The 72,089-nt window shown below is 35.6% G+C and overlaps 4 protein-coding genes and 1 long non-coding RNA gene across 5 annotated transcripts; all 5 read left to right on the forward strand.

Annotated features, from left to right (window-relative positions):
* The first annotated feature begins 4,710 nt into the window (after positions 1-4,710).
* LOC126727261 (cysteine-rich receptor-like protein kinase 10) lies at positions 4,711-54,447 on the forward strand. Its single transcript, XM_050432846.1, has 8 exons — positions 4,711-5,579; positions 8,301-8,423; positions 8,532-8,737; positions 8,987-9,194; positions 9,313-9,550; positions 9,976-10,126; positions 10,211-10,427; positions 54,160-54,447. The coding sequence occupies exons 1-8, from the start codon at positions 4,778-4,780 to the stop codon at positions 54,249-54,251; spliced, it is 2,037 nt and encodes a 678-aa protein (XP_050288803.1). The 5' UTR covers positions 4,711-4,777; the 3' UTR covers positions 54,252-54,447.
* On the forward strand, positions 47,882-53,850 carry LOC126727269 (uncharacterized). The gene is made up of 3 exons (XR_007656198.1): positions 47,882-48,435; positions 52,021-52,143; positions 52,252-53,850. It is a non-coding gene; the product is annotated as an uncharacterized LOC126727269 (long non-coding RNA).
* A 3,968-nt stretch (positions 54,448-58,415) lies between the features above and the next one.
* LOC126728776 (cysteine-rich repeat secretory protein 38-like) lies at positions 58,416-59,321 on the forward strand. Its single transcript, XM_050434560.1, has one exon. It carries the CDS (start codon positions 58,416-58,418, stop codon positions 59,319-59,321), a length of 906 nt encoding a protein of 301 aa, XP_050290517.1.
* A 4,350-nt stretch (positions 59,322-63,671) lies between these two features.
* LOC126727265 (cysteine-rich receptor-like protein kinase 10) lies at positions 63,672-65,492 on the forward strand. Its single transcript, XM_050432850.1, has 4 exons — positions 63,672-63,876; positions 64,018-64,255; positions 64,680-64,830; positions 64,914-65,492. The coding sequence occupies exons 1-4, from the start codon at positions 63,711-63,713 to the stop codon at positions 65,226-65,228; spliced, it is 870 nt and encodes a 289-aa protein (XP_050288807.1). The 5' UTR covers positions 63,672-63,710; the 3' UTR covers positions 65,229-65,492.
* Positions 65,493-67,280: 1,788 nt separating this feature from the next.
* On the forward strand, positions 67,281-69,323 carry LOC126728778 (uncharacterized). The gene is made up of 2 exons (XM_050434561.1): positions 67,281-67,604; positions 67,824-69,323. Exons 1-2 carry the CDS (start codon positions 67,281-67,283, stop codon positions 69,321-69,323), a joined length of 1,824 nt encoding a protein of 607 aa, XP_050290518.1.
* Positions 69,324-72,089: the final 2,766 nt, after the last annotated feature.

A 72,089-nucleotide genomic window follows, 5' to 3' on the forward strand; every position in this document is an offset into this window, starting at 1 on the left:
TTGTGATCAATTGAAACACAAAATATGGCTAGAGAAGTTTCATTCACCAAAATCTGAGGACAATAGTATCAAATTAGCAATCGCTCAAACTCCATATTTGTACTCACTGATTCTCCAAATTTGACATAACAAGAGGGTAACATCCAAAGCCTATAAATAATGACGTGGCATATCTATATACAATTCTAGTATATTTGAGACATTTACAAGACTCACTGAGTGAAAAACTTACAAACTCTTTTCAAGAACATGCATTAAATATGTAAATAGAGAGTTTACTAAATCACTCTAACAAAAGCACTCACACCTATTGTGGTTAAAAGAAAATGTAATTCTAAAAGGGAGGCCAAAAAACAAAATGTAATTAATAGCCTCCAACTCTGGCATTCCTTTTTCTTCAATTCTTATTTAATTAATGTTATTTCTACAAAACTTCAAGTTGCGTGAATGAAGATCATATTAATTTTATCACTGTGAGCATGACACAAATTATGAGTAGCCAAAGGGAAAAAAATCAATTATTCTACAAAAGTCCATCAGTAATATTCTATCAAACACAACACAAAAATTCTACCCTCAATATACCTGTTAAAAACAATTAATTAACAATAGAATACCCAATTCAATGCTCACGCTCAGGAATTGACGACTTTCCTAGATCTGAGTGGTAAAGAATACTCACAATTCTTTCAAGAAAGGGTGTTTATAGAAGTCAGAGTCAATTCTCCCTGTCAACTGGTTGTGATCCAAGTACCTAAGATTGAATCAAGGAATCCTTTAGAGTATATACCAAGACAATTTCCTGTCCATAGACATCAATAATGAAAACATAATCCAACGATGCATGTATCCAAAAAATTTTAAATGAAGAAAGAAAATGCATTCCATTAATTGCCAACTAAAAGATGCATGCTAGGACAGAAATGCAAGTTCTGCGTAGCTAAAACAAGCCATGGAAAGTCTTCAAAATGCATCTCAATTTTCCACATTTACAAAGGCAAAAGATTAATATCTTAAGTCATACTCTAAGAACTTCAAGAATTGGGCATTAAAGACATATAATGGATTAATGAATCATCTAAACAATGCATGTAATGGTACTGAAGTGAAGGTTTCATATCCTAATGAAGCCAGCAACCAAGACACAAAGTTAGGAAGATTAGTGTGGATAATTCTGAACAGACTGAAGTGTGGCAGACGTTCCCATTAAATTTAATTATTATCATTCTTGTCAATAATACATTGCCTTGGTTGCCAATAGCAAGCAAGCAAAAATAACAACAAACTGAATATTACAAAACGTAAAACAACATTTATATATATCATAAGAACATTATGTCAAAAGGTTAATTCCAGCTACAATGATGCATCACCAGCAAGGCAACAACAACAAACGCAAAATCAAATTTAAAGATAAAAAGATTCATCTATTTTTTTCATTTATAAGAATAATATATAACCTTATACATAGGTCCAGGGTCAAGTTAATGAAGTCAGAAAAAGCACTAATTAATCCAATCTAATCTCTTGAAAAACCTAACCATTTCCCAATAGGTCTTTCATACTCCCATCTCTATGAAAGTCAACCCCTTAACGATAACCGATCAAATATAGCAATAAAAGTTTTGAAAGCGAACTCACAAGTAGATCAATTTAGGAATATTAGCAAGTCCAGTTGGTACAGCTCCAGAAATTTTATTGTAGGAGAGCTCCAGAACTTAATGTGTAATTCTTAAAAGTTTTTTATGCTATAATTAAATGAATTCAAATTTGAGGCGCAAACGGGAAGAAAAACTAAATCTAACAAAAATCTACCAAACAGGGAAAAAAAAATCTAACAAAAAACAATGATGACAAAACAAAACCCAAGAAATTGAAAAAATAAATGGGAAATTAGGTACCTCTAACCTTGATGCAGTCTTTTTTTATTATTAAAGGCCCAATGTTTGGCACAAAAATATGGTATACTGCGACTGGACAAAAAGACAAAAGAGAAAGGAAATCAGATATTAGAAATCAATTAGGAAGACGGAATCTAAACAACTGTGATGGGTATAGAAGTAAAAAGGTGTAAACATTGTAAAAAAAAAAAATACTTCACATTTGTTGTTGCAGTGAAGGAACAACACAAAAGCAAAGGAGAGACTTGGATTTCTTCCAAGGATTTGCCTTCCCACCTACAAACCCAGAAAAAGAAAAACCCTTTAATTTTTTTATTACACAGATTTGGCATTTAAATCAATCAATGACAAATGAAATCTACAACTGAATCCAAGAGAGAGTTAAAAAAAAAAACCTAAGTCTGTACTTGATAAACACAGAGTGAAACGATTAGAAACTCTTTGCTAGGAATGCTCATTTAAGAAGCGTAAAAAAATTGAAGAGACCAAAAATACTCTCTGCTTTATACGGTGATAAAAAAATTACTGAAAACAATTTTAACTCCAAAATACAAAACCAAATGAACAACACAAATACCCCAATAAAGATAGAAACAGAAACACTCTAAAGCTACTAAGCAATTACACCTTCACATAGTTTCATTCAATCTGCCTAGTCCAAACAGGCAAAATATATAAATAAAAAACAAATATAAATCCAGTAACCCTATTAGACCACATATAAACACCAGAAAAAACAGAACCAAAACGAATAAAAGAAAATAGCCTTTTTAGCTCAAACCTAGACAAATAATTCATTGGACCACCTCTATGCCATATCTAAAGACATGATTTTCAAATAGAAATCATCTTTTCAATTCATGATTTCAGTTCAAAAAATATGTTTAATAATCGTTATCCATAAATAAATATGGTGGCTTTTGTTCTGGGATAGGGATGGGTGCAACAAATATATAAGTCCTGCTGTGTTAACTTTTTTTTTTTTTTTTTTTTGGTTGAAGTTCTTTCAAGTGAGATTAGTTAGAATTGCTTTAGTTAAGAGGGTTTAAAAAATCAAGATCAAATAATAAAGAAAGTACAAATCTTAAAAGAGAAAGTATGAGAAACATACTTGCATTAAACTTGTTCAATCAATACAATGGAACTTTTAAGTAGTTAAATTTCCACACTTAAAAAAAGATAAATTAGTAGTTACTTGGACCATTATCTGCGCCACCAAGCTACAATGTTTTTGCCTTATCTACACCATTATTAAAACACCTGTAACACTGATTAAGAAAATAATAAAAAAGAAAAAAGAAAAAAGAATCCTACTATACAAGTTACGTGGACCGTTTCTCTGTATTATCCACTGGACCTAGCTATAATGCAAAAAAAATTTGTCACCTATTTTATTCTTCATGAGTTTGGCCACGTACGTGATGTAACTTTTAGGGGTAAATAAATACCTATATATATATATATATATATATATAAAAGAAACTAGTCACTAACTTATGTGGTGTACAAAAAACTTTTTGATTAAATATTTACATGTTCAGGTTTAAATATTTCTTTAATTTAACTATTTGGAAGCTGAATTGGGTCCCATATAAGATGAAATCTACTGTTTAAACATTTTTTATGAATAAATTTCCAAAATTTCACATATCCTTAAAAATGAGAAACATACAAATATTATAGAATAATATATTATAGAGAAATCATATATAACATGCTCTTACATTTGGTTTAATAAGTATTACGAAAGAATTTGTAAACAAAATAAATATACAATTGCCCCTTACATCTTCAAGCTTATCTAATGCTTTTCAAGAATGTATTGCTTATCTTTTTTAGTCTCTTATCTTTCCTTCACTTTTTCAAGGTATTCAATTATTCATCAAATTTGTATCAAGTATACCATTCATCAAAGAGATTATAATGTAAAATGAAACAATCTTAATATCAATAAATTTTGTAAAATTTTGATATACATATATGTACCTCCTTTACAATTAATAAAAATCATACATGTTGTTATACTAATAATCAAGCTGCGTTTAGAAGCTGTGATATAGAGGCTGCGTTAGTGGAACCTACCATTCATGTGAGAGGAGAGAGTACGCATTTATGGTATTTCGGGAGTACACAATAATGTACTCCCGGAGTACCATAAATGCGTACTCCCTCCTCTCACATAAACGGTAGGTCCCACTAATTAAATTCATGATAGGATCCATCATTAATGTAAAAAAGATGAGTACACATTTATGGTACTCCGAAAGTATCTAATAATTTTCCCGAAATCATACAATGAAATATAAAATTATTTTTTTATTCATGTACGGCCTTTAACTTCAAATCCGGTTCCGTGTATTTAGTGAATAAGTCAATGTACTGGCTTTGACCGTAAGGATAATCCACTGTGCAGATTCTACGTGTTCATGTCTCGGCCCATCAATCCATGCTGAGTCAAATTTTAGATTTTTCTAATCCTTGACGGTACATGTCTCGGCCCATCAATCCATGCTGAGTCAAATTTTAGATTTTTCTACTCCTTGACGGTACAGAATTCAACATAAGTTTGGTGGGAAACTGATCAATATACCCAAGCATGCCAAATTGCCAAATTGACTTTTTCTAGAAGTAAAGAAAAAGCTAGAACACTAATAACTCCGATAGCGTTGATGACTTTTCAGCTCTTGTAATATACTCTTACTCGATAAGATTTTTTTTTTATGAATCTTTTTTAACATGAATGTGAGGAAAACTAACGTTTTATATGTGACTTCTTTCGTTCTTTGTAATATGCTGGTAGATATTTTCATTCATATTAAACATAAGCATATGCATATGTTCATGGACGAATTTCTGTTGAAGGCATAAGAGTCAAAATGTTTTACCTCCTCCACAACACCACAGCCTTTCTGTTAATATTATGTGTAGTCTTTGCGCTTACCAGCTCCATTATTTCCCAGCCAGTCTACTTTGCCCACAGTTGTTTAGATCAATCAAATGAAACCGCCAACGCCGATTACAAATCCAACCTCACAGTCTTGTTGAAATCTCTATCATCTAAGGCTTCCCAAAACTACAGCTTCTACAATGAAAGCTCTAATATTGGCATCTACGGCCTCTACCTCTGCCGAGGTGATGTTTCTAATGAAACCTGCCAAATCTGTCTGAGCAATGCGACCCAAGATATCACAACTCGGTGCCCATCTAATAAATCTGCAATTATATGGTACGATAAATGCATGTTAAGGTATTCCAATGTTAGTTTCTTTGGAGTGGCATCGTGGTCACCAGCGATTATTGGCCAGAATACTGCTAACCAACCTGATTTTTACTCGCTTACTCTGTTGGATGCTCTAATAAATCGTGTCAATGTAACGGAGAAGTTGTATGACGCTGATAATCTGACAGTGATATTGAGAGGACAGTCCGTGATAAGTTATGGGTTGGTGCAGTGTACTAGAGATATTGATGGTGGTTTATGTGTCCAGTGCTTAAATGGCTTGATGGATTTTGCCAAAGATTGTTGCCAAGCCAAAATAGGGTGGCGAATTGTAGCCCCAAGTTGCAATCTGAGGTACGAGAACCAAAGTTTCACGGATCAACCACCAGCAACGCCGTTACAACCACCACCACCGCCCCAATCCGAGCCTCCAGCACCACAGCCGCCGCCTGGGAACGGTAAGTCATATAGATTTGGTATTTTCATGGAAATCTACTGCTCAATATTTTGGGCTTATTAAATTGTTCAATTATTATATATTACTCAGATTTTTTAAAGTTCTAATTTAATAAATTAATCTAATTCTTTTATTATTTTAATGAAAATTTCAATGGACTTGGTTTAGATCTAGTGTATTCAATGCACCAGACCTGGTCAAATGGTGACATATGTCCAAAAGTGGACATGAGTCACCATCTCAACGGGTCCAGTGTCCAGCAAGTCTAACCCAATTTCAAAATCTTATCGATATTATGTAGTATTAGTATTAGATGTGATTTTTTTTCTCAATCAAGCCATTCTTAAATAATTTGTAAATTTACTAAATCTTATCTCATTTGATATTATATATTATATATTAGATGCTTTGATTTTTTTTTTCTTTTTACCTTTTTTATCCAGAAAAAACTTCGAATGAGATAAGACTTAATTGGCAAATTTAAAAATTATTTGAGAAAGGCCTGATTGGAGGGGAAACAGATTTTAATCAAAGGACTTAGGATCTGTTTGGTTGGAATGATAGAAATTAAAGAGCGGATAGAAAAATGGGAAGATAGAAAAAATTTTATTTTTCTCTCATTTGTGTTTGATTGGGAGAGAGGAAAAGTGAAGGGATTGAAAATTTTTTGTTTAATTGAGAAAAAAAGTGAGAGAATAGAAAATATAATTTATATAAATTGACACAGCCCTTACTAATTCCAAATCATGGGAAAATTAGTAGGTACTATAGTTTAGCAAGATGGTCGACCTAACATTACTATGTCAGAGGAGTCAGTACCATGTTGTTGTATTCCCAAAATATAAAAAGTTATAATTCAATTAATTAATTAATTTTGTTACCGTTTGACATGGAGATAACAATTATCCAACTCATTTTAATGGAGCAATTCTGTCTCCTGTGTTCTCAAAGACCAGGTGTAAACTGTAAAGTATTAGTATTAGATGATCGAATACTTTATATATATATATATATATACACTATAAATAAAAAAACAGAGTACAAAGGATATATAATAGCAGTTTTAGAGTGATAGAGCATCCACATCAGTTGGTGGATACTCTTCTATAATACAAAAACTTCTTCATTTTGCACATTTTGACCAAAAAACCTCCCACATCAGCTCATGTAAACCTGTGTAAAATCATCTAAAAATTTCCATGAGCTACAGTAACCATGCATATATACACGGTTACTGTAGCTCGTCTATACATTATTATAATAATTTCTAATTTCGCTTGTTTTTTTCTCTCTCTTCTCCATCTGCACAACCAACACCCTCATCATCATCTGCTTCTTCCTCTGATACACACACTCCCACAGTCAAAATCAAAAATCAACCACAAAATCACCCAGAAACACCACAAAACCAAACACACCCACACATGGACACACCAACGGAGACAGAGAGAGTGGATCGGAACTTGTGGCAGATCGGCGTGCTTGGATCGGCGTTCTTCTCGCCGTGCTTGGATCAGAGACAGAGAGAGTGGATCGGCGCTTGTGGCGGATCGGCGTGCTTGGATCGGAGTGTTTGGATCGGCGTTCTTCTCGCCGTGCTTGAATCGGAGTTCTTCTCGCCATGCTTGGATCGGAGACAGAGAGAGTGGATCGGCGCTTGTGGCGGATCGGCGTGCTTGGATCGAAATGTTTGGATCGGCGTTCTTCTCGCCGTGCTTGGATCAGAGTTCTTCTCACCGTGCTTGGATCGGAGACAGAGAGAGTGGATCGGTGCTTGTGGCGGATCGGCATGCTTGGATCAGAGTGCTTGGATCGGCGTTCTTCTCGTTGTGCTTGGATCGAAGTTCTTCTCGGCGCCGTGCTCCCTGCTTGGATCGAAAGTTCAGAATGTTTGGAATAGAGAGGAGTGAAAATCTTGGAATAGAGAGGAGTTTCAGAGAAACTCTAGAATAGAGTCTCGTGAGTGGAGAGAGAGAGAGAGGCTCGTGAGTGAAGAGTGGAGAGAGAGGGTATGGAGAGATAGACCAAGAGGGAGAGACCGGGTATGGAGAGATAGAAGAGAGAGAGAAAGAAATCAGAAAATATGATAGAGAGAGAGAGAGAGAGAAAGCGCGTATAAAAACGGGGAATGGGTTAGGTAAGAAATAATAAAATAATTAAGAAAATTGATTATTTAAATAAGAGAGGTGATAGAATAGATGAACTGATGTGGGTGTTTTGTAAAAATGATGGTGTAAAATGGAAAAAGTAGGCTTTTGGTGTAAAATAGACGGAATCTTTTAGACGAGCTGATGTGAATGCTCTAATTGGGATAAAGAAGCTAAGGTAAAACATCCACTTAAACTCACAAACGTTGAATGTTTTAGTCTACAACTTGTAGAAGTTTTTCCTTATGTTTACTTCCAGTACTAAGATAGTTGTATTAGATTCATCTGGCGAATTGAGTGCCATTCCCCATTTGATACAAAGGACCTTCATTAAATCCTTAATCCGTTGTCTCTGCTAATAAATGACAACAATAATAATAAGGGTTGCTAATAGATTTCACTTGGTTTATCTGTGACAGTTTGAGCAGCTTATGCCCTCGCATTAATTGATATATATATATATATATATATATATGATAAATTAAGGATTTTGATCTCAAGTAATTTTATCATACTCTTATTTGACAGAATATTTTAAGCATACGTAGGTAATTATTTTTTATGATGAGCAACAGGAGGAAAGAAGACAACCAAGACAGTAATCATTGCTATATCAACAATTGCATCAATTGCAGTAGTTGCTGCTCTCTTCGGTTTCTGGTTTTATAAATACTCTGGCGGGAGGAAACACGAAGAAGGTAGATTTAGTTTAGCCAATCTATTATAACCAATGATTCTTTTTTTCTATTAAAATTTGTGTTTTTAGATGGTCATTGATTATTTTAAAAATCTAATTTGTTACTTAGAGAGGGACACAAGCCAAGTAATTCCGTTTCGAAGTAATTTTCCAAGGTTACGTTCAATACAATTAACGGACAGCGGAATGCATGCAAGGGATGTTGACGACAGTGGAGAAATGCTTTACTTCGATTTGAGTACCATACTGACTGCTACAAACAATTTCTCTGAAGTGAATAAGCTTGGAGAAGGTGGTTTTGGCCCAGTTTATAAGGTAAAAATTTATAAATATTTTCTTTCATATGCAATTTTTGAAATTATTTGAACAATTGCAATTGAAATTAATACATAGCAACAGTAAATGTTAGGATCAATATCAACTAAATGATTACATCATTTGATTTTAGGAGAATTGAACCATTATTGAACCTTTAGTGTTGTAACATGTAGCAGAGTATGTCTATTGTCTACCAATACTGTGTCAAAAGTTTTCATTGATAAAGAATGTTTAAAATGCTTCCAGGGATTGATAAATGGAAAGGAAACTGCAATTAAAAGGCTTTCAATGAAATCTAAACAAGGTCTTGAAGAGTTTAAGAATGAAGTGATTTTAATTGCAAAACTTCAACACAATAGTCTTGTGAGGCTCTTGGGATGCTGCTCAGAAGGAGATGAACAGATTCTAGTCTATGAATACATGGCCAACACTAGTCTTGATGCCTTTTTGTTTGGTTTGCTCTCTCTCTCTCTCTCTCTCACACACACACACTTTGCACCATTAATTATAGGCCAATTCATGGCAAAATTTTCCCATGCGTGAGAATAAATCACCTTAATATTAAAATGTAGATCCAAAAAAATGTAAGGAACTAGATTGGGCTAAACGCATAAACATTGTCAATGGGATCGCTAAAGGCCTTCAATATCTACATGAAGACTCTCGGCTGAAAATCATCCATAGGGATATGAAAGCGAGTAATGTGCTTTTAGATGATGAGATGAACCCAAAGATATCAGATTTTGGCACTGCTAGGATGTTTGGGAGAAATCAAATAGAAGCCAACACTATCAGAATCGTGGGCACATAGTAAGCAATCCCTTGACTTCATCCTCATTTTAATTCTATAAATCATTGTTGCAGCTTTCAAAAGAAATTTTTCTGCCCATGATCAAACTTAAGTTTGGCATTCTTGCATGCATGTTTTAGGAGATTTATGGTTCATTCCATCTCCATTTGCAACTCATTTTTCAAATAACATTTTTAGTAAACATTAAAATTTAGCATTGAATCAAACGGAAAACTCTAAAATTTCAATCATGATTTAAAGAAAGCACTGTAAGAACAAGGATTTGCAGAGGAAGAAAGCCACTTACCATGAGTCATGGTTTTGTCAAAGTACCTTATGCTCTTAGTGATACTACATAGTCTACATTAATTAGGACAACTTAGCCTTCATTCTCTTTTACAGTACTTGAAACCATATTGTATAATAATACACGTTTTTTTAATAGTGGATACATGGCACCAGAGTATGCAATGGAAGGGTTATTTTCAATAAAGTCTGATGTTTATAGCTTTGGAATTCTAATGCTTGAAATTATTAGTGGAAAAAGGAATAGTGGCTTTTATCATCCAGAGCGGGCACAAAGTCTTCCATCATATGTACGTCTCTCTTCCTTATCTATATCTTTAGCCAAAATTAACTTTTTGCTTGCTATTGTAAACTAAAGAAAAAAACACCAATAGGTATGGCGACTATGGAATGAAGGCAAAGGAGTGGAATTGATAGATCAGACCATAGTTGATACTGGTCCTATAAGTGAGGCTTTGAGATTGATCCATATTGCATTGTTATGTATTCAAGAAGATCCAAATGATAGACCTACCATGTCAAGGGTCCTTCTCATGCTTGCAAGCAAATCGATAAATCTTCCTCAGCCATTAGCTCCTCCATTTTCTGTAGGTAGGTTAATACTATCCGATCAATCTACAACTACTGGGACCGGAACGGGATTTGTCATATCTGATCAATCTTCAACAAGTGCTTCTGGCTAGTTAAGATATTAATTGGAGCATGCTATTCAACAAGTGTTTCATTTTCGTGCAAATGTGTCAGGTTAGGAACAATAGCAAGTGTACAACCATACCTTCTATTTTTGTACTTATTCTTACCATCTGTATATATTTGCATCCGCACCGGAATTACATTAAATTATTTTAACACATATACGGATATACCAAATTATGGAAAACAAAACACGAAGGAATAGAGATCTATCATGAAAGGAGGACCTTGTCATGTGATAAGACTTCTGATGAGAAATACACCTAATTTTGTTAAATGGATTGATGTATATGTAAGTAGCCTCAATAGTGAGATTTAATTTATAAGCATTTGGATGTAGGAAGACTTTCATTTGAGATATTTTGGACCTAGAACCCGACTTAGAATTCAGTTTCGGGGATGTGAATCTTATGATAAATCAAATGTTTGTAATCCATTTAAAATAAAATAAAGTTCTTCTACCTTGAACAAGTACCAAATCAAGGCAATTACATTGCCACCTACTTGGTAATAATGGTGGTTCACGTGAAATGGTAAACCCCCTAAACTTTTATGTTGTTGTACTGAGATTTCTTTAATTATTTTTCCACTAATTTGGTATAATAATTTTTTTTTTTGAGAGTTTCAAACCTATGGTGTCTCCTGATGGTAGCTCTTTATCATCAAATCAAAACACTAATCGGTTTTTGATGTAAGCAGAGATTAAACGTCAAATCTGTTATTCAACCATCAGAGACTTTACCAGTTAAGTTAACTGGAATCCACTTAGTACAATAACTTTGATACTATTGAAATAGACATTTCCGTCCCTTAAATAAAGGAAAATTCATGTATGATTAATACAAGTTACCATCTTCTAAAAAAAAAATCTACCAATATTACAGAAAATTGACACAGTAGCACAGAATTTAATGAAAAAAGAAAACATTAATATATTTTTTCTCTTACACACTATAGGATAATAACTAGTACACATAAAATACATGCCAATGTGGCGTGCAACTTATGTTTTCCCATAAATAAATAAATAAAATCACTTATGTTTATTTCCCATCATTTATTTCGCTGCATGGAATTTTTTTTTGTATGGATATGTGTGAATGTGTGATTCGGTTTGTCAAATGGATATTGCCCTGCTCTTTATACCAAATTTTCCGAAAGGATTGTCGACAGAGGATGAACTTGGGTCGAATTGTTGGAACCTGGTAGTAGTAGGCACTATAGGCACAGAGCTGGCAGTGGACCATGAGGAAGGGCTTAGGCCGCTTGGACAGGAGTCCCACACAAAAATGCGAAGCACTTGTTTTGATTTTGCACAATTCATAGATGCCCAAATAATCATATACAAATTATTATATTAAATTTCACAAAATTGATATAACATGACCTCTATATAGCTTGTTTGTACTTTTTGTAGTGCCTTACACACATACTCCCTTGATTAATTTGTTTGTCCATCATATAATTCCTACATTTCAAGAAAAACAATTTAATAAAAATTAGAAAATAAATCTTTTAACATACATGTTATCTAAAAAAAAATCAATAAAAGTTTATCAGTTTTTAAAATTATTTTTTTCTTAATTTGAACGAAAATAAAACAATTAGAAATTAATTAACTACTGAATATTGACTATTTTAACTAAAATTAATGATATATTAATTAGAGGGAAAAGACTTGCAAAAAGAATTTAGTATAAGTAAGATGGAAGAAAGAGACTACACTTTCCTTTGATTTTGAGAGTTCGCAGAAAGTCGCTTTAGATGATTCAGACTGTGGGCACATCTAGCAATTGTCCTTTGGCAATATGTCTAGTTTTTATGGTTTTTGGTGGAAAATGTGCCTCGATATACGATATTAGGTAAGTAGTAATTTTCCATCGACGGCATTAACGTATGCAGGTTTGGTCCATAAATGCTGTAATTATCTTGCATGGACTCCTGCGAGGAAATCAGCTTCCCTATCTCTCTCATTAATCTATAGCATAATACCATAGCTTTGGCCACGTTCTTGTTTTGGTCACTCAAATTGAGATATTTTAGTCTTTTTCATTTATTATTTTTCTTTTCAAAGCTAAAATACAAAATGCATATTTTAAATTTAGTTGAAATTCATTTCGGACTTCTAAATTTACTTTTATTGAATTAAGTACTTTAAGTGTCAAATTTATTCAATTAAGATCTTATCTGTTCAATTTTGTTAAAATGTTGCCTATTATTATTTTTATTATTATTTTGAAAAATAAGAAATCTAAATATTTTTTAGTATTTATCTATTCACTCAAGCATGTATAGTCTCTCTATTTCATACACACTGAATAATTATATAAAAGAATCTCTTAATAATGAAAGTAAAAGGTTTCAAATTCATTTCAGCAAAAAAAAAAAAAAAAAAAAGCTTCAAATTTAGAATCTAATGAAACATAATTTAAGAACCACTAAGGCAACCTCTTAAGGTTTTTTTTTTTTTTTTTTTTTTTTTTTTAATTATAAAGGTAAATGTTTTTATTTATATTAAACATTTATATTAAACACCAGCCATATAATATAAACACACACACACACATATGTTCACGGACGAAATTCTTTGAAGCCTAACGTAAGAGTTAAAATGTTTTCCCTGCACAACTCGAGAGCCTTTCTTTTAATATTATCTGCAGTCTGTGCCCTTACTAGCTCCATTCATTCCCAGCCAACTTATAATGACCACATTTGTTTAGATCAATCGAATGAAACCTCCAACACAAATTACCAATCCAACCTCACGGTGCTGTTGAAGTCGTTATCATCTAAAGCTTCCCAAAACTACAGCTTCTACAGCGAAAGCTCAAGTATAGGCATCTACGCCCTCTTCCTCTGCAGAGGTGATGTTTCTAACAGTACCTGCCAAAGCTGTGTAAACTACGCGACCCGAAATATCACAACTCAATGTCCATCTAACAAAACTGCTATCATATGGTTCGATCAGTGCATGTTACGCTACTCTGATGTTAATTTCTTTGGACAGACGCAGATATCGCCAATGTCGCTCATGTATAATACCCAGAATACTACTACACCTGAACTAACTAATTTTTACGCACTTGGTCTATTGTACGATCTAATAGATCGTGCCAAGGTAACTGATATGCTGTTCAAGAGTGATAGTCAGACAGTGCAGTTGAGTGATGGGTCCAAGATAAGTTATGGGTTGGTGCAGTGTACAAGAGATATCGATGGTCCTTCGTGTGGCCAGTGCTTAAGCAACTTGATGGATACAGCCGAGACATGTTGCCAAGCCAAGATAGGGTGGTGCATTTTAAGCCCAAGTTGCTTTCTGAGGTATGAGAACTACTCTTTCACTGAGCAATCACCAGCAAAGCCACTGCCGCTGCCACCAGCCCAATCCATGCCTGCAGCAACACTGCCGCCGACTGTTAATGGTAAGACATGTAGATTTGGTATTTTCATAGAAATCCTCCCCGTTTGGTGCACAGGATTCGAATTGGAATTTAAAATTAAAAATTAGCTGAGGTCTTTTGTTATTATTATTATTATTATTATTATCAGAATGGAGGTTGTTCTGGAATTTACCTATTTGACAAACAAAAATAATCCTAAAACCTAGAAAAAATTTTTGGCACTGAACTTCTTCTTTTCACATAAACGGTTGATCTAAATTTACTCTTTTTTTTTTTTCAAATAATTGATCAAAAATATTTTTTTAGAAGAATAATTTATCTAATTTAGTTAGTGAGCTTCAATATATTTTGTGAGACAAAGGAATATCAAATCGCTTTTGGTAAATATTAATGGGCTGTTTTGAAGAGTGGTGTCGAAAGGTGTTTCAGCAGGGAAGTTGAAAGTGGAGGCTTTGTTTGATCTATGGATGGAAATTTTGGAAGTTTTGACTTTTGAGCAAAGTTTTGTATTTTAGGGAAGAGAGGGTGGGTGAGAGGTAACAATACGTGAGATGGGGTCTATGAGAAATTATTGGTCGGAAATTGACGCTTTATTAGAATCGTACAGAGCAGTAGGTGACGTGCTAGCAGCCAAGTATAATTATTATTTGTTGCGAGTCATTTTTTCATGTTCGTACACCCTAGACACGTGTCTTAATATTATTAGACATCATCAAGTTGAGGCTTTTTGTTAAGAGGGAAGTTGGGTCTGACACCTTCACAGAATGGGCTTTTAGAGTCTCATTTTGCCGCGCCTGTACGTGCACCATTCCAATCCAAAGATGGGCTTGTTCTCTTCTACTTTTTCCGCTGAGAAGGTTGTTCTCCACTTTCTGTGAAATGAACATTACTCTACTTTCTGCTACGCCTTTCTCCACTTTCTGCTGAAGGAAGATTACTTCTTCACTTTCTGCAGGATGCTTTCTGCAGAAGGAATGTTAATTCTCCACTTTCTGCTGTGATTTACTCCATTTTCTGCTGCAGCTTTCTCCACTTTTTGCTGGAGGAAGATTACTTCTCCCCTTTCTGCAGGATGAGATTTACTCTACTTTCTCTACTATTACAATTCTGCACAAAAAAAAAAAAAAAAAAAAAAAAAAAAAAAAAAAACTAAAGTCCAAAGAAAGTGCTCATTAAGTAGATGTTAGTTCTCAACATATTCACAAATATACATATGCGTTTGTATATTCACATATACTTTATAAAATGGATTGGGCCACAAGGTTTTCGGTCCTAACTCTCATAGCCTTATTGCTTTAACCCAAGGGTGCACAAAACTGTGAGGTTTGGAACTCGAATCAAAGTGGCCGCTGTTTGAATATCTCTTCTCAAAAGATTCAGCTGAAATTGATTTTATGGGAGACAGGAAGTTCTCCTAGTGGTGCATGTCAATATTACTATTGTGCCATAATCTCTTTCTTTCCATGCGTTTTTCTGCGGAGTGTGCTGCTGCACTACTAGGTACTCTACAAATTCTCAACTTTTCTCTTTGTATTTCTCTGCTATTTTTCTCTTTTCTCTCTATTCTCTCATGTGTATTTTTGTGTTGTTTCTTTTCCCTGTGGAAAAAATAGCCAAATAATACATTTTCGCAAACTATGTTGCAATCTTCCACTATTTCAAAAATATATAGGAATTTACTACTTTTTGGGTACTTGAGTTTGGCGAAATTGAGTTTTCCATAATATTCAAGTTCTATAAACTTGAGTACTATAATTAATTTTCAAAATTTTCCAGAATATATTTTTTCAAAGAACTTGAGTTTTTGGAACTTGAGTTTTACGACAGTAAACTCGAGTTTCAAAAAAGTGATAAATCCCTACATATTTCCAAAACAATGGTAGATTACTAATTTTTTTTGCTAAATAGTGGTAGTGGGCCATTTTTGCCCTCTTTGTGTTGTTCTCATTGTGTTTTTCTTCTCTCTATGATATCTTCTCTTCTTTCTGAGTTCTCAGTTATGTTTTTTTCCTCATGAAAGAGGAATACCTGTATTTATATCCAAGTGTTTTCCTCTTGTGGTACATTAATCCATGGTTTTCCATTTTTCCCGCTGGGTTTCCTTTTGCCTTGGGTTTGGGATATTCTTTTCCTGCCGAGTCTTCTTTTTTCTTTGGGTTTGGGATTCGGCAGAGCAGGTAGTCACTTCTCCTTTTCCCTGCTCAATGCCCATAATTTAAGGGTGTGTTTAATGCACTTGTACTTCTTCATATTATGGGGCTCTTCCTTTCTTTTCTTTCTATTTTTGTGGGAATGCTCAAAGCCTCCACATGGGTCATTCCGCAGAATCCCCTTTTAGTGGGCTTTTTTGTCATTGCTCTTCTTGGGCTTTCTCTACTAGGGTTGGGCCTATGACATGCACCTCGTGATAACCTGCAACTTCTCTTTTGGTATGAGTGTTTTTCCCAGCATAAGCAACTCCCAATGAGTTGTGGCAGATTATCACAACTAGGATCTTACTCCCTTCCACCAAATCACACCTCCCTGATTCCCTACAATGATAAGTCAAACCTCATTTGTATGTCTGGTATACAAATTGAGTGAACCCATTCGCCTACCTTGCATTACTCTTCAGTTCTTATTTTGTAGCTTTACAATTTAGAATTTCTCTGTTCTGCAGTGTTGAACTTGGGATTCTCTTTCTGCCATGTTTGATATTTCCTTTTTGTAGTACTTAATATCTGGAAATTATTCCCTTCATTCGTGACATGATTTCCTCTATTTTTCAATGTATTTCTCTATTTTCTCATCTCTTCAATGGAATGCAATGTGAAGGTTCTAGATTCCTTTAGTATCTTCTAATATCTTTCATTCAAATGGGTTGGGCCTTTTGGGCCTACTTCACATCATTCCCTTATACAAGGGTCTTGGGTCATTCATGGGCCCACTTATTCTCATATCCAATCATCCTTCGAGGCTTGGTCTGCTAGGCTTTGGGCCTTACCAATTAGCCCACAAAACGTGTAAAAAATTGGGAGCCAACATCATCATCATTATTATTATTATTATTATTATTATTATTGGAGAAATTACTCTTGGTATAATGTTATTATTGGTAGTAGCTTACTAATTTTTTTTTCTACAAAAAACTTACATACTCCCAGAGCAGTACTCCAGGCTCTGACAAAGGGAATGGGCCCCACACGTGGGACCCACCATAGGGCCCACCCCTTTTGTCATCTTGGAGTAGTGCTCCGATAGTAGGTAGGAATTACCCATTTTTTACTACTAGGATAAAAAACTATTTTTCAAATTCTCTATTCTACATGTTATTTATTTTAATACGATTTTTCATTCCATTATTATTGTTTCATATTTCTCACTCTCACTCCTCACTCTATGTTCGTCCCTCTCTCTCTCTCTCTCTCTCTCTCTCTCTCTCTCTCTCTCTCTCTCTCTCTCTCTCTCTCTCTCTCTCTCTCAATTAGTTAATTAAGCCTCATTCTAGGTTTTATTTCTTATGGGTTTGGGTTTGGATTTGCTGTATACATTGGTGTGGGTGCGATTATGGGTCCTCGTTAACAGGGAAGCTCTATTGTTTGGATTGGTGAGAGAAGCGGGAGGGAGAAATTAGTAAGAAAGAGCTAGGTTGGAGGAGAGAGAGAAGCCACCTCCGTTGGCGGTGATGGTTTAAGAACTGCTAGGGTGTAATTAGGAAAATGAAGCTAGGTGAACATCCACCGAAACTCACAAACATGATGTTTAGTCTACAACTTGTAGAATCTCTTCCTAATGTTTACTTTAGTACTTGCATTCCTATAGAGAATTAAGTGTCAATCCTCCTTTGCTAATAAATTTGATTTGTCTTTTTTTTTTAATAAAATATATGAGATAGAATTCTATTCTAGTCTAATCTAAGTGTATGGGTATAAGGCTCATTTCTGGAGACTTGAACTCTGACCCTTATCCCCCCACTTTTTGTATTCCACTTTATATTCTATTAATCACAACTTGTCACGTATTTGGTTAACTTTCCTTATAAAGTAGCCAAAGTTTAAAATGGAAAAAAAAATACAAATTCTTTATACCACTTTTTGTATTTCAATTTTTTTTCCAATTACAACTTGTCATATGTTTATTTTTATTTTTTTCATTTTAAACTTTGGCTATTTTATAAGGAAAGCTAAACAAATACATGGTAATTTTTTTTTCTTACCTGTGACAATTTAGGAAGTCTATGTCTTTGCATTTATTATTGATATACGTTAATTTTTTGTCTTGAGTTCTTTTAAGCGAACTTATTAGGATATATTGTATGATGAGCAATAGGCAGAAAGAAGGCAACAAAGATCGTAATCATTACTATATCATCAGTTGCATCAATTGCCGTAGTTGCAGCTCTCTTGGGTTTCTGGTATTATTCATCCTTTGGCAGGAGGAAAAGACAAGGTAGATTTAGTTTAGCCAATCTATCAAAAATTCTAAACTAAAAATTTATATTTCTAGATTACCATTAATTTTTGTTTTATTTAATCTGTCACTCAGATGGAATTATAAGCCAACAAATTTCGTTACGCAATAATTTAGCAGGTTTGTTTTCAATACACTTAATGGACAGTAGTATCTATGGAAATGACAATGACAACAGAGGAGAAATCTATTACTTCAACTTAATTACCATACTAGCTGCTACAAACAATTTCTCTGATGCCAATAAGCTTGGAGAAGGTGGTTTCGGCCCAGTTTACAAGGTTAAAAGATTTAATTTTTAATGCATATGCATTTTTAGAAATTATTCTATCACTTTCATTAGAAATTAATATACAACAATAGTTAGGATAATTGACAACTAAAAGATTATTGTGATCATTTGGTTTTAGGACAATTAATCTATCAATGAACCTTGGTGTTGTAACTTGTAACATGTAGCAATATGTCTACCAATAGTGTGTGTCTGTGTGAGAAGTTTTCATTGATTAAGGAAGTTTAAAATGCTTCTAGGGCAAGTTGATTAATGGAAAGGAAATAGCAGTTAAAAGGCTTTCAATGAAATCCGAACAAGGTCTTGAAGAATTCAAGAATGAAGTGATTTTAATTGCAAAACTTCAACACAAGAATCTAGTGAGGCTCTTGGGATGTTGCTTAGAAGAAGATGAAAAGCTTCTAGTCTATGAATACATGGCCAACACTAGTCTCGATGCCTTCTTATTTGGTATACTCTCTATCTCTCTCACAAATACAAACTCACATTCACACACTAACAACACCCTTAATATTACACTGCACCATTAATTCATGAAAAAACTTTCCTATATATGATAATCAACACTGTACCCATAATATTACAATGCAAATCCAGACAAATGTAAGGTTCTAAATTGGGCTAAACGCACAAACATAGTCAATGGGATTGCTAAGGGCCTTCAATATCTACATGAGGACTCTCGGCTGAAAATCATCCATAGGGATATGAAAGCGAGTAATGTGTTGTTGGACGATGAGATGAACCCAAAGATATCAGATTTTGGTACCGCTAGAATTTTCGGGAGCAATCAAATACAAGCCAACACTATCAAAATCGTGGGTACATAGTAAGTAATCCCTTCACTGCTTCCACATTTTCATTCCATAAATCTTTGATATTGCTTTCTCAAGAAAAATTTTCAAGACATGATCAAACTTAAGTTTTGTCCCCTTGCATGCTTGTTTTGGGAGAATTCTGGCTCATTCATTTGCACCTAATTGTTTTTCAAATAATGTTTTAGCACACATTAAATTTTAGCAGTAAATTCAAGTTGAAAACTTTGTAACTTCAATGGGAATTATTTATTTATTTATTTATTTATTATTATTATTATTATTATTTTAAAAAAGAAAAAAGAACTCTAAGAACTAGGAATTGCAAACTAAGAAAGCTCACTTTCCATTAGTCATGGTTATGTCAATGTGACTTTTGCTCTTGATGATACTATTAAGGACAACTCTACCTCTATTCTCTTTTAGAGTAACTGAAATCATATTTTATCATGATGCATACATACATACATACATACATACATATATATATATATATATATTTATGTTTATATTTTTTTCAATAGTGGATATATGGCACCAGAGTACGCAATGGAAGGCCTATTTTCAATAAAGTCCGATGTTTATAGTTTTGGAATTCTAATGATGGAAATTGTAAGTGGAAAAAAGAACAGTGACTTCAATCATCTAGAGCATGCACATAGCCTTCTGTCATATGTACGTCTCTTTTCTCTGTATATTGAGCTTAAATTAAGTTTACGGTTATGACTGAACTAAAAGAAAAAATAAATACCAATAGGTATGGCAACTATGGAATGAAGGAAAAGGAGTGGAATTGATAGATCAGACCATAATTGATACTTGTCCTATAAGTGAGGCTCTAAGATTGATCCATATCGCATTGTTATGCGTTCAAGAAGATCCAAATGATAGACCTACAATGTCAAGGGTCATTCACATGCTTGCAAGCAAATCAATAAATCTTCCTCAGCCATCAGCACCTCCATTTTCTGCTGATAGGTTAATCATATTTGATCAATCTTCAACAATTGGCACTGGAACTGGAACGGGATTGGTCACATCTGATAAATCTTCAACAAGTGCTTCTAGCTAGTGAAGAGATTAACCGGAGCATGCTATTCAACAAGTATTTCATTTTCGTATAAATAAACCCTACTTCTATTCCTGTACTAATAAATCCTACTTCTATTCCTGTACTAATTCTTACAGTTTAAATATATTTGTATCCGCACGGGAATTAGATTGAATTGGTACATATACCAAATTATGGAAAACGAAACACAAAGGAGTAGAGCTATATCATCAGAGATTTTGATGAGAAATATACCTAATGTATATGTAAGTAGCCTCTATTCGGAGATTTAATTTCTATGCATTTGAATCTTTGAAGATCTTCATCTGGTGTTGGTTGGACCTTGAACCTGACTCATTATTCAAATTTTGATGGGGTAAAGGATGATTTAGTGATTTGTTATTAATTTTATTAGTTATCATGATTAACATTTACTGCATTAAGATTTGAGTGCATTGATAATGTTTGGACTTTGGGTAATTTTGAACAGTGGATTAAGAATGCTGCTATTGACATTTTAGATTGAATTAGGTTATGAGAATGTTGTAATTTTTGTTAGGTTGATTTATCAACTATAATGAATTATGAATACCATTATGTGTTTGGTTCCTGAGAAAACAAAGGAAAATGTAACTCAGTCCTAGCATTATATATGTCTCGTTATTTCCACGCTTTGAATGTGATAGAGTTGTAACTGTAATTTTTTTTTTTCTTTTGCTTAGTCTTAGTAGAGTACCATGTAAGCATCTTTGTCCATAAATTTAGAAATTTTGAATAGTGATTGCCATGTTGATATTATGGAGGAAATTGTGTTTTTTTGTTCTTTTGTGATGATGTTAATACTCTTAGTGAACAAATTTGAATTGTATAAGATTAAGTATTTAAATATTATCAACATGTAAATTTTAGCGATCTTGTTTATTAGTCTCTCATTTGTATTAAATCTAAACAAAAGACATACTGAGCAAAAAGTCTTTTCTTCTTGACTCTACCGTTTGAAAGCCAGGTTCGACTGTGGGCTCTCAATACTCAATAGGAGTCCAATATCTTGGGCTTCATCAACTGATTGCGTTGGTCTCACCATGAAACTTCGCATGCACAACAGACACTCGCTCAATAGAATCATGAATCAGTGGCCCAATGCCTAAAGTTCAATTCTCCTAAAATCAAATTATCACAATAATGTTTTAGTTGTCACCGATCCTAACTGTTTGTGAGTATATATTAATTTCAAATGCAAATGATCAAATTACTACTAAAAATGCATTAAAAAAATTAATTCATCTTTTAACCTTGTAAATTTGAATACAAATCTTCTATTTTATATGAAAAATACTTAGATATTCTCAAAGTATAGCAAATGGTGCTCCATACGTGAATTTAATTAGTGAACTCTATCATGAATATGAGAGAATGGAACATCATTCACCGTATTCTTTTTTTTGAGCAAAAGACGATAGAGATTTATTAATATAATTGGGGGTACATGTATATACTAGATAAAACACATCTAGTATTTGTGGGGAACATCAACATTAGTAAAAAACAAAACAAAACCGGTGATGTCCCAAGGAGAAAAAAACCTGTTTGCATACAGAAATGGATATCAGTTTTTCCTAGACCTGTTGCGCTGCATTAAGGCGTTGGTATTCCTCCAGTAAACCCATTGCACTGTCAAACATAGCTTTTGGATGTGCCTGGACATGCTCAAAATAGAACCTATTCCTAGCATTCCAGATACTCCACGTCGTTATTGCCCACCTCTCTAAGTCACGTTGATCAAGCTTCCGCTGCAACATTCTGAACAGAAGAAAGAAATCCTCTGTTTCGTTGCTGCATTTCTGAAGTATGCCTCTGAACAGAGACCATACGTTCCTCGCAAACGGGCATTCCCACAACACATGACAAATTGTCTCACAATGGTGACAGCAAAGCTCGCATTTTTCGTCAACTCGGACCCGTTTCTTGTGGAGGTTCTCCCTTGTGGGTAAACATCCTGAGCAGGCCCTCCATAGGAAATTTTGAACTTTTGGTGGCACATTTAACTTCCATATCTTCCTCCAGGTGGACCCGTGGGCTTGTCCTAATGAGTGCTTAGCTTGGTTAGGATGTAGTAATCAGAGAGCAACCTGGTAAGCCGAACAAATCGTGAATTTTTGTGCTCTGTTTTCTTTCCAAATCAGCTTATCCTGGGAATTTAGGTTATTGAGGGGCAGCGCTAGGATGGTGTTGCAGGTTCTGCTATCAAAGGTAGCTGATAATTTTCCCCTGTCCCACTGTCGTGAGTCATTATCTATCAACTCAGCCACTTTCATTCCTTGTGGGGGTGTACTCAAGAAACCAGGTGAGTGAGGTAGCCAAGAGCTAGATGCCACGGAGATACTCCTGCCATTTCCAATTGTCCAACGTGACCCAGCATGGATGATGTCCCTAGCAGCCAATAAAGATCGCCACACAAATGATGGATTATGGCCCAACTCAGCTTCCAAGAAAGAGGTATTTGGAAAATACCGTGCCTTGTAAACCCTATAGAACAATGATCCATTGTTGTGGATTAAGCGCCATGCTTGCTTGGCGAGCATTGCAAGGTTAAAAGCATGGAGGTCTCTAAAACCCATTCCTCCCTTCTTCTTTGATGTGCATAACTTACCCCAATTTATCCAATGGATTTTCCTCTCCTCCCTGTTTTGACCCCACCAATATCTAGCCACCAAAGAGTTGATACTATCGCATATTGATTTAGGAAGCTTGAATAAACTCATTGAATATGTAGGGATAGCTTGTGCCACTGTTTTGATGAGAATTTCACGTCCCGCCTTTGAAATAAATTTCTCCTTTCACCCTAGGACTCTCTTTGTGATTTTCTCTTGGAGCTCCTTGAAGGTCCCCACCTTTGATTTCCCATTAGGCATTGGGAGGCCCAAATACTTCTCACATTCTGACATTATTCTAGCCCCCAACATTTGCTGGATGTCATTTCTCACCTCTCGCCTTGTATTCTTGCTAAAGAATAATGTTGTTTTTTGCCTATTTATTGCTTGACCGGATGCCGCTTCATATTTGCCCAAAAGATCTAGCAATCTTTGACATTCTTCAACCGTGGCTTGGCAAAATAGCATAGTATCATCGGCAAATAAAAGGTGAGATATACGTACCCCATGTTGGCTAGATAGGACACCCTTAAGTGCTCGGCTCTCTTCAGCTTTCCTCAATAAAGCCGACAACCCTTCGGCGCATAACAGATACAAATATGGTGATAGCGGGTCCCCTTGTTTTATTCCCCTTGTGGGGGTAATAAAATCCTTTGGTTCCCCATTCATAAGGACGGAATAGGATGCTGTAGTGACTATCTCCATAGCCATATTTACCCATCTGTGATCTAGGCCAAGCTTTAACATTATACTTCGCATAAAACTCCATTCCACCCGGTCATAAGCCTTGCTAATATCCAGCTTTACTGCCATTTGTCCCACCTTGCCTCTCCGTTTATTCCTCATCCGGTGCAATAATTCATAAGCCACAATGGTGTTGTCAGTGATCAACCGATTTGGAACAAAAGCACTTTGAGCCTCCGAGATAACATATGGCAGCACATGCTTTAATCTGTTTGCCATCACCTTAGATAAAATTCTAGATACAACATTAATCAAGCTAATGGGCCTATAGTCGGCCATCAACAAAGGGTCATTCTTTTTTGGAATAAGAACTATATGAGTGAAATTCATTTTACGCAACATATGCCCTGAATTTAATACTGAAAGAATAGCTTCAATTACATCACTCCCCACAATATTCCAAAATTTTTGAAAGAAAAAAGGGGACATACCATCAGGGCCAGGGGATTTTGATGGGTGCATTTGGAAAAGGGCTTGTCTGACTTCTTCAGCTGTGTACCGCTGTAATAGGGAACTGTTCATCTCCGATGTAAACCTCTTGTCCACCACATCCAGTACGCTCTCCATATTCATGGGGTTTTCTGAAGTGAAGAAATTCTGGAAATAGCTTTCAGCAACCTGTGTAATCTGATCCTCAGATGTTTTCCAGCTACCATCTACATCCTGGATACCTGATATGTGATTTTTACGACGCCACTGGCTAGCCCGTTGGTGGAAAAATTTAGTATTTTTATCTGCTGCAGGTAACCAAATGGACCTAGACCTTTGTCGCCAAAAAAGTTCGTCCTGGTGTAGAATGGTGTTAATTTCCGATTTCAATGTTCTAATTCTTTGCATATGTTTGGCCTTGTTCTCCCTTGATAGCTCTTCAAGTGTTGCTTTTTTCTCTTCTAGTCTTGTTTTAGAATTCCCCAAAGTAATTCTGCTCCAATCCACCAAAGCATGCCGGCATTGCTTGATTTTTTCAAAAAGTGTAAACATTGGGCTCCCATTTCGGACAGGCAGCCCCCAAGCCTCACGGATCACCCCCTCACAATCTGGATGAGCAACCCACTTCTCTTCAAATCGCCTTGGCAGCCTCCTATTCCTCCTAAGATTGGGTGATTCAGCCGTTGTTATCAAAATAGGCACATGATCTGAATAAGACACCTGAAGGTGGCTAACCTTGACATGGGAAAAAGAGCTTTCCACTCAATGTTGTTATCATTCACCGTATTCTAAAAGTACATAAAAATTACTAAAATTTAATGTTTCACTTTATATTCAACCAAATCATAAAAAAAATAAGACAAAGGATTAGTAATCCTCCTCCATAAAAAATTACAAATACCTTTCTCAAAAAAAAAAAAAGTAGTACTCCTCCATTGACGGCATTAATTATTAAAGTAGTAATTGTCCTGCATGGACTTTAGCGAGGAAATTAACTTTCGCTATCGTGGCTTATCCTTTATTAGTCTACCGCAAATATTCAAAGGTAATCCTCCATCTACCTCTATTAGTATATTTAGGAGATTAGGTATATGTTTCGATTGTGTTTCTCCATGTTGCGTTTGTGTTTACCTTTCTTCTTCTTCTTCTTCTTATTTATTTATTTATTGATTTATTGAGACTCATGTTTCATGTGGGGCACGGTATTGTAAGTGGGTCCCGTGCACTATGTATGGGAGCCACTACCTCTTTGACCAGCAAATATTTCACTGAAATGTATATGTGTCACACCAGTGGATCTCGTGTACTGTTTACGAGACTCACAAACTTTTTTTTCAGCAACTTTTTCATTAAAAATTGGTCTCAGACACTATTCACACATTTAAAAATTATTTTGCTATCGTGTTTTTAATTTTCATCAAAATAAACAATATCTAAATGGAACCTAAATTATCATTTTTTTTTTTTTTTAATTTAGGAGATAAGATCAAATATTCAAAGCGTGTCCCAATAGAATTTAAAAATAATAATAATAATAATAATAAAATTCAAAGCATGAGAAACCTATTGGTCAACGCACAAACAATAATAGCGGTTTACTGCCGTCCTCTTTTTACGAATTCATATTTGATTATTTGTTAATCCTTGATAGTACGGAATTCAAAGTAAGTTGGTGAGAAAGTTATCTCTATAGTCTAAAGCTTTATCTAATTAAATAAATTAAAAAGTAAAAGTTTTGTTAAAAGTTTTGTAATTCAGTTGGTTTGTAATTTTTGGTGATTTTATAAAATCTAAGGTTCAAACCCATCATGGTAATTATTGAATTATCAAAAAAATAATTAAAAAAAAAAACTCTTTGTACCTCATATTATTTTAAACAATTTAGAAACAAGTTGAGTCAATCATATTATGGCGCAGGTTCAAGTTGACCAATATATTTTCATATGAAAGTTTTTTTTTTTTTTGTTTTTTTTGAAAACATATATTTGTCATTTGATTATAAGTCATGTAACAAATTACTTGATGTGAAATACATTAATTTAGATTTACTTATGTCAAAAAAAAGCTCAGATCAATAAATTATACTTGTTCAATAATAATAAAATAATACGAATTCCCGTATTTCTAACCAAAATTATAATCGTCCCAATGGATTTGAGTTAAACAATTTTGTTTGTATGTGGTTACAACTTAATAATAATGCATGCACTCTTTTTTAGAATTTGTAAAATCTTATTCTTGAATTTTATGTTTCTATTGAATTCTATGAAAGTTTAAACAATGAGCCAAAAAGCTGTTCATTTCTCGTTACAATTTCGTTGACACTGATTCATGAATATGCCTTATTTGCATGAGTATGAGCCCTGATAAAATATAACATTTCATCACCATATCAGTAGATACAAGCCTGAAAAGGCCACTAAATTTGAAGAAATTAAATTAAATCACATTTTAGTCAAAGAACATGGCAATTCTAAACCAAACTTTTATAAGTTACATCCCATAATATATTAACACTAATTCAAAAGGATGGCAACAACAACAATAATAGGCCTCTTCCTTTTAAAGCCCCTATTACATTGCCACGAAGCAAGGTATTTGTGAGATTATATGTCGGATTAAAAAAAAAAAAAATCACTTTATTTTGTGAATTCACAAAAATGACATCTGATGACAGTTTTTTTTTTTTTTTTTGGAAAAAAAATATGTTTTTGAAAATGGGTCAGATCAAGGCTCAATCCGTTTTTAATATAATTCAAAAATAATTCAGGTTTACTATGAGTATTTTTTCTTTCAGGTTCAGGTTGGGTTCAATTTTGCCATGCATGTCTGCTTATAAAGAAAGTCATCTATGGTCAAAACAAGCAATCAAACTACCAAATCTAAAATAATGATATCGGGAAGTTTTAGGGGCCGTTTGGTAGGGTGTTTTGAGCAACAATTTTCAATATTTAAACTTTAAAAAACATTACACATATTTCTACATATTTTTTCACCTACACGTATTTTCAAAAAATATAAACAATACTATTAGAACAACATTACCAAACGATATATACCTTAATTTTTCTAGAAGCATGTAAGGAAAACTAACGTTCTATATATGACTTCTTCCATTCTTCTAATATGCTAATAAAGGTAGAAGTTTTCATTCATATTAAATAAATGTTTTATGACGAGATTTTCTGATTTTTATATAGGTAGATCGATGTTTTCATTCATATTAAATTAACGTTTTATATGACGAGATTTTCTGATTTTTATAAAGGTAGATATTTTCACTCATATTAAACATAAGCATATATGTTCATGGACGAATTTCTGTCGAAGCCATAGGAGTCAAAATGTTTTACCTCCTCCACAACACCACAGCCTTTCTGTTAATATTATGTGTAGTCTTAGCACTTTCCAGCTCCATTAATTCCCAGCCTGCAGCCTACGCTACCCACAGTTGTTTAGATCAATCAAATGAAACCGCCAACGCCGATTACAAATCCAACCTCACAGTCTTGTTGGAATCTCTATCATCTAAGGCTTCCCAAAACTACAGCTTCTACAACGAAAGCTCTAATATTGGCATCCACGGCCTCTACCTCTGCCGAGGTGATGTTTCTAATGAAACCTGCCAAATCTGTCTGAGCTATGCGACCCAAGATATCACAACTCGGTGTGCATCTAATAAATCTGCAATTATATGGTACGATAAATGCATGTTAAGGTATTCCAATGTTAGTTTCTTTGGAGTGGCATCGTGGTCACCAGCGATTATTGGCCAGAATACTGCTAACCAACCTGATTTTTACTCGCTTACTCTGTTGGATTCTCTAATAAAGCGTGTCAATGTAGCGGAGAAGTTGTATGACACTGATAATCTGACAGTGATATTGAGCGGACAGTCCGTGATAAGTTATGGGTTGGTGCAGTGTACTAGAGATATCGATGGTGGTTTATGTGTCCAGTGCTTAAATGGCTTGATGGATTTAGCCAAAAATTGTTGCCAAGCCAAAATAGGGTGGCGAATTTTAGCCCCAAGTTGCAATCTGAGGTACGAGAACCAACGTTTCACGGATCAACCACCAGCAACGCCGTTACAACCACCACCACCGCCCCAATCCGTGCCTCCAGCACCACAGCCGCCGCCTGGGAACGGTAAGTCATATAGATTTGGTATTTTCATGGAAATCTACTGCTCAATATTTTGGGCTTATTAAATTGTTCAATTATTATATATTACTCAGATTTTTTAAAGTTCTAATTTAATAAATTAATCTAATTCTTTTATCATTTGAATGAAAATTTCAATGGACTTGGTTTAGATCTAGTATATTCAATGCATTGGACCTGGTCAAATAGTGATATGTGTCTAAAAGTGGACGTGATTGGGAGAGAAGAAAAGTGAAAGGATTAAATTTTTTTTGTTTGATTGAGAAGAAAAGTGAGAGAATAGAAAATATAATTTATATAAATTGACACATATGCCCTTATTAAAAAAATTAGCTAGTTAAGAAAAACAAACAATAAAAAAAAATAATCACACTAAGTTTATTAAAAAAAAAAAATTCAACCAACCGAAAATACCAATCATATCCAATTAAAAAACAAAAAAGCAAAACAACCACACCAAAAAAAAAAAAAAAATTCATGCCCAGTTCAAATAAAATAAAATAAAAACGAATTGGAGAAAAAAATAAATAAATAAATAAAATAAAATAAAAGGCAGCAGCACTGCGGTTAGAAACAATTAAACAAAGGCCACGCCCAGGTCCAGTTAGATTTTTTTTTTTTTTTTTTTTTTTTTTTAAGGAATAGGAAACAAAGGCAGGGCATGCACTTAGACAGTACCCATACAGTGGGCCTGAATGGGCATTTTTGTCCAAAAAGTTTTACTCAATTTTCACTCTCATTTTCTCCCCAATTTGGGAAGATAGTGTTTCTCCCCAATTTGGGAAGACAGTGTTTTGGTGAGCGAGGAGAAAAAATCCTAAGGCCCTGAAAAGCAAAGCAATACAAGAAGGAAAGAAATGCAAAAACAGAGAAAACATAAAATGAAGAATTTGATAACACGTGAGGAATGAACCTAACAAACTCTAATGCAAACACCTAAATGCTAACACGTGTATAGAGTAATTAGATGCTGACACATGGACTTACATCAACAACTAACTCCACTCCTCACACCTAAATTAATCTACCTGCAGCTTAGCTAAAGTCAGAAAAACGTTGAATGTTTTAGTCTATAACTTGTAGAAGTTCTCCTCATGTTTACTTCAGAACTTGCATAGTTGCATTACATTCATCTAGCGAATCATTCCCCATTTGATTCTAAGGACCTTCATTAAATCCTTAATCTATTGTCTCTGCTAATTGATAAGGATGATAATAAGGGTTGCTAATAGATTTGATTTGGCTTATCTGTTAAGACTATTACAGTTTGGGCAGCTTCTTATGTCGTTTATTGTTAATGATATTATGATATATCAATGATTTGTGAACTTAAGTAATTTTAAGCATGCTGAGGTTATATTATATAATGAGCAACAGGAGATGGAGGAAAGAAAACAACAAAGGCAGTAATCATTACCATATCATCAATTGTTGTAGTTGCAGCTCTTTTGGGTTTCTGGTATTTTTCATCCTCTCGCAAGAGGAAACACGAAGAAGGTAGATTTAATTTAATTTAATTTAGCTAGCAGTCTATTATACATTGTGCTTGGTTTGGTTTTTTTTTTTTTTTTTTTTTTTTTTTTTTAATTGTGTTTTTAGATGGTCATTGATTTTTTTAAATGAAATTTGTTACTCAGAGAGCGACACAAGTCAAGTAATTCCGTTACAAAGGACACGTTCAATACACCTAACGAAAAGCAATATGCACGCAAGGGATGACGACAGTGGAGAAATGCAAAACTTTGATTTGAGTACCATATTGACTGCTACAAACAATTTCTCTGATTTGAATAAGCTTGGAGAAGGTGGTTTCGGCCCAGTTTACAAGGTTAAAAGACTTTTTATTTTTGCCATATGCATGTTTGGAAATGATTTGATCATATCTTTTGAACTATCAGTGAACCTTAGTGTTGTAACATGTAGCAAAGTATGTCTACCAATACTGAGTGATAAGTTTCCACAAATTAAGGATGTGTTTAAAATGCTTCCAGGGCAAGTTGATTGATGGAAAGGAAATAGCAGTTAAAAGGCTCTCAATGAAATCTAAACAAGGCCTTGAAGAGTTTAAGAACGAAGTGATTTTAATTGCTAAACTTCAGCATAAAAGTCTAGTGAGGCTCTTGGGATGCTGCTCGGAAGGACCTGAACAAATTTTAGTTTATGAATACATGGCCAACACTAGTCTTGACGCCTTCTTGTTTGGTTTGCTCTCTCTCTCTCTCTCAATTTTAGCACCATTAATTATTGGCCAATTTATGTAAAAAGTTTTTTGACAACTTTAATATTAAAATGCAGATCCAAAAAAATGTAAGGAACTAGACTGGGCTAAACGCATAAACATTGTCAATGGGATTGCTAAGGGCCTTCAATATCTACATGAGGACTCTCGACTGAAAATTATCCATAGGGATATGAAAGCAAGTAATGTGTTGTTAGATGGTGAAATGAATCCAAAGATATCAGATTTTGGTACTGCTAGGATTTTCAGGAGCAATCAAATTGAAGCCAACACTATCAGAATCGTGGGTACATAGTAAGCAATCGTTTCAATTCATCTGAATTTTATTTCCACAAATCACTAATGTTACTTTCTGAGGAAAAATATTTAAGATACGATCAAACTTTGGCTTGTTTCCACTTGCATGCATGCTTTAGGAGAGTTATGGTTTTGCAATTCGTTTTTCAAATTATATTTTAGCACAAATTAAACCAATGAAATTAAGTGGAAAACTCTACAATTTCAATTATTAGAGTATTCACATCAACCTCTACAAGATTTTAGCCAAAGAACTTCACTTTTTACATCAGCCTCAATATTTAGTTCTCTACTCCATATAAATGCTATTTTTTTTCTCCCTTAACTCTACCCAATTTTCAGCCAAAAAAAGACATAGCACTGTGTTGCACAAACTAGCCCAAACCACCACCTACCAAATTGCCACCCACACAAACCATTACAAACCCAATTCTCTTCAACCACCTGGAACGAAAATTTTCTTCTATTTTATCATTTTCGTAAGAAAATAAGATGGAAAAAACAAAAAGATTTTTTTTTTAAGTGACACATTAGAATTAGATCCACAAAGAAAGTCCCAAAACAGTGGCAATGATAATTTTCAAACACCCAATTGCCCTCCTATTCCTATTCTTGTCAATCTCCACATACCCATTTGTTAAAACTCATCATCATTAATTTGTGTCATTCCACCACATCTGACCCTAATCAAACTAGAAAGAACTTGTAAACTAGTTGATGATAATCTAACTAGAAAGAACTTCTAAACTAGTTGATGATCTGGACACCCTTTTGAGTCAATTACAAAACCCAGATTTGGGCACTAGTTTAGTGGAGCGATAGGTAGGTGAGAAAAGGGAGAGAGTGTCACAGATGAGGAGAGAAAGAGAGAGCTTTGGAATAAAAAAATAATAATTTTCCTTTTGACGTAGCGAGATACTATTCATTGTTAAATTTTTTGATAAAATGTTAAGGCTAATGTACGGTTATTTTGGTTGAGTTTAATCAATTTTTGTTGAAAAACTAGTTCACTAAGGCTGATATTAGTGCTATTATTTTAAAGAAAGCACTATAAGAACCATTGTTTTAAAAACCGGACTGGTCAAAGAATTAGAAAAGGATTTAGTTTTCAGTTTTTATTGGTTTTGACAGTTTTGCCAAAATGAATTAGGGTTCAGTTCCCAATTGAACCGACCAATTTGATCTGGTTTTTAAAACCATAATAAATAAATAAAATTGCAAAGTAAGGATGCCCAATTTCCATAAGTCATGGTTATATCAAAGTGACTTATGCTCTAATGCTATACATAATAAATAAATAAATAACTCTTATGCTATCATAGTATATTTAGGACAACTCTTCCTTCATTCTCTTTTATAGTTTTTGAAATCAAACTTTATAATAATACGTTTTTTTCTCTTTTTGAATAGCGGATACATGGCACCAGAGTATGCAATGGAGGGACTATTTTCAATAAAGTCTGATGTTTATAGCTTTGGAATTCTAATGCTAGAAATTGTTAGTGGAAAAAAGAATAGTGGCTTTTATTATCTCGAGCGTGCACAAAGTCTTCCATCATATGTACGTATTTCTTCCTCATATGTATATTGTGCTCCAATTAAGTTTACACTTATTATTGTATAACTTAAAAAATAATAATTTACCAATAGGTATGGCGACTATGGAATGAAGGCAAAGGACTGGAGTTGATAGATAAGACTATAGTTGATAGTTGTCCCACAAGTGAGGCTTTGAGATTGATCCATATCGCATTGTTATGTGTTCAAGAAGATCCAAATGATAGACCTACCATGTCAAGGGTCATTTTGATGCTTGCAAGTAAATCGATAAATCTTCCTCAGCCCTCGGCACCTCCATTTTCTGTAGATAGGTTAATCATGTCTGATAAATCTTCAATTGGCACTGGAATGGAATCTGTCATATCTGATCAATCTTCAACAAGTGCTTCTAGTTAGTGAATAGATTAATTGGAGCATGCTATTCATGATGTAGTGAGGTTTTGGAACAATAGCACTTGTACAAACATACGTTCTATTTTTGTACTTATTCTTACCATATATATATATATTTGCAAAGTCTGAATTTGGTAAAGATAGAGTGTAAAACTCATGTTTTGTACCATCCAATAAGTGATTGCCACGTCAGCATGTTACTTAAAATTCAATACATCCTACCACACCAAATAAAATTTTAATAAATTCCCAATTTGGTTGGATTTATATATGGGTATTAGAATTGATTAGGTATGATTGTACTTATTATTAAATATGTAATAAGATGATGTAGTTGTAAACACAAAATTTCTCAATTGTAGATAATCAGACAATTAAAAAGAAATATGGTTTGCAAATATAAATTTGTATTGATGAATAATGAGTACAATCTCTATTTCAATTCTTTTACAAAAAAATACCCTCTGATTCTATCTTCTTTGAACTTGACTCAAACAAGAGATCTTCTTGACTTTGGTTGGTAGATGGATTAAAAGGTCTTCACAAAAAATCTCTAGCTTTGAGCTTATTAGAGATTTTATTGTTCTTCAAGTCTTCGAATGTGAAGGCTCTAGGGTTGAAGTTCTTCGGGGCTTTAGAGGCTTGATCCATTGAGCTTCAAAGATTTGGGTTTGTTGAGGTTTATGGAGGCTTTTTAGCTTAATTCCAATAGAACTTCAAAGAACTCGAACAATAGATCTTCTTGACTTTGGTTGGAAGATGGATTGAATGGTCTTCTCAACGAATCTCTAGCCTTGAGCTTGATAGAAATTTGTTGTTCTTTAAGTTCTTCAAGCCCTTTGAATGTTCTTCAAGTTCTTCAAAAATGCTTCAAGCTTTTCAAAGATTCTTGAGACAGAATTTCTCCAGAGCTTGGACCCTTTGAAAACTTGGTCTCGAAAATGAGAGGGGATGTCCTCTATTTATAGTGATTTTAGAGGATAAACTCCACTTTGAATTGATATACTTGAAAGTATGTAGTAGACTTTTGATTGGCCCCAATTCTTCTTAGAGATAATTATCTCTATTTATCTATTTTGATAAATATCATATTTTGATAAAGATAATAATCAATAAAAATAAATAATTATCTCTATTTAATTTATTTTAATAAAGATAATTATCTATCAATTTTGAATAGAAAATTTATCTTTATTTTATTTATTTATAAAGATAATTATTCATAAATTTTGAATAGGAAATTTATCTTTATCTTGTGGGCCAAATGACACGTGGCGAATTTCAACATGTCAATGTAATATCAATTTGGATGACACATGTCATCATGTAGTTTAATTAATTTAATGACATTAATTTGAAATTTGCCACTAAATTTTGATGTGGCATTTTATGATTGGCTTAAAATTTTCACCTCCTACAGTAGCATATTGGGATTGGAAGAGTAAACATGAGTTTTACACCACGTTCTTACAGAACTTAATCTCATATTTGCTTCCACTCAGGAATTAGATTGAATTAGCACATATACCAAATTAAGGAAAACAAAACACGAAGGAATAGAGATCTATCATCAAAGGAGGACTGAATCATATATGTGATAAGACTTCTAATTAGAAATACATCTAAATTTGCTAGATGCTTTGATGTATATGTAAGCTAGCCTCAATAGTGAATTTTAATTTATTTGCATTTGAACACAGGAAGATTTTTTTTTTCATCTTGAGATTTTTTGGGACTAGACCCTAATTATGATTCAGTTTCATATATGTGAATCTTATGTTAAATCAAATGTTTGTAATAACCATTTTCAGATATGTCAATCTTATGTTAAATCAATTATATTACCACCTATTCGGTGATAATGTTGGTCCAAATGAAATGTCTAAACCTGAAATATGGTCATAATAATAAATTAATAAATAAAAGGGTAAACTGCCAAGAACCTTGTATTTAGGGGTGTCCACGAGTTGGTCCGAGTCCAGTTTGTGCCCAACCCGCGACCAACCCAACAGAATCTGGTGGTGAAAGTTCAGATCCGCCGCCGATCGACGAGAGAGTCAGATTGAAGTGGTCAGATCAGCATCGGAAAGCGGTCGGGCACGGTCAGGTCATCCATAGTGGAAAAATCTTTCAAAATCTTTTTTTCAGTCAAAAAATCGCCAAATCTAGCGGAGATCTCATCGGATCTGGTGAGATCTTGCTAAATCTGGTGAGATTTTCACTAGATCTGGCTGAGATCTCCCAAAATCCAGCATAAATCTTGTTGGATCTCAAGTAATTTGACCAAAAACTCACCAAAAAAAGCTTGAATCACCGGATTTTTGTAAGTCTCCGGTCAGGTCATTGAGGCGAGTTTTAGAGGAGAGAACCTGCCAACCGACCCGCCAAACTCAGTTTCTGGGCTTTGTAACCCGCCGCCGACCACCGAAGCTCACGGATCGATCGTGGGTGGGTTGGTTCTGATCGGGTCTGGTCGGTTGGATTGGGTCCGAGTCTGAGTGGACACCCTACTTATGGTTGAATTGATACCTTCAAATGCACAAAATGTTGACAATTTAAGAGGGGAAAAGAAAGTATTCGAATTATGAAATTAGTAGCATATTGTAATTATTAAAAAAAAAAAAAAAAAAAAAAGTTAAACTGCACAACAATCCCTGAACTTTTATGTCTTTGCACTAAAATTATTTTCATTTATTTTTTTCACTAATTTGTTTCAACATTGGTCAAATACTAAACAGACCTTTCCGTCAATGCCACGGAACATTGACACAGCAGCACAGAATTTAATATAAAAAATCAAAATTATTATATTCTTCCTCTTATGCTAAATTTTCTGAAGGATCCGTGGCCGTAGGATGAACTCGGGTCTGATTGTTTGTAGTAGTAGGCACAGAGCTGGCAGTGGAACCAACACGCGAGTACTACTCGCCGCTACCTTCAGCGGGCATAATCGGGTCAACAAAGCTAGTCTTCGGGTCAACAAATATATATATATATATATATATATATGTATATATATATATATTTTTTATTTATTTATATATTTGTTGACGGAATGAAATTTGTTGTATCATATTGCTGAAAAAAGAAGTTCAGGTGGTCTTAGTATAATTTACTCTTAAAAAAATTAAATTAACATGTGCTGAGATTTTTATTTTTTAATTTATTTAGAAGAATATGCGTAGAATTAATTAATTGATAAAAGCATTAGCATCCGAAGTGGTATAAAAGTTACTATTTTTATTTATTATATCATCTTACTTTACAATAAACCCAACATTCCAGTTTTTATTTTTACACACTGATTCAGCAATCCACACCAATTCAACAACCCATAGGCAATTCAAACTCACGACGATTCAACAACTCATGGCCGATTCAAACCCAAACCAATTCAACAACCCACACTAATTCAAACCAAACCACCACCTAAAGGACCCACCTCTCACACCCAACCATTGCCCACAATTCAAACCCAACTTCCCCCAATGCTAATGTACTAAGAACAAAACTTAGATACTGTATTTAGGTGTTGCTCTTTAGGTTCTCTTAAAATTCAACCATTTAACTTTTTTCTCATAGGATGAAAGTGTATTTTTAGTTAAGTACAACCACATGGCTAAATTTTAAAAGAGAAACCTAATGAACAATACTTAAATACTGTACCTAAATTTTGCTCAATTAATAAATATCTATCAAATATAATGGTAGTGATCTCATGCATCATGTATTAAAAATGAATTAAATTACCCATAAAATTTATGAAATACTGAGAGTTTTTTTTTTAAATAAAATAAAATGATAGTTGTATTGATTAATGTAGTACACACACCAACAAAAAAAAAAAAAGGGAAGAAAGAAAGTAGTACAAATAGTGTTTTATTTGTTAGAGCCAATTAAATTCAATCAAGTTATATTTTGGGAGTTTCTCAAAACAAAAAAAAAAAAGTTATATTTTGGGATGACAGTTGTACAGCCCAGCTTTGCCAATCTATAAGCACCACCGTTATTAAGCATCATTATGTAGCTTGCCAATTATCAAGAGTATTTTGGATTGTGAGAAAAAAAAATTTTGATTATTTTAGTATAAAAATCTACTTTTTTATTATTATTTTATATTCACTTGTCAAAACATTATATATCAAATTATTTATTTTGTACTACATTTTATTAAAATATCAATTTTTTTTTATCATTTCTAACAATCACTATTCAATCTTTTCATTCATCTTTAAAATACGTAAAAAAATAAATAAATAAATAGTGTCAATCTAAATTTATGCAATTACTAAAATAATCATATATTTTTATACAATTTTGCAATAATTAATGTGAGAGAATTTTGTATTTTTTTTTTTTTTTTTTTTGAGAAGGAGAGAATTTTGGACTTAATTAACTAAAATACGATACTTTTTCTATCATACAAATACTCATGGAGTGTTGTAAGATAGTTAATTTAAGCTCGCACCTACACCCAGCCCATGTGCCTAAGCCATTACTCATCGTAGCTCAAAAGTCAATGGAGCTCAAAAAAAAATGGAAGCGTAATTGAATTTGTACACGGCTCATTCATTTCAAAACATTCTTTGTATAGACTACAAGAGTAGTTGTGACTTTATCCATTGTCACAATTTGAGTTTCGGGCCGGCCTTCTCATATTTAAACCTTAAGGCTTTGAATCTTTCAATTAAATGTAGGGATTGAAATGTGTACACAGTGGCATTTTAAAGTGAGAGATAATAATCTAATTCACACAAGCTAGCCAAAGAAACAGTCAAAAGATTAACTCCAATTACATCATATAACTTCTTCTAATATACTACTTGATAAATTAATTTTCTTCTTATGAATAGTTCTTGAGATCAAAAATTATCTCTAATGGATAATCAGCCATTTCTTAAGCCTATGTTCATGTACAAAGACATAGTTTCTGTTGAAGCCTAGGAGAGTAGGAGGTAAAATGTTTTCCCTCCACAACACCACAGCCTTTCCGTTACTATTTGATGAAGTGCAAATTCATCAATTGTTGTAAATGCGTCCAGATGGAACTGAGTCTTCGTCTGTGTTGCTGCAAAAATGACAAGATGGCTCCACTAAAGTGGTCACCGACGTGGTGTCTGCCACAACGTCTCCAATGCTAAAGTCAGTATAAGAAAGCCTTTAGGAAAATAACCCAGAATAACAAACTGATGAATGCTTTTAAGTGTGTCTCTGTACCTTGTGTTGGTACTGTGAGGGCTTTATATATGTTTCCACAGCACTTAGTCGTTGTGGTTGTTATGGTGGCTTTAATGCCTCTCTTGGTAACGCCTCATGCTCAATAATGTGGGTTTTTAATAGGCTTCCAACGATCTGTACAACTGATCTTATAACCGCTTGAGGCATTATTGACTGCATTGAATGGCTTCGTTACCTTCATCAGTGATATGGACATTTGGTTTGCTCGTCCTATAAAACGTCCTCGTCGATCTTGATGAGGTCGTCCAAGGAAGTTGAGTTCGTCAGTCCCATCAGCTACCCTTTGGGTTCTATGGTCGTCGTGATGTGTCATAACGATCATAGAAGATGAAAGGTTTTTGAGCTGTACATGACTCTTGGGATTTCGATCCACATTGAATGCGTGGTGGTGGCGCCACAAACGTCGTGGCCACATGGCACGTTTTGATTAGTGGAGTTAATGCTTCAATGGTATGACTCTTGGGTTTCCCGTTGGATTTCAGTTTTTGTGCCTTGGTTTTTAAACTCCTCCTTTTCTCACTTTCCCTTTCACTTTCCCCAACTCCCAATCATTACTCTGAGCCTTTTCTTCCCCAACCTTCCTCTGCAATTCTTCTTCGAGCTGGTGCGTGCCGTGGTTGAGCTTCCTACATTGCCCTTTTTGAGGTACGTTTTTCTCCCTTTCTTGCTTCTTTTCTTTCTTTTGCTATGATAAGCCTCTGATTTTTTCTTTCTCTCCTTTTTTCGATATTTGTTTTTGGTTTTTGGGGTTTCTAGCATTCGTTTTCTTTCCTTCTTCTTTTTTTTTTTTTTTTTTTTTTTTTTTTTTTTTTTTTTCCGGTTTTCATGGTCAGTAGCTCTGAGGTTGGGGTAGTGTGCCCCTCAATTTCCTTCTTGTTTACTCACTTGGGGGCTTCCTTAGATACCTCTCATACTTTTCTCCCTTCTGTTGGGAATTTCATTTTTAAGGGTAGTGGATTAGGTATCGCATTGGGCGAGTTATTCGATGTGCTTAGTCAATCAATCAATTGGTTTGAGAGTTTGGTAGGTGAAGGAGAGAGAATGTCCGAGGTTAGATCCAGTGAGCTCGAGACTGGGTTATCTTCTAGCGACGACCCAGTGGAGAGAGATACCACCGTCTCTTCTCCTCGAGAGGTTAAGGCTTTTGATGCCCTTGAAGAGGTATGTGGTCTGGATGGCGAGACACTTTCTAGGTTCAAGGATAGGTTCTAGTTTCCAAAGAGGGTTAGGGTTCGTCTACCTTGTAAGGAGGAATGGGCTTCTCACTTCTTCCCTAGGGAGATGTGCTTCTACGAGGCTGCCTTCCTTTGCGGACTTAGATTCCCAGTCCACCCGTTTCTCATGGAACTCTTAGGCTATTTTGGTATTGCTCCCGGGCAACTTATGCCCAATTCTTGAAGGATAGTAGTCAGCTGTATGGGGATATGGTTGGCTACTACAGACGGGGACATGATTAAAGTGGATGAGCTCGTCTACGTGTACCATTTGAAGGCATCTAAGGAGCATGGGTATTATGAGTTGGTGCCCTGGGAGAGGAGGGCTAGGATCGTCTGGGATTCGCCTTCGTCCTTCAGGTGCTGAAAGTCCCAATTCTTTTTTGTATCCAGGGACAACTTTGAGACCCCCTCCAACGAGGTTTGGGGTGATCTCTCAAGGTTGCTCCGCCGGTGGAGAACCCTAAACTTAGGTGCGTCATCACTTCTCTTCATCCGTTAACTTTCATTGTGTTTGTTTTATCATCACTAATTCCTTTGTGCATTGTCTTGCGCAATTAAGAGATGGCCCAAGCTTTAAAGCAAATACAAGGAGCGTGTTGAGAAGGTCATTGAGTACGCGAAGACAGTTGAGAATTTTGACGATCTAGTGGACCCGCGGACTCTTGCCTTCTACTGCCTTGGTCCAAAGCCATCTGCCTTCATCCTGCGCAACCTTGACATCGAAGAGAAAAAGAGTAAGTGTTAAGCTTATCATTCCTTCCCTTCTTCCTCTTTTTTTTTTTTTTTTTGGTTAACAAGTGCTTTCCTCTTGCAGGAATGACAAATAAATTTAACCAGAGTATGTATGCCCAGATGAGGACCAAGAAGAACAAGCCCTTTTCTAGTCTTGGGGCCAAGACTATACGGGTGACAGAAAAGGGGGGGCCCGTCACTACAGCGACTCCGTCCACTCCCGACACCGAAACAGTGAGGAATGCTTCCCCAGACACTTCAATTAAGGAGATTAATCCTCGGAGTAAAAGGCAGCGAGCCGGGGACAAGCAGAAGGAGAAGGTTGACTCCCAATCTTCCAACGTCTAGGACAATGCGGGGGTCGCTTTGGCCAAGGCAGGACACCTTTACTGCTGAGGACATGAAAGTGTTCTCTAGAGTGTCTGCCAACAAGGTTATGGGTCGTCATCTCCACAAGCTCATCCAGGTACCTATACAAACTCTATTTTGTTTTTCTTGAGGTCTGGTTTCTTCTTTTAGGTGCTAGGAGAGAGCCTTCATATCACATCTGAGTATCTTACTCAGGAAGCCAAGGTCGTGTCTGTAGTGTCAAGGGTGAAGGCCTTGGAGGCTAAGAATTCAAAGCTAAAGAAGGATTTGATCATCGCCATGGGGAAGGCCAATGCCATGAAGGAGAAACTCAAGGTCATGGGGGACAACCTTAAGGCTGAGCGCCAACTGATGGTGGAGAAAGACAAGCAACTCCTAGTGGCCAAGGAGAAAATTAAGACCATTACTACTAAGGCCGTTGAAGCCTTCCAACAGACTAATGATCAAAATATTATGCTCTTCAGTTGGTACTTCAAGGGATTCGAGCTCCTGAGGCGCTACCTCATCACGCACCCGGTTGGCATGGATTTGGAGAACCTTGATCTCGAGGAGGTTGACAGAGAGATGGCTGTAGACAAGGCTTCCCAGTCTATAGCTCCAGAAGGTGATGCCCCCTTAACTGCTCCCGCACCCCTACGAACTAAAATTCTGAGTTTACAAAGAACTTGTGATTTATATCTTCTGTTACTTTTCACATAAATCACATACTATGCATCTCATGGACTATATGATAATGTCCCATTAGTTCATTTATAGATAGTTTCATATAATTAAACTATTTAACTATTTACGACATGCCAATAAATTGGATTTTATGGCATAAACCCCAACAGGGAGGACATATGAATAGAGATAAGACTATAGCACTGATGGAGGAGAGGTATTATTGGCCACAACTCAAGAAGGATGTTGACAATCATGTGAGGAAGTGTCCAATCTACCAAATTGCTAAGGGTCAATCTTAGAATACTAGTTTATACATGCCTTTGCCAGTTCCACAAGCACCATGGAAGGATCTATTTATGGAATTTATACTGGGTCTTGCTCGTACCCAGTGAGGTATGGATTCTGATTTATTGTGGTTGATAGGAACTTAAAGATGTCTCATTTCATAGAATGCAAGAAGACTTCAGATGCTACTTGAGTGGCCAATTTGTTCTTTAAAAAAGTTGTGCATTTGCATGGAGTATCAAAATCCATCACCTCTGACCGAGATAACAAGTTCATCAATCATTTCTGGCGGACCTTGTGGAAGCGTTTTCACACTTCCTTGAATTACAACAGCACCAATCATCCTCAGACTGATGGCCAAACAAAAGTGGTTAATCGCACTTTAGGGAATTTGATATGGTGTATCTCAGGAATGAAGCCCAAGCAATGGGACTTGGTACCCTTACCTGAGCTTCCACGGGTGAGTCAAGCTGCATAAAATATGGTTGACCGTATTTAGGCAATGTAAGAGGAAGTGAGATAGAAACTGGAAGCTACTAATGCCAAGTACAAGGAAGTAGCTGATAAAAAGAGATGCGAGAAGATTTTCAGTGTTGGGGATTTAGCGCTGGTTTACCTTAGAAACTAGAAGTTTCCCGTTGGTACCTACAACAAGTTGAAGGATAAGAAATATGGGTCATTCCATATTACAAAGAAGATCAACAACAATACTTATATAGTTGCTCTTCCACCAAACATGAATATTTCTTCCACCTTTAACGTTGCTGATTTGTATAAGTACCATCCTCTTCATGCACTAGATAGTGGGAACTCAGGGTTGAATTCTTTTCAAGTGGGGGAGACTGATGTAGAACAGACAGCACATGCTTTCTTAGAGTAGCATGGGCGCCAGAAGTCACAACGCAAGATCAAAGAGGGGGTGCCAAGAGAGGGCATCGGGGCGACAGTGTTGGAATTGTGTGAAATTTGGCAAGATGAAGGAAAACGGCATTCTAGTCCAGAATAATACCATGAGCGTCCCCAAAATTTAGGCGAATTCCTTCTTTAAGGCCCCAAAAACAGTTTTTTCGCTATTTATAGTAATATTTGTTTTTCTTTAATAACTTTTAGTTTAAAAGTTAGAATAAGGTCTCGTCTGTTTTTGGACAACCCTTAAGGTCAGTAGTTTATGATTTTGCATTTAACTCATTTTTTCCATTATTGGTAAATTTCGGTATTTTGTCACCTAATCGCGTAATTAGTGTGAATTAGGGTTTTAGATGTTTTTCTCAGTATTTATATATTTTGTAGCCATCAAAGGTAAATCAGACTGTTATCAATAAACACACGTTTTGTCAAATTTTCTTATGGTGGATTCCATTTTTTATCTCCTTATGGATTTAGGGAAACCCCTTGTGGATTCAAGGTTTACTACTAGAAATTAACAATTTAGTTTTTGTTCCATCGAGAGAGCATTGTGTGTGCTTTCTTTAGACTTCCGCAACATCACAATTTTTGAAATTTGTTAAAGAATTGTTCCTTTTCCATTCTTAGTTTTGTGGATAAAGCAATGGTAGTAAGCTTAGTCATTTGCTTTTTAGGATAATTCTCTTTTTGTTTAGAATGTTTTCAGCTTGATTGGTGAGAGACCTTAAAAAAAGAGCCTCGACGCGCATGTGGGGTGGTGTCTGTGATGGTCGAGTAAGGGGTGGAAGGGAGGTTGATTGATGTGTTTTGTTTTGATTGAAAATGTTCTACACCAAGGACATGTATAAGATATTTTATTCCTCTCTCAACTGTGTTTTCCTGATCAATTGAAAACATGTTTGATTTGACCGAAATTTTGTGCAACAAGTCTTAGTTTTGGAAAGTGTCACTAATAATTTCATTGTGTTTATTTTCACCATCAAGGTAATTAGTTTTGGAAAGCATCACTAATATTTTTGTATTACATATAGATGTGTTTTCTCATAGACATTGCTTTTGTCCTTGGTATTGACTACTATTGAGGCAATTGGTCACAGACTCTAGAACCTAGTGATTTCCCACACATCTCATTATAGAGAAATATAAACAAACCCCTTTTCGCCCGGAAATTTATTAGATACTCTAGGAGTATATTCCCTCCCTCTCACATGGGAGTGGACTTCATAGTGAGTGGGACTCACCCTTATGTGAGAGGGAGGGAGTATACTCCCGGAATACCCAATAATAACCCCTCTCGCCCTAAGTCCACCCAATTAGAATCTCTTTCCTTAGAATGTTTATATCCGGTTTTTAAAATTTTTAAAATTATTATTATTATTATTATTTTAGCCTAACAAAAATTAGTTTAGATTACATTTTTTTTTTTTTTTTTTTTTTTTTTTTGAACCTATATTTTTGAAAAACCAAAAAAAGACAACTATTTAAGCTATGAAATTCTTGAACTCTAGGTAACCACTTTTAAAATACAACTTACAAAATGTAAGTTCCTATTGATGCAACATAACCACATGAGTTTAAAACTAATATCAAACGACGTTTAAAACTAATATCAAACGAGTAACTTGTTTGAATTTGAGAGTCCTTGATTTTATATAACTAAATACCAGTGTGCATGCTAATAAAACCTCATCAGTTTTTTTTTTTTTTTTTTAGAGAGTTTCAACCTATGGTGTCTGCTTCTGATAATAGCTCTTTATCACCAGACCAACACACCAATTAGTTTTTGGTGTAGGCGGGGATTGAACCCCAGATATCTTATACAACCATTAGAGACTTTACCAATTGAGCTAACTGGAACCCACAATACTGTATCAGTTTGAAAACTGGGCAAGTAGCTTGAGTTTTTATTGAAGATTACCATTATCTCATTATTGACCAAAATTTTATAAGAAAATAACAAAAAATAAATGATAAAAATGTTTAGGGCTATTTAAATATAGTTTTTTTTTTTTTTTTTTTTTGCAATCCAGAAAATAGTGAGTCCCACACTTGAATCTATTGTTTGATAGATGTTCTCTAAATATAGTTTTCAAAAAATTGTATCCTATTTTCTTTATTCAGAACATGATTTTGAAAATAGGTGATGTTGGAAATAAAGGAGAAACATTACCTAACTTTTTTTTGGAAATTATACAATATCATTTTACCAAAATAGGTGGCAGAGATGAGGCGTGGACCAAGTCACTGGCTTGAGACAAATCGTGCTTTCTACGGTATATCCAATGTAGTTAAACAAATAATTTATGTACGCGGTCCCCAGGATACAACAGCCTAGCCACCTTTGCTAATTATCCTTACAAGCCTACACCGCTCATAGGATATAAGCTCTCTATAGTACTTTCTTTTCCCATAAAATTTAGTAAAAGATAAAATATTTTTTGTGAATAGTAAGAAGTAGTAAATGGTAAGTGTTTAGAACAATAATAAAATTATTTTTGAAAGTTTGTAGTTTTGTAATTCAAAAAATAATGTGATACTAAAACTTTATTTCTTTCCATATATATATATATATATATATATATAGAGAGAGAGAGAGAGAGAGAGAGAGAGAGAGAGAGCCAGACACGTAACTTGCCCTTAACCAAAGAATCAAAACATTTTCTAACATTTAAATGGTCATAAAGTTGTTGAAATCAATATATGATCAATAGGTGGATGTAGATCCTCTAGATTTCCTAGGGTACTCTACCAGCAGATTTCCTTAAATCCTAACCACTCTTTAATGATTTAATGGTCAAGATTTTGTCATGTCAGCATTCCACTAACAATATTCTTAAAATAATAAAATAATGTTGCAAACAAAACAATTAAGATTATTATTAGTGGAATGCTGACATGGTAGAATCTAGACCATTAAATCATTAAAGAATGGTTAAGATTTAAGGAAATTTATGTGGTAGAGTACCCTAGAAAATCTAGAGGATCTGAATCCTAAAAATCACATTAAAAAACTGGCAATATATATATAAAGTAATCTATAGATTCTACTATTTACTTTTTGCAAATTAAAAAGAAAAATAGAATTGGTCTTCCAAAAATTTATTTTTTGTTTTCAAGATTTTGAAAATTGTTCTTAAAAGTAGTAGCCAAACACGTATAATGTAAAAATTATTATTTGAAAACTAGTTTCAATTTCAATTTTTTGAAAATTGTTTTCATACAGTTTTGAAAACAAAAACAAAAATCCTCCGACCAAACAAGCCCTTATCTTTTTGCATGATGCTAATTCCTGAATCCGATAGGTGTGAGCAAGAAACTGATCATACGACAATGGGCATGCCTTCCTTCAGTGTCTCCAATCTCCTTGCTCCTACTGATCATTTTCTTCCTCAGTTTCGTTACAATAGTTTAGGGGTTAATTAAAGATGCAAGAAAACTTATTTCTCAAATAAAAATTGTTTCTAATTTTGGAGGGGGGGGGGGGGGGAAGTAAAAAGGTTTCCTATCAAATGAATATCTTACTAAAAAAATTATAAAATAAAAGAAATAGAAAAATAAAATAAAAAATTTTAGAGATAAGATAATATATAAACTTTATTCATTAAGTGGTCGTCCACAACATTATTAATAATTCTTTTTTTTTTTAAGAAACATTATTAATAATTCTTGAATACATGCACGTACATTTTCATTACTAATTAGATTACATATTTATAGGGGTTAAAACTTAATACATCCAGATGCTCTTAGAGAATTTGTTAACAAGTTATTTTAGGAATGTTTTAATACTACTTTCATAGAAAATAGAAAAATTGTCAATTTTTTTTTTTCTTTTTGCATAAAAAAGTTTTAAAATATTTCTCAAACTAATATCCTTAAGATATTTCTTAATGTAAATCCATGTATTTAAGAATGTAACTTCATCCATTTATTAGTATAAGATCGTCCATTTATTAATGTAGTTTCATGCATGTACAACAAACAAGCATTTTAATTTAATTAAAAATCTCAAAATTTTAAAAAGAGAAAAAAGAAAAAAAAAAGTTAAAATATTATTTTTAAAACATTCAAATATTGCGAAAAAAATTATATATAAAATTTTATTGTACAACGTGCTCGTGTGATTAGGTGCAACCCATTATGTATGTAACTTTTGATACCATCAAAAACTGCCTCATAAGATAAGTTTTATAAGCAATTAAATGCTACTATTACTCATGTAGTTTTTACTAAAAATCTTTTTCTTAAGAGATAATTACAACATGCTGCTAATCTTGCAGCTTGAATCATTTCCCCCCTATACCCCCAAGCACTTTATGTATGGGAATGTGTCAATTCAGCTACAAAGTCTTTGACCTAAAAGTTTTGTAACTCAATTGAAATATTTCTATTATTTACAATAAAAATGTCCAATATTTAAATTCTTATTTTTCATATTATCAAATTGAAATAAATAAATAAAAGACTCAGGTAACTTTCATACTGGACTCTCTCTGATGTAATAGCAGAAGACTTTTCGGTACACAAGAAGGGCGCTGGTCGAAACGTTCACTTCTGTCTCCGTCCGTTGGAGACTTGCGCTGTTGGTCATCTAAGATGTTCCCACCGTAGGATTTGGAATATTGAAATTTCAACAAACTCTTTTCTCCTTAAAAGAGTAGAAAAGGCAAGAACAAAGAAAATTTGGAGTTTTTCCCTAAAACCCTCTTGCATTGTAGTGACCGTGTCACTTCCACATAAACAGTAAGTTTTTTTATCCATGAATCACAAAAATTTGGAAAATGAAGTCTCTGTTGACTGACATTTAGGACCCGTTTGGTAGAGAAATTTGAGTAGTATTGTTTATAGTTTTTAGAAATACGTGTGGATAAAAAAGTGTGTGAAAATGTGTGTAATATTATTTAAAACTGAAAATGGGTGTTTGAAAGGTCCTACCAAATGGCCCTTAATTTTCCAATACTTTCATCATTTTGAAAAGTCCACACGCAATTAAATGGCTTGCCTTTGTTGATTGGAGTGGAGACAATGACCTTTATCAGTTTATCTTATTATATACCAAATTTTCCAAGAAAAAACAAGAAAGGAAGAATAATTTTTTTTTCTTAACTAGGCCATTTCCATGTCTTGCATCTTGAAGAATAAGCACAAGACTGATCAAACGACAATGGGGATGCCTTCTTTCAATGTCTCGATGTTCCTACTAATCCTTTCCTTACTCAGCTTCCTAAGCCTAAACAGTGAAGCAGCCCCAGAATACCGCTACCATTTCTGTTCAAACGAAACCACTTTCACCCCCAATAGCACCTACCAGTCCAACCTCAACCGCCTCCTCTCTTCCCTTTCCTCAAATTCCACGCATGAAAGTGGTTTCTACAACACCACCGTTGGCCAAACCCCAGAGACCACAGTCTACGGCCTCTTCTTCTGCCGTGGAGACCTCACACCCGATGAGTGTTGAGACTGTGTGTCAACAGCAACCAAAGACATTGTTCAGGAGCAGTACTGCCCCGTAGAAAAAGTGGCCGTGATATGGTACGGTGAATGCGAGTTACGCTACTCAAACGAGTCATTCTTCTCCACCATGGGCGAAGATCTCACATTTTTATTGAGTAACACTCAAAATATAACAGAGCAAACAGAGCAAGATCGCTTCTTCCTGCTACTTGGAGCTTCAATGAATGAAATAGGGAGCAAAGCATCAACTGCTTCCCTCGGTACAAAAAAATTTGCAACAAAAGAAGCCAATTTTTTGGAATTACAAACCACATATAGCCTCGTCCAATGCGACCCTCTGCTATCCAGCTCTGATTGCAGTAGGTGTTTTGTGAATCTCATATCATATTTGCGAAGTTGTTGTGCAGGAAAGCAAGGGGGTAATGTTCTGAATCCTAGTTGCTATATTTGGTACGAAATATATCCGTTTTACAAGGTACAATCCGCACCGTCATCAGCTCCAGAATCAGTGCTTGTTGCTCCTCCGCTTCCAAATATAGTCACCACATGAAAAGGTATGTATCTGTCAATATTTGAAAGAGATTCTGTTGGATATTTAGACTCTGCATACTCAGATGGTTTAATCTAATATATTAACTGTTATGGTTTTTCACATAATATTTAAATTGGCTTTATTTTATTACAAAAAAGATGTTATAATTGCATTAAGTTATTTCCTTGTATTTTGTGAGATTTATTCGTAATGAGTTTAGTATTAAGTTGGTGAATATTGTATTTTGTGAGTCACTTGCTCGTGACTAACTCATGAGTGAACAACTCGTGAAAAGATCACGTAAGAAGCACATGCTGGAATATGAACAGTCTTTTGCTAGACTGTATTTCGTGAGTCACTTCGTGACTTTGCCAACTTGCAAGTGACTCGCGAAACTCTCTATTAAGATGATTTTAAGTGTGACTCTTATACCCTTCACCCATACTATATATACCCTCATTATCCACAAAATTGTAAGGAGGCTATTCAGAAGAAAACCCTAGAAAGGGGTTTTCTTCAACACACCCACCATGTTAGAGAGAGTTGCTTATCCTCAAGAGATAAATCTTTGTAGTCTCTTCTTCTCCCCTCTCCCATTGTTATATATTGAGAGGAGATTTGTACCCAAACACAACCCACACCTATTAAAAGTGTAGAGAGTTATTTGAAGCTAGGGAAGCACTGGGTACTTGCCAAAATAAGTCGGTGAGGCTTGGCAGATGCAATCGGGCTGTATTGCGGGATTCAGGAAGCTAGTGAAGACAAGACTTTGAGAAGTCCGTTGGTAACTGAAGCTTAGATGGCTCAAGTACTTTGGGTAGATTAGGCTTGGAAGGTCTTTTTTGGTATCCTTATACTCCAATTTATTCACGTATATTCTGCATCAAGTGTGTTTAGATAAAAATTAATCAAGCCATAATTAAGAATTAGGAGTCTAAACAAGCTATAGTATGTTAACACTATTTGAGTTTTCATTAACCAAGTTGTTACTTAGGTTTATTAATCAAATCTAAGTTAAATACACATCAATTATATCACATAAAGCGGAAAATTAAAGGAACACAGACGATATGATAACCTAAGAAAACCAATGAAATCATCTGGTTTCAAGGTGAAAAACCTAAGGAGGATTTAATTTAAACAATCCTCAAGGAAAAAAAATTCACTAAATAGAATGGAAGTGTTTACAATAGATTTAATTCAAAATCTAATGCTATCTCTTGTAATACTTACTCACGCGACCATGCACAGCTCCGAATCCACGGAATCTTGTATTCTGAATTTGTTGCACTAAAACACTTGAGTTTGTGATTTTGAGATCTCACTCAAAACTCTAGATTATTAGCAGTAGTTGATCTTGTAGTAGTAACTTATCTCCACCAGTTCTTGTATTTGGATCTTCTTTCTAGTAGATGCTTGTTGAGTTAAAAGGTGTTAGGTTCTAAAGACTTAAGTATTTATGTATTTAAAACTCTAATATGTATTGTTGGCAAACCATGATCAAAACAATGTTTTTAGAAGTGTTTTAGTCTTGCTCAAAGTTGTGCATTTATGTAAAGTTGGAATTGAGCTAATGCAGAAAAGTTTTATGCATTTCGGCCTGGCTCGATCGATCGAAGCTCGGGCAGAATGTTTTTTTCTGCAGATTTTCCAACTGAGCCCTAGTTGTTTTAAAACGTTTTAGGGTTTTCTAATTTGTCCTAAGTATAAAAGGCAAACCCTAGCCACGTTTCAGTGTTGCTCATATTGCGGTTTGTGTAAATCTCTTGTGAAATCTAAAGGAGTTTTCCTTTACACAAACTTAGGGTTTTCAAGGAGAAGATTTATCTACACCTTGATGATCAACTCGGTTGCTGCCATTGAAGTTTAAAGAAAACACAAGCGGGTGTGCTTGTATCTGGTGGTGAATCCAAGAAAAAAGGAGTCTGTGAATTCGAAGCTTGCACGTAGTCGTGTCAATAAGTTCTACTGATTGGTAGTAATAAGAAGTCAAGCGTGGGGGCTTGTAAGTCTTATTGTACGAACTTCGATTCTTTCAAGATAGTGGATTCAAGTTTACCTTGAGAATAGTTAGGTCAAATCCTCCCCAGGTTTTTACCGGTTTGGTTTCCTGGGTGATCATATCTTATATTATTTATCTTTCCGCTGCTTTGCATGATATGATCTTTGTTATTGTGATAACCTAGTTTTGTTAAATTGGACTAAATAACAACTTGGCTAATTACCTAGGTTAAATCAATTGTTTTAAGGGGTCTAAAAACCATTAAGAGGTTATAGAACCTCATAGATTTCACAGGAGTAACTCACAAGACTTGAAAAACGTGTATTAGAGTTATAGTTTTATATCTAGCAGTGCTAGACTCAAACCCTAGACGTTTCGCGGGCTTTTGGGCCTAATTTACAGGCTATGGATTGGTGCAATATATTAGAGATATCGATGGTGGTTCATGCGGAGAGTGCTTAAGTGTCTTGTTGGATACAGGCCAAAAATGTTGCGAATCCAAAATTGGGTGGCGCATCTCCGCCCGAATTGCTTTCTAAGGTGTGAAAACTACTCCTTCACTGAGCCACCGCAATCCCAACCCATGCCTATAGCACAACAGCCGCTGCCTGATGATATTGGTATTTCATAAAAATCCTCCCCACATGTTTCATATTTTGGACTTTATTAAAATTTTCTTTTACTTAGGTCAATTTGGAGATCAATCCTCCCCGTTTGGTTCACAGGAGTCCAATTGGGATTTAGGATTAAAATTTAAAAATAATCAGAAACCTATTTTTCGGCATGTTTCGGATTTGGATTACTCGATTTGACAAACCAAACAATTCCAAATCATGGGAAAATTAGTAGGTACTACAGTTTAGCAAGATGGTCGATCTAACATCACTAAGTTAGAGGAGTCAGTACCATGTTGTTGTATTCCCAAAATATAAAAAGTTATGATTCAGTTAATTTATTAATTTTGTTACCATTTGACATGGAAATTTTAATACCTTGCCAATTTTGCCATATCGGTTGAGATAACAATTATCCAACTTAGTTTAATGTAGCAGTCCTGTCACCTGTGTTCTCAAAGGCCAGGTGTAAACTGTTAAGTATTAGTATTAGATGATCGAATACATACATATATATATATATATATATATATATATATATGTATATATAGCAGTTTTAGAGAGTAATTTGGATAAAGAAGCTAAGGTAAAACATCCACTTAAACTCACAAACGTTGAATGTTTTAGTCTACGACTTTTTGAAGTTTTTCCTTATGTTTACTTCCAGTACTAAGATAGTTGCATTACATTCATCTGGCGAATTAAGTGCCACTCCCCATTTGATACAAAGGACCTTCTTTAAATCCTTAATCCATTGTCTCTGATAATAAATGATAACAATAATAATAAGGGTTGTTAATAGATTTCTTTTGGCTTATCTGTGACAGTTTGAGCAGCTTATGTCCTCGCATTAATTGATATACATGTGTGTATATATATATATATATATATGATAAATTAAGGATTTTGATCTTAAGTAATTTTATCATACTCTTATTTGACAGAATATTTTAAGCATACGTAGGTAATTATTTTTTATGATGAGCAACAGGAGGAAAGAAGACAACCAAGACAGAAATCATTGCTATATCGACAATTGCATCAATTGCAGTAGTTGCAGCTCTCTTCGGTTTCTGGTTTTATAAATACTCTGGCGGGAGGAAACACGAAGAAGGTAGATTTAGTTTAGCCAATCTATTATAAAAATTGATTCCTTTTTACTATTAAAATTTGTGTTTTTAGATGATCATTGATTATTTTAAAAATCTAATTTGTTACTTAGAGAGGGACACAAGCCCAGTAATTCCGTTACGAAGTAATTTTGCAAGGTTACGTTCAATTCGATTAACAGACAGCAGTATGTATGCAAGAAATGTTGACGACAGTGGAGAATTAATGCAATTGACGACAGTATGGTACTTCGATTTAAGTACCATACTGTCTGCTACAAACAATTTCTCTGATGAGAATAAGCTTGGAGAAGGTGGTTTTGGCCCAGTTTATAAGGTTTAAATTTATAAATATTTTCTTTCATATGCAATTTTTGAAATTATTTGAACATTTGCAATTGAAATTAATACATAGCAACAGAAAATGTTAGGATCAATATCAACTAAAAGATTACATCATTTGATTTTAGGAGAGTTGAACTATCATTGAACCTTTAGTGTTGTAACATGTAACAGAGTATGTCTATTGTCTACCAATACTGTCAAAAGCTTTCATTGATAAAGAATGTTTAAAATGCTTCTAGGGCTTGATTAATGGAAAGGAAACTGCAATTAAAAGGCTTTCAATGAAATCTAAACAACGTCTTCAAGAGTTTAAGAATGAAGTGATTTTAATTGCAAAACTTCAACACAATAGTCTTGTGAGGCTCTTGGGATGCTGCTCAGAAGGAGATGAACAGATTCTAGTCTATGAATACATGGCCAACACTAGTCTTGATGCCTTTTTGTTTGGTTTGCTCTCTCTCTCTCTCTCACACACACACACATTTGCACCATTAATTATAGGCCAATTCATGGCAAAATTTCCTATGCGTGAGAATCAATCACCTTAATATTACAATGAAGATCCAAAAAAATGTAAGGAACTAGATTGGGCTAAATGCATAAACATTGTCAATGGGATCGCTAAAGCCTTCAATATCTACATGAAGACTCTCGATTGAAAATCATCCATAGGGATATGAAAGCGAGTAATGTGCTCTTAGATGATGAGATGAACCCAAAGATATCAGATTTTGGCACCGCTAGGATGTTTGGGAGAAATCAAATAGAAGCCAACACCATCAAAATCGTGGGTACATAGTAAGCAATCCCTTGACTTCATCCTCATTTTAATTCTATAAATCATTGTTGCAGCTTTCTAAAGAAATTTTTCCGCACACGATCAAACTTAAGTTTGGCCCCCTTGCATGCATGTTTTAGGAGATTTATGGTTCATTCCATCTCCATTTGCAACTCATTTTTCAAATAACATTTTTAGTAAACATTAAAATTTAGCATTGAATCAAACAGAAAACTCTAAAATTTCAATCGTGATTTAAAGAAAGCACTGTAAGATCAAGGATTTGCAAAGGAAGAAAGCCAGTTACCATGAGTCATGGTTTTGTCAAAGTACCTTATGCTCTTAGTGATACTACATAGTCTACATTAATTAGGACAACTTAGCCTTCATTCTCTTTTACAGTACTTGAAACCATATTGTATAATAATACACGTTTTTTTTAATAGTGGATACATGGCACTAGAATATGCAATGGAAGGGCTATTTTCAATAAAGTCTAATGTTTATAGCTTTGGAATTCTAATTCTTGAAATTGTTAGTGGAAAAAAGAATTGTGGCTTTTATCATCCAGAGCATGCACAAAGTCTTCCATCATATGTATGTCTCTCTTCCTTATCTATATCTTTAGCCAAAATTAACTTTTTGCTTGTTATTGTAAACTAAAGTAAAAAACACCAATAGGTATGGCGACTATGGAATGAAGGCAAAGGAGCGGAATTGATAGATCAGACCATAGTTGATACTTGTCCTATAAGTGAGGCTTTGAGATTGATCCATATTGCATTTTTATGTATTCAAGAAGATCCAAATGATAGACCTACCATGTTAAGGGTCCTTCTCATGCTTGCAAGCAAATCGATAAATCTTCCTCGGCCATTAGCTCCTCCATTTTCTGTAGGTAGGTTAATACTATCCGATCAATCTACAACTACTGGGACCGGAACGGGATTTGTCATATCTGATCAATCTTCAACAAGTGCTTCTGGCTAGTTAAGAGATTAATTGGAGCATGTTATTCAATAAGTGTTTCATTTTCGTGCAAATGTGTCAGGTTAGGAACAATAGCTAGTGTACAACCATACCTTCTATTTTTGTACTTATTCTTTCCATCTGTATATATTTGCATCCGCACCGGAATTACATTAAATTATTTTAGCACATATATGGATATACTAAATTATGGAAAACAAAACACGAAGGAATAGAGATCTATCATCAAAAAGGAGGACCTTGTCATGTGATAAGACTTCTGATGAGAAATACACCTAATTTTGCTAAATGGATTGATGTATATGTAAGCAAAGTTTTTAAACCCGGACCGTTCATTGAACCGTAAAAGGGAGAGGTTCAAGGTTTTTGAGGTCGAACCGAGGTCGAACCGGGATCGAACCGTGATGGCATCATAATTAATTTAATAATTAATTAAAGCCTAAATATAGATATTAAATTTATAAAACTAGCAAAATTGACTATATATCTATATATGTGAGGGAAATTTAATGATTTTTAAGCATATATTTAATAATTAAATAAGAAAGTTAATAAAATAAAATAATAACAATGAAAACATTAAAATTTATGATTAATTTTTGAAGTAAAGTTGAATATCTTTGAAGGATTTTAATTATAATTTTTTTTATTCATTGTAAGAGATGGATAATTTAATTAAGTAGAATAAAATTGTGTTAAATTGTTTTTTTTTTTTTTTTAATTTTGCTAAGGGGTTGGACCGCACGGTTCTCACCGGTTCGTACGGTCCAACCCCGGTTTTAACGGTTCACGAAATTAACAAAAAATTCGGTTCTTTATGCTTAAAAAACCGGTTTTCATCCCGGTTTCCGGTTTTCACGGTCCGACCTCCCGATCCGGTCCGGTTCTGAAAACTATGTATGTAAGTAGCCTCAATAGTGAGATTTAATTTATAAGCATTTGGATGTAGGAAGACTTTCATTTGAGATATTTTGGACCTAGAACCCGACTTAAAATTCAGTTTCGGGGATGTGAATCTTATGATAAATCAAATGTTTGTAATCCATTTAAAATAAAAGAAAGTTCTTCTACCTTGAACAAGTACCAAATCAAGGCAATTACATTGCCACCTACTTGGTAATAACGGTGGTTCACGTGAAATGGTAAAACCCCTAAACTTTTATGTTGTTGTACTGAGATTTCTTTAATTATTTTTCCGCTAATTTGATATAATAATTTTTTTTTTTTTAGAGTTTCAAACTTATGACGTCTCTTGATGGTAGCTCTTTATCATCAGATCAAGACATCAATCAGTTTTTAGTGTAGAGGAAGATTAAACTCCAGATCTCTTATTCAACCATCAAAGACTTTACTAATTAAACTAACTAGAACCCACTTAGTACAATAACTTTGATACCATAGAAATAGACATTTCCATCCCTTAAATAGAGGAAAATTCATGTATGATTGATGCAAGTTACCATCTTCTAAAAATAAAAAAATAAATCTACCAAAATTACAGAAAATTGACGTGGCAACACAGAATTTAATGAAAAAAGAAAACATTAATATATTTTTTCTCTTACACACTATAGGATAATAACTGGTACACATAAAATACATGCCAATGTGGCGTGCAACTTATGTTTTCCCATCGCCAACAAGGGCTTTACTCAGCTGATAAGGTTCGTTCGCTCCGCCTAACCAACCCAGGTTCAATTCCCGCTGCCAGCGGGCTCTTGTTGGTGGGCTGCTGTGTGAGGGATTTAAGGGGAACACAGGTTCGAGCCTTGGTGGGTACCTCGGTGGTCCTTGTGGGTCCTATCCCTCATATGGTCTATATTAACCCGGGTGGCATAATAAAACCATAAAGACCCCTATTTTTGTTTAGCAAAAAAAATAAACTTATGTTTTCCCATCAAAAAACAAAAAATTCACTTATGTTTATTTCCCATCATTTATTTTGCTGCATGGAATTTTTTTTGTATGGATATGTGTGAATGTGTGATTTGGTTTGTCAAATAGATATTGCCCTGCTCTTTATACCAAATTTTCCGAAAGGATTGTTGCCAGAGGATGAACTTGGGTCGAATTGTTGGAACCTGGTAGTAGTAGGCACTATAGGCACAGAGTGATTACTTTGTTTTTCCATCTTATAATTCCTACATTTCAAGAAAAACAATTTACTAAATTAGAAAATAAATCTTTTAACATACATGTTATCTAAAAAAAAAAGAACTAGATAAAAGGTGATCAGTTTTTAAAATTATATTTTCTTAATTTGAACTAAAATAAAACAATTAGAAATTAGTTAACTACTGAATATTGACTATTTAACTAAAATTAATGATATATTAATTAGAGGGAAAAGACTTGCAAAAAGTATTTAATATGTGTTTGGTTAAACCCAAAACGCAACTTTTTGATAAAAGTTGCGTTTTGGGCATAGACCAAAAATAAGGAGAAACGCAGAAACTTTTATGGGCCCTCAGAGGTCCATAAATGAAAATGCGCAATGCGCGTTTTCAGTGGGTTATCGTTGCAAAATTAAAATTACAGAAATACCCATCAAATAGCACAAACCCACGGCCACAATCCAAAAACACATACCAAAAATACACATAGAAAGACAGAAAGAAAGAAGAAGAAGAGGAAGAAGAAGATGAAGGCGAAGATTAAAATCATTACCCAAAACACAAACCACAATCCAAAAATACAGAAATCAAATAGCACAAACCCACGGCCAAACCCACAGCCAAACAACCATAAACACATAGAAAGACAGAAAGAAAGAAGAAGAAGATGAAGACGAAGACGAAGACGAAGAAAGACCGAACCCACAGTGTTCAGTTCAGGTCGTGAGGCTTCTCAATTTTCAGTTCAGGTCCACGAGCAATTTGCTTCATATAAGTCAAGAAGAGGAAGTGGAGATCTTTTGGAAATCAAGTGGAAAAAAAAAAAAAAAAGAGAGAGAGAAGAAATTGAGAGAGCCGAAGAGCTTTGGAATTGAGAGAGCCTTCTGGAAACAAACGGAAAAGGAAAAAGGAAAAAGGAAAGAATGAAAGAATGAGAGAGCCTTCTGGAAGGTGGAGGTGTGGGAAAAAGGAGAGGATGTGGACAAAATAGTGTACACGTGTGTGGTGGATAAAATACAAGAGAGAGAAAAAAAAAAAAAAAAAAAAAAAAAAAAAAAAAAAAAAAAAAAAAAAAAAAAAAAAAGGAAAAGGTAACGTATGGAGGAAAAAAAAAAAAGTAAAGGTATTAGAAATCACAATTTCAAAATATTACCACAATATTTTCATAATATTTTCACAATAAATTTTAAGTAATTAGCTAATATTGATGAGTAAAAATATAATTTCAGTAATGGGTTCAAATTAGAACTAGTAACAACTTTTCATATAAGATTTTGTTATGATTCTTGTGAAAGTATTGCAAAAAATATTGTAGATGGAACACTTTTTGTTGAAAAATATAATTGTTGAAAATGAATAGAAAAAGAAAAATAAATATTAAAAAAGAATAAATTTGATTACAAAATAAAAATTAAAAAAGTGGATAGGTAAAAGATAAATGTCACTGTTGATTGTCCAAACAGCACAAAAATTTGTCTAACCTGCTAGAGATACTCTTATATATACATTATCTTTTTTGGTAATTTATCCCTCAAACTGTCACTTTTATAAGTGCTAGCCAAACACTCAGTTTTTTCAAAAAGTACTTTTTAAGAGCTTTTACCAAACACTCAACTTTTTAAAAATGCACTTTTTCAATTATGCACTTTTTAAAAATTTCACTTTTTCATTATACACTTTTACAAAAAGCTGAACCAAACCCACGCTAGTACAAGTAAGATGGAAGAAAGAGACTACACCTTCCTTTGATTTTGAGGGTTCGCAGAAAGTCGCTTTTAGATGATTCAAACTTTGGGCACATCTAGCAATTGTCCTTTAGCAATATGTCAGGTTTTTATGGTTTTTGGTGGAAAATGTGCCTCGATATACGATATTAGGTAAGTAGTAATTTTCCATCGACGGCATTAACGTATGCAGGTTTGGTCTATAAAGGCGACTTCTTAAGGTTATTTTATTATTATTATAAAGGTAAATGTTTTTATTTATATTAAACATCAGCCATATATATGTTCACGGACGAAATTCTTTGAAGCCTAACGTAAGAGTTGAAATGTTTTCCCTGCACAACTCGAGAGCCTATCTTTTAATATTATCTGCAGTCTGTGCCCTTACTAGCTCCATTCATTCCCAGCCAACCTACAATGACCACATTTGTTTAGATCAATCGAATGAAACCTCCAACACCAATTACCAATCCAATCTCACGGTGCTGTTGAAGTCTTTATCATCCAAAGCTTCCCAAAACTACAGCTTCTACAACGAAAGCTCAAGTATAGGCATCTACGCCCTCTTCCTCTGCAGAGGTGATGTTTCTAATAGTACCTGCCAAAGCTGTGTAAGCTACGCCACCCGAAATATCACAACTCAATGTCCATCTAACAAAACTGCTATCATATGGTTCGATCAGTGCATGTTACGCTACTCCGATCTTAATTTCTTTGGACAGACGCAGATATCGCCAATGTCGCTCATGTATAATACCCAGAATACTACTTCACCCGAACTAACTAATTTTTACGCACTCGGTCTATTGTACGATCTAATAGATCGTGCCAAGGTAACTGATATGCTGTTCAAGAGTGATAGTCAGACAGTGCAGTTGAGTGATGGGTCCAAGATAAGTTATGGGTTGGTGCAGTGTACAAGAGATATCGATGGTCCTTCGTGCGGCCAGTGCTTAAGCTACTTGATGGATACAGCCGAGACATGTTGCCAAGCCAAGATAGGGTGGCGCATTTTAGGCCCAAGTTGCTTTCTGAGGTATGAGAACTACTCTTTCACCGAGCAATCACCAGCAAAGCCACTGCCGCTGCCACCAGCCCAATCTATGCCTGCAGCAACACTGCCGCCGACTGTTAATGGTAAGACATGTATATTTGGTATTTTCATAGAAATCCTCCCCGTTTGGTGCACAGGATTCGAATTGGAATTAAAAATTAGCGGAGGTCTTTTATAATTATTATTATCAGAATGGAGGTTGTTTTGGAATTTATCTGTTTGACAAACAAAAATAATCCTAAAACTTAGAAAAACTATTTGGCACTGAACTTCTTTTCACATAAACGGTTGATCTAAATTTACCTTCTTCTTTTTTTTTTTCAAATAATTGATCAAAAATATTTTTTTAGAAGAATAATTGATCTAATTTAGTTAGTGAGCTTCAATATATTTTGTGAGAGAAAGGAATATCAAATCGCTTTTCGTAAATATTAGTGGGCTGTTTTGAAGAGTGGTGTCGAAAGGTGTTTCAGGCTTTCAGCAGGGAAGTTGAAAGTGGAGGCTTTGTTTGATTTGTGGATGGAAATTTTGGAAGTTTTGACTTTTGAGCAAAGTTTCGTTTTGTAGGGAAGATTAGGGTGGGTGAGAGGTAACAATACGTGAGATGGGGTCTATGAGAAATTATTGGTCGGAAATTGTCGCTTCATTAGTATAGTTCAGTGCAGTAGGTGACGTGCTAGTAGCCAAGTATAATTATTATTTGTTGCAGGTCCTTTTTTCGGGTTCGTACACCCTAGACGTGTATCTCAATATTATAAGATATCATCAAGTTTGGGCTTTTTGCTAAGATGGATGTTGGGTCTGATACCTTCGCAAAATGGGCTTTTAGAGTCTCATTTTTCCACGCCAATACCTGTACCATTCCAATCCAAAGAGCATTGTTGCAAAATGGGCTTGTTCTCTTCTACTTCTTCCACTTTCTGCCAAATGAACATTACTCTACTTTCTGCTGTGCCTTTCTCGACTTTCTGCTGAAGGAAGATTACTTCTTCATTATCTGCAGGTTGAGGCATTACTATACTTTCCGCATAAGGAATGTTACTTCTCCACTTTCTGTTGAAGCTTTCTCCACTTTTTGCTGGAGGAAGATTACTTCTCCCCTTTTTGCAGGATAAGCTTTACTCTACTTTCTCTACTATTACAAGACTGCACATAAAAACACTAATGTCCAAAGAAACTGCTCATCAAGTAGATGTTAGTTCTCAACATATTCACAAGTATACATATACGTATATATATTCACATATACTTTATAAAATGGATTGGGCCACAAGGTTTTCGGTTCTAACTCCCACAACCTTATTGCTTTAACCCAAGAGTGCACAAAACTGTGAGGTTTGGAACTCGAATCAAAAGTGGCCACTGCTTGAATATCTCTTCTCAAAAGATTCAGGTGAAATTGATTTCATGGGAGAGATGAAGTTTTCCTAGTGATGCATGTCAATACTACTATTTTGCCATAATCTCTTTCTTTCCATGAGTTTCTTAGTGTAGTGTGCTACTGCACTACTAGGTACTCTTCTCTATAAATTCTCTACTGATTTTCTCTCTTTTTCTCTTTCGTATTTCTTTTTTCTCTTTTCTCTCCACCCTCTCATGTATATTTTTGTGTTATTTCTTTTCTCTTTGTGTTGTTCTCGTTGTGTTTTTCTTCTCTCTATGATATCTTCTCTTCCTTCTGAGTTCTCAGTTATGTTTTTTTCCCCATGAAAGAGGAATACCCATATTTATACCGAAGTATTTTCCTCTTGTGGTACATTAATCCATAGTTTCCCCTTTTTCCCGCTGGGATTCCTTTTCCCCCAGGTTCGGGATATTCTTTTCCTGCTAAGTCTTCTTTTTTCTCTAGGTTTGGGATTCGGCTGAGCCAGTAGCCGCTTCTCCTTTTCACCGCTTAATACCAATAATTTAAGTGTGCGTTTAATGCACTTGTACTTCTTCGTATTTTGTGGCTCTTCCTTTCTTTTTCGCAAGAATGCTCAAAGCCTCCATATGGGTCATTCTATAGAATCCCCTTTTAGTGGGCCTATTTGTCATTGCTCTTCTTGGTCTTTCTCTATTGGGCTATTGGGCTTGGTCCTATGACATGTGCCTCGTGATAACCCGCAACTTCTCTTTTTGTATAAGTGCTTTTCCCAGCATAAGCAACTCCCAAAAAGTTATAGCAAATTAGCACAACTATGATCTTCCTTCCTTTCACCAAACCACACTTCCATGATTCTCTACAATTATAGGTCAAACCTTATCTGTATGTCTAGGATACATATTGAGTGAACCCATTTTCCTACCTTGCATTACTCTTCGGTTCTCATTATGCAGCTTTATACCTTAGAATTTCTATATTCTGCGGTGTTGAACTTGGAATTCTCTTTCTGCCATGTTTGATATTTCTTTGCCTTACTTTACTCATTGAATGTTCTGCTGCACATAATATCTGGGAATTTTTCCCTTCGTTCGTGGCATGCTTTCCTCTATTTTTCCGTGTTTTTCTCTATTTTCTCATATCTTCAATGGAATACACTGTGAAGGTTCTAGACTCCTTCAGTATCTTCTAGTCCCTTTCATTCAAATAGGTTGGGTCTTTTGGGCCTATTTCACATCATTCCCTAATACAAGGGTCTTGGGTCATTCATGGGCCCACTTATTCTCATACCCAATCATCCTTCAAGGCTTAATCTGCTAGACTTTGGGCCTTACCTCTTAGCCCATAAAACGTGTAAAAAATTGGGTGCCAACATTATTATTATTTATTTATTTAGAGAAATTACTCTTGGTATAATGTTATTATTGGTAGTAGTGGGACCCACTATAGGACTCACCCCTTTTGTCATCCTGGAGTAGTGCTCCTATAGTAGGTGAGAATTACCCATTTTTTACTACTAGGATAAAAACCTATTTTTCAAATTCTCTATTCTACATGTTATTTATTTTAATACGATTTCTCATTCCATTATTATTACTTCATCTTTCTCACTCTCACTCCTCACTCTATGTTTGTCCCTCTCTTTCTCTCCTAATTAGTTAATTAATCCTCATTCTAGGTTTGGGTTTCCTACGGGTTTGGGTTTGGGTTTGGGTTTGGATTTGTTGTGTTGGTTGGTGTGGGTGCAATTATGGGTCCTCGTTAATAGGGAAGCTCTGTTGTTTGGATTGGTGAAAGAAGAGAGAGAAGTTAGTGAAAAAGAGCTAGGTTGGAGGAGAGATAGAGAAGCCACCTCCGTGGTGTGTGGTGAAGTTATGAGGGGTCCAAAAAAAACAGAGAAAAAAAACACAGGATTAAGTACTACTAGTTTAAGAACGGCTAGGGTGTAATTAGGAAAATGAAGCTAGGTGAACATCTACTGAAACTCACAAACATGATGTTTAGTCTACAACTTGTAGAATCTCTTCCCTTTTTTTTTCTTTTTTTTTTTTTTTGAAAGAAAAACATATAAATAGTTTGTTTCTCTTTCTAATGTTTACTTCAAGACTTGCATTCATATGGTGAATTAAGTGCCAATCCTCCTTTGCCAATAAATTTGATTTGTCTTTATTTATTTATTTATTTATTTAATATATGAGATAAAATTCTTTTCTAGTCTAATCTAAGTGTATCAGTATAAGGCTCCTTTTTAAAGACTTGAATTTTGGCATTTGTCCCCCCACTTTTTGTGTTCCATTTTTTTTTTTCTTTCATTTTAAACTTTGGCTATTTTATAAAGAAAGTTAAACAAATACATGGTAATTTGATTTTTCTTACCAGTGACAATTTAGGAAGTCTATGTCCTTGCATTTATTATTGATATACGTTAATTTGTTGTCTTGAGTTCTTTTAAGCAAACTTATTAGGATATATTGTATGATGAGCAATAGGCAGAAAGAAGGCAAAAAAGATCGTAATCATTACTATATCATCAGTTGCATCAATTGCCGTAGTTGCAGCTCTCTTGGGTTTCTGGTATTATTCATCCTTTGGCAGGAGGAAAAGACAAGGTAGATTTATTTTAGCCAATCTATCAAAAATTCTAATTTTTTTAAAGCACTAAAAATTTGTATTTCTAGATTGCTATTAATTTTTGTTTTATTTAATCTATCACTCAGATGGAATTATAAGCCAAGAAATTTCATTACGCAATAATTTAGCAGGTTCGTTTTCAATACACTTAATGGACAGTAGTATCTATGGAAATGACAATGACAACAGAGGAGAAATCTATTACTTCAATTTAATTACCATATTGGCTGCTACAAACAATTTCTCCGATGCCAATAAGCTTGGGGAAGGTGGTTTCGGCCCAGTTTACAAGGTTAAAAGATTTAATTTTTAATGCATATGCATTTTTAGAAATTATTCTATCACTTTCATTAGAAGTTAATATACAGCAACAATTAGGATAATTGACAACTAAAAGATTATTGTGATCATTTGGTTTTAGGACAATTAAACTATTGTTGTAACTTGTAACATGTAGCAATATGTCTCCCAATAGTGTGTGTCTATATGAGAAGGTTTCATTGATTAAGGAAGTTTAAAATGCTTCTAGGGCAAGTTGATTAATGGAAAGGAAATAGCAGTTAAAGGCTTTCAATGAAATCCAAACAAGGTCTTGAAGAGTTCAAGAACGAAGTGATTTTAATTGCAAAACTTCAACACAAGAATCTAGTGAGGCTCTTGGGATGTTGCTTAGAAGAAGATGAAAAGCTTCTAGTCTATGAATACATGGCCAACACTAGTCTCGATGCCTTCTTATTCGGTATACTCTCTATCTCTCTCACAGACACATACTCACATTCACACACTAACAGCACCCTTAATATTACAATGCACCATTAATTCATGGAAAAACTTTCCTATATATGATAATCAACACGGTACCCATAATATTACAATGCAGATCCAGACAAATGTAAGGTTCTAGATTGGGCTAAACGCACAAACATAGTCAATGGGATTGCTAAGGGCCTTCAATATCTACATGAGGACTCTCGGCTGAAAATCATCCATAGGGATATGAAAACGAGTAATGTGTTGTTGGATGATGAGATGAACCCAAAGATATCAGATTTTGGTACTGCTAGAATTTTTGGAAGCAATCAAATAGAAGCCAACACTATCAGAATCGTGGGTACATAGTAAGTAATCCCTTCACTACATCCACATTTTCATTCCATAAATCTTTGATATTGCTTTCTCAAGAAAAATTTTCAAGACATGATCAAACTTAAGTTTGGTCCCCTTGCATCCTTGTTTTGGGAGAATTCTGGCCCATTCCATTTGCACCTAATTGTTTTTCAAATAATGTTTTAGCAATAAATTCAAGTTGAAACCTTTGTAATATCAATGGGAGTTATTTGTTTATTATTATAATTTTAAAAAAGAAAAAAGGAGTCTAAAAACTAGGAATTGCAAACTAAGAAAGCTCACTTTCCATTAGTCATGGTTATGTCAATGTGACTTTTGCTCTGGATGATACTATTAAGGACAACTCTACCTCTCTTCTCTTTTAGAGTAACTGAAATCATATTTTATCATGATACATATATATACTTTCAATAGTGGATATATGGCACCAGAGTATGCAATGGAGGGGCTATTTTCAATAAAGTCCGATGTTTATAGTTTCGGAATTTTAATGCTGGAAATTGTAAGTGGAAAAAAGAACAGTGGCTTCAATCATCTAGAGCATGCACATAGCCTTCTGTCATATGTACGTCTCTCTTCTCTGTATCTTGAGCTTAAATTAAGTTTATGGTTATGACTATGCACTCAAAGAAAAAAAAATACCAATAGGTATGGCAACTATGGAATGAAGGAAAAGGAGTGGAATTGATAGATCAGACCATAATTGATACTTGTCCTATAAGTGAGGCTCTAAGATTGATCCATATCGCATTGTTATGCGTTCAAGAAGATCCAAATGATAGACCTACAATGTCAAGGGTCATTCTCATGCTTGCAAGCAAATCAATAAATCTTCCTCAGCCATCGGCACCTCCATTTTCTGTTGATAGGTTAATCATATTTGATCAATCTTCAACAATTGGCATTGGAACTGGAATGGGATTAGTCACATCCGATCAATCTTCAACAAGTGCTTCTAATTAGTGAAGAGATTAACCGAAGCATGCTATTCAACAAGTTTTTCATTTTCGTACAAATATGGCAGGTGAGGAATAATAGCACTCGTATAAATATACCCTACTTTTATTCTTGTACTAATTCTTACAGTTTAAATATATTTGCATCCGCACGGGAATTAGATTGAATTGGTACATATACCAAATTATGGAAAACAAAACACGGAGGAGTAGTGCTATATCATCAGAGATTTTTATGAAAAATATACCTAATGTATATGTATATGTAAGTAGCCCCTATACTGAGAATTAATTTCTATGCATTTGAATCTTTGAAGACCTTCACCTTGAGTTCGTTGGACCTTGATCCTGATTCATTATTCAAATTTTGATGGGGTCAAGGATGATTTAGTGAGTTGTTATTAATTTTATTAGTTATATTATGATTAACATTTACCGCATTAAGATTTGAGTGGATTGATAATGTTTGGACTTTTGGTAATTTTGAACAGTGGATTGAGAATGCTGCTATTGAAATTTTAGATTGAATTAGGTTATGAGAATGTTGTAATTTTTGTTAGGTTGATTTATCAATTATAATGAATTATGAATAGCATTACGTGTTTGGTTCCTAAGAAAACAAAGGAAAATGTAACTTAGTCCTAGAATTATGTCTCGTTATTTCCACGCTTTGAATGTGATAGAGTTGCAACTATAATTTTGTTTTTCTTTGGCTAAGTAGAGTACCATGTAAGCATCTTTGTCCATAAGTTTAGAAATTTTGAATAGTGATTGCCATGTTGTTATTATGGAGGAAATTGTGTTTTTTTTTTTTTTTGTTCTTTTGTGATGATGTTAATATTAGTGAACAAATTTGAATTGTATAAGATTAAGTATTTAAATATTATCAACATGTAAATGTTAGTGATCTTGTTTATTAGTTCTCTTATTTGTATTAAATCTAAACATAAGACATATTGAGCAAAAGTCTTTTCTTCTTGACTCTTCCGTTTGGAAGCCAGGTTCGACTGTGGGCTCTCAATACTCAATAGGAATCCAAGATCTTGGGCCTCATCAACTGATTGCGTTGGTCTCACCTTGAAACTTCGCATGCACAACCGACACTCGCTCAATAGCATCATGAATCAGTAACCCAATGCCTCAACTAAAGTTCAATTCTCCTAAAATCAAATTATCACAATAATGTTTTAGTTGTCACCGATCCTAACTGTTTGTGAGTATATATTAATTTCAAATGCAAATGATCAAATTACTACTAAAATTGCATTAAAAATATAATTTATCTTTTAACCTTGTAAATTTGAATACAAATCTTCTATTTTATATGGAAAATACTTAAGATATTTTCATAATATAACAAATAGTGCTCCTTATCGTGAATTTAATAAGTGAACTCTATCATAAACATGAAAGAATAGAGCATCATTCACCATATATCAAAAATACATCAAAATTATTAAAATTTAATGCTTTACTTTATATTTCACCATGATGGGTAAGAAATTGTGCAACATTTGGGCCTGACGGATTCGAAATCATGGGCCAACGTTAAGCAGGGGCCCAAGGCTTAGTCTCACTTAAAATGCTTGATACGCACGTTTAAAATCTAAGGGAATCCCAGAAAATCAGGAGAGGTCCACACAAGGGCAATTCTAGAAGATCCGCCTTAATGAAAAGACTCACTCTACAAGGAAATATTTGCCCATCACGTTTGGGATTTCAGGAAAAAGAGTCCTATAAGGAAAAGACTTCTAGTCCAAGGAGGAAAGACCAACTTTCTTCTACTATAAAAGCTTGAATACTCTCGCAAATCAAGGTACGCAAAAAAAACACCCTCTCTAGCACTCTAGAGTTGAGAACAATTCTAGCTTGATCGTCGGAGGGTATTTGGTCGACACCACACCGGTGCCCATGGCAAGATCACTTTCTTTTTCTTTGCAGGTTGCTAGTTACGGCGAGCGTGGACTGTGCGGCTCACTGGTGATTTCACGGCCTCATCAGTTGGCGCCGTCTGTGGGGACCGCGAGAAAGATTGTCGCCTCCCGGACATAAAAGTTACATGGTACTCACTCGTTCAATGTCCACCACCAGCAACGCCCAAGGAGACGAACCGCCAAGATCTACCGCACTGGAAAGGCAGGTCCAGACCCTCATGACAGCGGTCGAACGACTCACAAAGCAGAATCATGATCTGGAGGAACAGCTACGTCAAAGGGATGCAGGACCTAACCCTCAGGAACGAAACCAGGAAGGTGACAGTGCCGAGAGAAAGGAGCGGGAGAATCCAAAGGACAGCAACATCCCAAGCCGACAGGAGCGGCAAAACGAGAGCCTTCCGTCTCTCATGGATCCTGCCCCCCCACCTATCATCGCGGAGATGCAGGCGATGAAGGAGCAGATGGAGGTCATGATGAACGCCCTCAAAGGGCGGGTATCCTCCGACCTCGACGATTTAGTGAACAGGACCGACTCACCATTCACTGCGTCCGTCAACTCATCCCCCCTGCCACCGAAGTTCCGAATGCCTCAGATCGAAAGTTACGACGGGGTCAAGGACCCCCTCGATCATCTAGAGACCTTCAAGACCCTGATGCACCTTCAGGGGGTACCTGACGAGATCATGTGCAGGGCGTTCCCGACCACACTGAAGGGACCTGCGAGGGTTTGGTTTAGTAGACTGACACCGAACTCCATCAATACTTTCAAGGAGTTGAGCGCCCAGTTCACCTCCCACTTCATTGGCGGACATCGGTACAAGAGGTCCACCGCATGCTTGATGAGCATCAAGCAGCGAGAAGACGAGACGTTGCGAGCCTACATAACCCGTTTCAACAAAGAAGCCCTTTCGATTGACGAAGCGGACGATAAGATACTTGTAGCCGCGTTTACAAGCGGGCTGCGGAAGGGGAAGTTCTTGTTTTCCTTGTACAAGAACGACCCGAAGACCATGGCTGATGTACTCTACAGGGCTACCAAGTATATGAATGCAGAAGACGCACTGTTGGCCCGCGAAGAGAAACTTAAGAAGAGGGAGAGGCAGGAGGATATGCAACAAGATAGGGGGCGAAAGGTCGCTAGAACCGGGGATCAGCTTGATGAAAGGCGCTTCAGACCCCCCACAAGAAGATTAACCAATTTCACCCCATTAACCGCCCCAATCGACCAAGTACTGATGCAAATCAAAGATGAAGGAGCATTGACATTCCCAGGGAAGTTGAAAGGAGATCCCAACAAAAGACCGAGGGACAAGTATTGTCGCTTTCACCGGGACCACGGGCATGACACTGCCAACTGCTATGACCTGAAGCAGCAGATTGAGGCACTGATCAGACAGGAAAAGTTACAAAGGTTCGTCAGCAGGGAAAAGACCGACAAACCAGAAGAACAGACCCCACGACAGGAGAACGAGCGCCCCAGACCACCAATAGGGGACATTCGGATGATAATAGGGGGCACAGCTGCAGCCGGGTCTTCCAAAAAAGCCCGCAAAACCTACCTTAGGACGGTCCATAGCGTCCAACTCACAGGATCCGTACCGAAGATGCCGCAAATAGGTAACCCCGTCATACACTTTTCAGAGGATGATGCTCGGAGACTTCACCATCCTCATGACGATGCGCTGGTGGTCAGCCTACAGATTGAGGATTATAATATGCATCGGGTACTCGTCGACAACGGCAGCTCAGCAGACATCCTGTACTATCCAATATTCCAGCAGATGAGAATTGACAGGGAACAATTATCCCCAACGAACACCCCACTCGTAGGATTTGGGGGCGCAAAGATATTCCCTTTGGGCGTAATAACTCTAACAGTGACAGCAGGTGACTATCCTCAGCAAATCACCAAGGAAGTAACATTTCTCATGGTCGACTGCTCATCCACCTACAACGCCATCCTCGGCCGACTAACTCTCAATTCCTGGAAGGCGGTAACTTCAACGTACCACCTAATGATTAAATTCCCGACGGAGTACAGGGTAGGAGAGCTGCGGGGAAATCAAGTCGCTGCCCCGAGAATGCTATATTGCCATGATAGAAATGGAGGATCAACAGCAGACGATGTGTATCGGGAAACAGAAAGTAACGGCAAAGTCAATTGAAGAGCTAGAAGAAGTAAGACTGGACGACGCACGGCCTGAACGGACAACCAAAATCGGCACGCTAGCCAGTTGGCTGGTGCGACAGACGATCACAACTTTCCTAAGAAGTAACCAAGACGTCTTTGCTTGGAACCATGAAGACATGCCGGGTATTGACCCATCAGTCATGGTCCACAGGTTGAATGTGTCACCCTCTTTTCCTCCAGTCCGGCAAAAGAAACGAGCCTTTGCCCAGGAGTGGGATAAGGCCATAGCCGAGGAAGTTCAGAAGTTACTAGGGGCAGGCTTCATCAGAGAAGTATACTATCCCGACTGGCTGGCGAACGTCGTTATGATGAAGAAGGCAAACGGGAATTGGCAGATGTGTGTAGACTTCACAGACCTCAACAGAGCTTGCCCCAAAGACAGCTACCCACTCCCACGGATAGATACCCTAGTGGATTCAACTGCAAGACATCAGCTCCTAAGCTTCATGGACGCTTTCTTGGGCTACAACCAAATCCGGATGGATGTATCTAACTAAGAAAAAACCTCCTTCGTCAACAGCCAGGGATTATTCTGCTACAAGGTAATGCCCTTCGACTCAAGAACGCCAGAGCAACGTACCAGAGGCTAATGAACAAGATGTTTGCACATCAGATAGGCAGGAACGTTCAAGTTTACGTTGACGACATGTTAGTCAAAAGCCTGGGCGAAAAAGATCATCAAGACGACCTCCGAGAAACGTTCGATACACTTCGATCATTCAACATGAAGCTAAATCCGAGCAAGTGTGCGTTCGGGGTCACGGCGGGAAAGTTCCTGGGTTTTATAGTGTCCCAGAGAGGAATAGAAGTCAACCCGGAGAAGGTACGGGCCATAATGGAGTTGGAACCCCCGAAGACGGTCAAAGAAGTCCAGAGTTTAAATGGAAAGATTGCGGCCCTAAACAGATTCGTCTCAAGGGCGACGGACAGGTGCTTACCATTCTTCCAAACCTTAAGAAAGTCATTTGAGTGGACGGATGAATGCCAAGTGGCCTTCAACGACTTAAAGGCGTATCTCTCATCTCCACCATTGCTCAGTCCTTCCGTGCAAGGTGAAGAACTCTACCTTTACTTAGCAATCTCGTATGCTGCAGTGAGCGCAGCTTTAGTAAGGGAGGAGGACGGGATACAAAAACCTGTCTATTTTACCAGCCGTGCACTCCGTGGTGCAGAGGAGAGGTACCCCCAGATGGAGAAGTTGGCTTTCGCACTAGTAATAGCTGCGCGGAGACTTAAGCCGAACTTCCAAGCACACACAATCATTGTCTTAATAAACAAGCCACTAAGGAAAGCTATGAACAGCCCAGAAGCAGCAGGAAGAATGGCCTTATGGGCAATAGAGCTAAGCGAGTTTGACATTCAATACCGCCAGCGGACGGCCATGAAAGGACAGGCAGTAGCTGACTTCGTCGCCGAATTTACTCTCGGGGAGGATCAATTGGCAGAAGTAAAGGAACAGTGGAAAATCTACACAGATGGATCCTCAAACAGGCGAGCCGGAGGAGCTGGAGTCGTAATACAAACTTCGCAGGGAGACACGATACGATGCATGATCCGCCTGGATTTTCCAATAACCAACAACGAGGCAGAGTATGAGACCTTGGTGGCGGGACTAGACCTCGCAAAAGCCGCAGGAGCGGAGAACGTAATTGTCCATTGCGATTCGCAAGTAGTAACAAGTCAGATCAATGGCGACTACGAGTGCAAGAACGATAGAATGAAGAAATACTTGGAAGAAGTGAAGTACCGGATCAACAGTATTGAAGTCGAATTCGTTCAAATCCCGAGGGAAGAGAACGAGTGGGCTGACCAACTAGCAAAGTCTGCATCAGCCGAGTTCGTAGTGGTCCCCGAACAAGTATTGTTGTTCATGCAAACATCCTCATTAATCGATAACGAAACAAACATGCAGGTTAAGGACTCTGAGGGTGACTGGACTACGCCACTGATCGCCTACCTAAAGGCCGGAGTGTTACCGGATAAGAAAGGTGCCACCAGAAAATTAAAGGTCCAGGCATCACGGTTCGTGCTGATAAAAGACATCTTATATAAAAGAGGTTTTTCTCAACCATACTTGAGGTGTTTGTGCAAAGAAGAGGCGAATTATGTAATGAGAGAGGTGCACGAGGGTATCTGCGGAAACCACTCAGGGGCGCGGTCACTGGTACATAAACTGATCCGTGCAGGGTACTACTGGCCTACAATGATGAAGGATGCGCAAGCCTATGTCCAATCTTGCGACAAATGCCAGAGGTTCAGCAATTTCATCAGGCAGTCGTCCAAAGATCTGACACCTATGACGGCACCCTGGCCGTTTGTGCAATGGGGACTTGACATTATGTGCCCCCTTCCTACAGCAGTCAGGCAGTTAAAATTCCTAGTCGTCGGCATAGACTACTTCACCAAGTGGGTCGAGGCGGAAGCCTTAGCCACCATCACGGAGAAAAATATCTGAAGTTTTGTCTGGAGAAACATCATATGCAAGTACGGGATACCAAAGGTACTAGTCTCTGACAACGGCAAACAGTTCGACAACAATGCTTTCAGAGACTTCTGCACAGAGCTAGGGATCAGGAATCATTACTCGTCACCCGTACACCCACAGGCGAACGGACAGGTTGAGGTCACAAACCGATCCCTACTCAAGATAATCAAAACCCGTCTTGAAGGAGCAAAAGGCATATGGCCAAACGAACTACCTAGTGTCCTATGGGCATACCGGACCACAGCAAGAACACCC

This window comes from Quercus robur, chromosome 5, assembly GCF_932294415.1.
Source record: "Quercus robur chromosome 5, dhQueRobu3.1, whole genome shotgun sequence".
In the NCBI taxonomy this organism is placed as follows: Eukaryota; Viridiplantae; Streptophyta; class Magnoliopsida; order Fagales; family Fagaceae; genus Quercus; species Quercus robur.

Bases quoted from the DNA above. Each gene is read 5' to 3' on its own strand.
- LOC126727265 (XM_050432850.1), top strand. From the start codon at position 63,711: ATGAAATCCAAACAAGGTCTTGAAGAGTTCAAGAACGAAGTGATTTTA. The intron at 64,256-64,679 runs GTAAGTAATCCC...TACTTTCAATAG, and splicing joins ATCAGAATCGTGGGTACATA to TGGATATATGGCACCAGAGT. The intron at 64,831-64,913 runs GTACGTCTCTCT...AAATACCAATAG, and splicing joins CACATAGCCTTCTGTCATAT to GTATGGCAACTATGGAATGA.
- LOC126728776 (XM_050434560.1), top strand. From the start codon at position 58,416: ATGTTTTCCCTGCACAACTCGAGAGCCTATCTTTTAATATTATCTGCA.
- LOC126728778 (XM_050434561.1), top strand. From the start codon at position 67,281: ATGGTACTCACTCGTTCAATGTCCACCACCAGCAACGCCCAAGGAGAC. The intron at 67,605-67,823 runs GCGATGAAGGAG...ATGCACCTTCAG, and splicing joins CTATCATCGCGGAGATGCAG to GGGGTACCTGACGAGATCAT.
- LOC126727261 (XM_050432846.1), top strand. From the start codon at position 4,778: ATGTTTTACCTCCTCCACAACACCACAGCCTTTCTGTTAATATTATGT. The intron at 9,551-9,975 runs GTAAGCAATCCC...TTTTTTTAATAG, and splicing joins ATCAGAATCGTGGGCACATA to TGGATACATGGCACCAGAGT. The intron at 10,127-10,210 runs GTACGTCTCTCT...AAACACCAATAG, and splicing joins CACAAAGTCTTCCATCATAT to GTATGGCGACTATGGAATGA.